The sequence below is a fragment of the Mauremys mutica genome, chromosome 5 (assembly GCF_020497125.1).
Source record: "Mauremys mutica isolate MM-2020 ecotype Southern chromosome 5, ASM2049712v1, whole genome shotgun sequence".
In the NCBI taxonomy this organism is placed as follows: Eukaryota; Metazoa; Chordata; order Testudines; family Geoemydidae; genus Mauremys; species Mauremys mutica.
Window position 1 is genome coordinate 2196622 of NC_059076.1, and position 71280 is coordinate 2267901.

At 49.0% G+C, this 71280-nt stretch overlaps 1 protein-coding gene across 1 annotated transcript; it reads right to left on the bottom strand.

Annotated features, from left to right (window-relative positions):
• Positions 1-7523: 7523 nt before the first annotated feature.
• On the bottom strand, positions 7524-51571 carry LOC123370789 (butyrophilin subfamily 1 member A1-like). The gene is made up of 12 exons (XM_045017588.1): positions 51418-51571; positions 47972-48210; positions 44772-44929; positions 41833-42180; positions 40876-41157; positions 39129-39245; positions 37951-37983; positions 10448-10480; positions 10318-10350; positions 9518-9538; positions 9397-9423; positions 7524-8403 (listed from the first exon to the last, which is right to left on the bottom strand). The coding sequence occupies exons 3-12, from the start codon at positions 44869-44871 to the stop codon at positions 7901-7903; spliced, it is 1497 nt and encodes a 498-aa protein (XP_044873523.1). The 5' UTR covers positions 44872-44929; positions 47972-48210; positions 51418-51571; the 3' UTR covers positions 7524-7900.
• Positions 51572-71280: the final 19709 nt, after the last annotated feature.

Genomic DNA, 71280 nt, shown 5'->3' on the forward strand with positions numbered 1-71280 from the left:
AGGGGAGGCAGATTCCCCCTGGGGAGGGCCCTCTCCCAAGCCCGGTGATACCCCTGCCGCACCCTCCACGGTGGTTGGGGGAGATGACGTAGTGGCAGGCGGGGGGGCTGCCGCCACCTCGGTGTACGCCCTGAGGGCCGGGGGAGGGGCACCCACAGAGCTGATGGAGGGAACAGCGGGGAGGGGCACTACGGCCAGTGGAGGAGCCACGGCAGTGGTGGCAGTCCCTGCCATAGAGAGCCTACAGGGATCTTTCCTTTCTTTTTGCCCTGGCCCTTTCTGCTGGCTGGGGGGCTCCCACAGAATCAGAGCGGGCGAGGGACGTGACAGAAGCGGAGGTCACCCCATCACTCGTCGCTGCCGGCGCTTCAGCGGGAGCAGTGGCAGGTGGTTCTGCAGCGGTGGTTGAGGTAGAGACTAGGCGGGTTGTCGGGGGGGGCAGGTGGGGGGGCGGGGTCTGCCCCTGGGATCCCACCCGCCGTGTCTCCTGCCATGATGAGCAGGGAGGGAGGGGAAACACCAGAGAAAGGGAGGGGGAAAGGGAAGCACGTCAACCACTGCTCCCCGCTAGGCTGTAGGCAGGGGAGGAGGGTGCCGAAATGGGGCGGGGGGCAGATAAGGGGGCTATCAAGGACTTGGGAGGGTCAGTCACCGACACAGGATTGGAATCCAGCTCCTCTAGCTGCACTAGGGGAGGGGACGGGCACAATAGCAATGTGGGGTGCAGTGTAACAGGGGCAAACTCAAACAGGGGAGGGGCACAAGCGCACAGAAAGGGGCATGGGCGCACGAGGGGAGGGGCCAATCAGGACAAGCGGGGCCACAAAGGAAGGGGAGCAACCAGGCTGGGAGTGGGGCAGAGAAACCAAGGGGCCAACCGTAGGGCTGGGGTGGTACAAACAAACAAAGCAGCACAAGGAGATGGGCAGGGCAGGCAAACAGATGGAATCTGGGCAGGGGCTAAAGGAAGCAAGGGGCAAATGGGGCAGGCAGCAAGGGGCAAAGCTGAGGGGCCTGTTGCAAGGGGTCAGTACAGGGGGGGTGCGTGCGCCCACGAGCACTTGTACAAAGTCAATATGTGGCTGGCTGCAGCTGCAGGCCCAAGTGGTGGAAATAGGGTGTGGCAGACCAGGCAAGCAGCTGAGTCTCATAGACTCATAGACTTTAAGGTCAGAAGGGACCATTATGATCATCTAGTCTGACCTCCTGCACAATGCAGGCCACAGAATCTCACCCATCCACTTCTATAACAAACCCCTAACCTATGTCTGAGTTACTGAAGTCGTCAAATTGTGGTTTGAAGACCTCAAGCTGCAGAGAATCCTCCAGCAAGTGACCCGTGCCCCATGCTGCAGAGGAAGGCGAAAAACCTCCAGGGCCTCTGCCAATCTGCCCTGGAGGAAAATTCCTTCCCGACCCCAAATATGGCGATCAGTTACACCCTGAGCATGTGGGCAAGACTCATCAGCCAGCTCCCAGGAAAGAATTCTCTGTAGTAACTCAGATCCCAACCCATTTAACATCCCATTACAGACCACTGGGCATACTTACCTGCTGATAATCAATGATTAGTTGCCAAATTAATTGCCAAAATTAGGCTATCCCATCATACCATCCCCTCCATAAACTTATCAAGCTTAGTCTTAATGCCAGATATGTCTTTTGCCCCCACTACTCCCCTTGGAAGGCTGTTCCAGAACTTCACTCCTCTAATCGTTAGAAACCTTCATCTAATTATAAGTCTAAACTTCCTAGTGTCCAGTTTATATCCATTTGTTCTTGTGTCCACATTGGTACTAAGCTTAAATAATTCCTCTCCCTCCCTAATATTAATCCCTCTGATATATTTATAAAGAGCAATCATATCCCCCCTCAACCTTCTTTTGGTTAGACAAAATAAGCCGAGCTCTTTGAGTCTCCTTTCATAAACAGGTTTTCCATTCCTCGGATCATCCTAGTAGCCCGTCTCTGAACCTCTTCCAGTTTGAATTCATCCTTCTTAAACATGGGAGACAAGAACTGCACACATTATTCCAGATGAGGTCTCAACAGTGCCTTATATAACGGTACTAACACCTCCTTATCTTTGCTGGAAATACCTCACCTGATGCATCCTAAAACTGTATTGACTTTTTTAACGGCCATATCACATTGGCGGCTCATAGTCATCCTGTGATCAACCAATACTCCGAGGTCCTTCTTCTCCTCTGTTACTTACAACTGATGCGTTCCCAATTTATAACTAAAATTCTTGTTATTAACCCCTAAATGCAGGACCTTGCACTTTTCACTATTAAATTTCATCCTATTTCTATTACTCCAGTTTACAAGGTCATCCAGATCCTCCTGTATGATATCCCGGTCCTTCTCTGTGTTAGCAATACCTCCCAGCTTTGTGTCATCTGCAAACTTTATTAGCACATTCCTGCTTTTTGTGCCAAGGTCAGTAATAAAAAGGTTAAATAAGATTGGTCCCAAAACTGATTCCTGAGGAACTCCACTAGTAACCTCCTTCCAGCCTGAGAGTTCACCTTTCAGTATGACCAGTTGTAGTCTCCCCTTTAACCAGTTCCTTATCCACCTTTCAATTTTCATATTGATCCCCATCTTTTCCAATTTAACTAATAATTCCCCATGTGGAACTGTGTGAAATGCCTTACTGAAATCGAAGTAAATTAGATCCACTGCATTTCCTTTGTCTACAAAATCTGTTACCTTCTCAAAGAAGGAGATCAGGTTGGTTTGGCACGATCTACCTTTTGTAAAACCATGTTGTATTTTGTCCCAATTACCATTGACCTCAGTGTCCTTAACTACTTTCTCCTTCAAATTTTTTTCCAAGACCTTACATACTACAGATGTCAAACTAACAGGCCTATAGTTACTCGGATCACTTTTTTTCCCTTTCTTAAAAATAGGAACTACTTTAGCAATTCTCCAGTCGTACGGTACAACCCCTGAGTTGACTGATTCATTAAAAATTCTTGCTAATGGGCTTGCAATTTCATGTGCCAGTTCCTTTAATATTCTTGGATGGAGATTATCTGGGCCCTCCGATTTTGTTCCATTAAGCTGTTCGAGTTTGGCTTCTACCTCGGATGTGGTAATATCTACCTTCATATCCTCATTCCCATTTGTCATCCTTCCATTATCCCTAAGCTCCTCATTGGCCTCATTAAAGACTGAGGCAAAGTATTTGTTTAGATATTGGGTCATGCCTAGATGATCTTTAAGCTCCATTCCATCCTCAGTGTTTAGCGGTCCCACTTCTTCTCTCTTTGTTTTCTTCTTTTTTATATGGCTATAGAACCTTTTACTATTGGTTTTTATTCCCTTTGCAAGGTCCAACTCTACATGGCTTTTAGCCTTTCTCACTTCATCCCTACATGTTCTGACCTCAATAAGGCAGCTTTCATTCCTAATCCCACCCATATTCCACTCCTTGTAGGCTTTCTGCTTTTTCTTAATCACCTCTCTGAGATGCTTGCTCATCCAGCTTGGTCTACAACTCCTGCCTATGATTTTTTCCCCTTTCTTGGGATGCAGGCTTCTGATAGCTTCTGCAACTTTGACTTGAAGTAATTCCAGACCTCCTCCGCCTTTAGATCCACAAGTTCTTCAATCCAGTCCACTTCCCTAACTAATTTCCTTAATTCTTTAAAGTTAGCTCTTTTGAAATAAAAAGGCAAAGATCTATTTTTGTTTATCCTTCCATCTAGTTTGAACTGAATTAGCTCATGATCACTTGAACCAAGGTTGTCCCCTTCAACCATTTCTTCTATGAGGTCCTCACTGTTCACCAAACCTAAATCTAAAATGGCATCCCCTCTTGTTGGTTCTTCAACTACTTGGTGAAGGAATCCATCAGCAGAAAAATCTGAGCCCTATTATTGTTACTAGCACTTGTCCTCCAGACTATATCTGGGAAGTTAAAGTCTCCCATGATCACACAATTCCCATTAGTGTTCACTTCATTAAAAACATTAAAGAGGTCTCTATCCATATCCAAATCAGATCCCGGCGGTCTGTAGCACACCCCAAGCACTATCTCAGGGGAGGCTCTAGTAGCTTTCTTTCCCAATGTGATTTTTGCCCAGACAAACTCTGTCTTATCCATTCCATCCCTTCTTATTTCTTTACAGTTAACCTCATCATTGATATACAATGTGCTACTCCACCACCTTTGCCTTTATTTCTGTCTTTCCTAAACAGCACATAGCCTTCAATACCTGTACTCCAGTCATGACTACTATTCCACCACGTTTCTGTTATCCCGTATAATATCCGGTTTCACTTCCTGCACCTGTAGCTCTAGTTCCTCCATTTTGTTTCCTAGGCTCCTCGCATTAGTGTACAGACATCTTAATTTTTGCCGTTTGGCTTCACTGACATTCTTTACCTGGGGGTTAGGCACAGACATTCTACCACCAGCCTCACCCATTAGACTGGTATCTACACTACCCTTCCTCCTTATGTCCATTCTTCTGCCCACGGCTGTATCCTCTCTTACTTTGTTTTCTTCCCTCTCAGTGTTAAATTCCAGCGTGGAGATTACCTGGACATCTCCCAGCCATCGCCCCCAAATGCCTAGTTTAAAGCTCTCTTAATCAGTTGGGCGAGCCTCCATCCTAGAAGCCTATTTCCCTCCTTACTCAGGTGAAGTCCATCCTGAGAGAACAGTCCTCTGTCCATGAATGCTTCCCAGTGGCCGTACATCCCAAAGCCTCCTTATAGCACCACTGCCTGAGCCATCTGTTGATTGCCATAATCTTGTCACCCCTCTGTTGCCCTTCTCTAGGAACAGGCAGAATCCCACTGAAGATCACCTGAGCCTCGATTTCCTTAAGCATCTTCCCCAGTCTGGCATAGTCTCCCTTGATACGTTCCAGCGAGAATCTAGCCGTATCATTCATTCCCACATAAAGGACAATCAGCGGATTCTTTCCCGCTCCTGTTAGGATCCTTTTCAGCCTCAGGTCCACATCCCGTATCTTAGCACCTGGCAGACAGCACACCCTTCTGTTCTCCGGATCAGCGCTAGTTACAGGCCTGTCTATTCTTCTCAGTAAGGAGTCCCCAATCACGTAGACCTGTCTTTTCCTGGTGACGGTGTGATTCTCCGGTCTATCCCCTGCTCCCACTGGCTGCAAGTCCTCTCAATTCCTATTCACCCTTGCAATCCTCCGCAACCCATCCCGTATCCTCCTGGGGCTCATATTTGGTGTTGTCTCCATTGACTCTTCTCTGCTTCCTGTAGGACTAGCTGCTCTTCTCTTTTTCCTTGCCCTCTCACCTTCAGCGACCACTTGCTGTGCCCCTTCTTCATTTTCCAACTCTGCAAACCTGTCCCTGAGCTCTGTTTCTTCTTCACTGGCCCGTCTTTTCCTCTGCCTAGTTCTCTTAGTCACATGCTTTCACCGTCCACTTTCCTCACCCAGCAGTCTCCCCTCAGAGTTCTTTGGTCCTGCTTCCATCTGCAAGTCTGAAATTATCCCTTCAGCCTCCTCATGTCTTTGCTCCATCATCCACTCCAACTCCCTTCTAAACTTGACCAGAGTTTCCACCAGCAACTCCAGTCCTTGGATCTTTTCTTCCATCAGCTCTATCAGGCGACACTTCATGCAGATGAAACTCTTATCAGGTACCCCCTCCAAGATCATGTACATGCCGCAGCTTCCACATCCGGTCATCCTCATTGTGTCTTTCACTGCTGCCTCTGTATCGGTCATACCCTTCCCACCTAACACCTGTTAGTCCAAGAAACACAATCCGAAACAAACCCCCAACAAGCACCAGAACACTGGCAGAACACCACCCACTCCCTTCATATTGGCCTGTTAGTTCCTCTGCCTAGGTCTCCAAGTCTCCCCCGCAACCTCCCCCTGTCAACTCCCACTGAAACTCCCCTGTTTACAGCTCTGTTTGCTGGCTGCTGTGCCGCTGCAGCTGTCTGTGCCGCTGCCTGACTGGCTGGCTACCTTTATAGGACCCCTAAGCAGAGAAGCCCCGCCCCCTAAGCAGGGCTCAGCTTCTCTCCCAGCACAGAGGTAGGAGCTGAGGCTGATGGTAAGCAGCCTGCGGGGGTAGTGGAGGGGGCAGTGGTGGTGGTGGGGGTTGGGGTAGCCAGAGGCAGCAGGTCCAACCCCCCATTTCCTGTGATGAGTGGCTTACACTGCAGTCAACCCCAGTGAACGAGCCTAGATGGAGACTGGGCAGTAGCCAAGACTGAGGCAAAGTGGGGATAGTGGGTGGGAGTTCCCCTGGGAGGGGGAGACCCAGACTGTGGGGATACTGCCAGGGGGCAGCACCCAGTTAAAGGGGCACCGAGGGCCCTGGGAGGGACACGGGCCAGCAGTGGTAAGGAGGATCACCAGCCTGCAGAGGGTGCTCCTGGCTGGAAAATGAGGTAATTCCTGAGGATGACCAGCAGGAGGCATCGCAGGGGTGAGTCCACACCCTTACACTCCCCCACTGCAACTTGAGACCATTACTCATTGTTCTGTCATCTGCTACCACTGAGAACAGCCTAGATCCATCCTCTTTGGAACCCCCTTTCAGGTAGTTGAAAGCAGCTATCAAATCCCCCCTCATTCTTCTCTTCTGCAGACTAAACAATCCCAGTTCCCTCTGCCTCTCCTCATAAGTCATGTGCTCCAGCCCCCTAATCATTTTTGTTGCCCTCCACTGGACTCTTTCCAATTTTTCCACATCCTTCTTGTAGTGTGGGGCCCAAAACTGGACACAGTACTCCAGATGAGGCCTCACCAATGTCGAATAGAGGAGAATGATCACATCCCTCGATCTGCTGGCAATGCCCCTACTTTTACAGCCCAAAATGCTGTTAGCCTTCTTGGCAACAAAGGTACAACACTCACCTAGAGAACTGGAGCTCCCTCCATTCCTCTGACTCCATTTTGTTCACCAATATTGTCACAGAACATGGTTACTGGTTAGGAATCAGCTTTCTTGGAGCCTTTTATCCATTGTGGACAATGTGATATTTCAGGACATAGTTTGACACATGTTCTTACTCCTTGTGACCTGACTTCCACTTATCTATGATGGTCAGTTCAGAAATTACAGAACTAAGAACTAGGAAACATTCATTGATATATGCAATTACAGGTGTTAATTAGAGCTGAACAAATATTTTAATTAAAAAAGTATTTTGAGGAAATTTGGCCAGTTTTGAAAAACTGATTTTTTGTGTGAAAATGTTTGGATTTTCTTGAGATTTTTGCATTACTACAAAATTTGCAACTAAACCTTTTATTTGGGGAGGGGAGGATCTTATTATGTATTGTTTTTGGGTTCTATTCTATGTTGCTTCTTACTCATCACCATAATATCACGATTCCTTCTGCTTTGCCAATTTTGAGCCCTCAGCTTAATCACATGGTAGCATTTTCAAAAGTGAAAATATTCATTTTGTAAAATCCCAAATGTTGAGAATAAAAAATAGGTAATGTGAAATTTTGAAAAATGAAAAATTTGCCCATTTCAGAAAAACAACAAAACAACCACCTCTTTGATATTTTTATTTAATGTTAAAATGTATTTTCCAGCCAGTTCTAGTGTTCATGTACTGATTAGCATAAATACTCATCCAATGAGCAATCCTTACTGCCAGACCAATTGCATTAGAGCTGTGCATATACAAAGAAAAGAAGGAATGATGTATTTGGTATCCATACACTGCACATCTTTAGTGTGCTGCTGGCATGTTGCACATGCCTTCAGCCGGAAGCAGCCACATCCTCAGGAGTTACTAGCCACTTTAACACTGAAAAGCAAAGTGGCTTCAAGCCACCTCTGTGTGAGCTCAGTGCAATGAACAGCCAGACTCACATGGGCAGTGCTGGGTCCCAATGAGAGATGCTATCTCCCCCCATGCCATATCTCAGGGACACAGCGTGATTGGGGAGTACACCCAGAAGAAAGGGTGGAGCTTCCCAGTGAAAGAGGTGGTGAAAATGTAGATTGGGGTCTCCATACCAGGTTGATAAAATGACACCAGGCCCTGCTCATAGTCTAGATACACCCCGATCCTCCCGGGGCTCATAGTCAAGGGCAGGAGGGTATCCGGAAAAGTGCAAGCCCGGTAATGGCTCCCACACTGATCCACGGCCCAGATCATCTGCTCAGGAGAAAAGTTGATCCAGCCTTTCCTCCTGACAGACTCTCTGGCCACCCCCACAGCCCAGGTCCTACCACCTCCAAAGTCTATCTGCCAGTAGTGTTGCCCCGAGGTGAACCCTTCCAAGCCCAGCACGCAGGTTTCACAGTCAAATCTCTCAGGGTTGTCAGGCACATCCTGCCGCAGGCCCCTCCATTTCACAGATCGCCGATTCTCAGAGACCAGGAGGCTGGGGTGAGCCGTGTCCGGATCCAGAATCACCATCGCTGCAGAGATGGGGCAGAGCATCAGGGGCAGAGCCCAACCCATAGGGGCTGTTTCCCATCCCACCCCCCAGCTCTACTTAGCTAGGACACTGATTTCCAGCCTCTACCTCCTGGGGACCTGCTTCTCTGCATTTCACTGCAGCTCTCCTCCCAGGCACTAGGGGCAAATGATTCCCCTGAAAGAGCTGGAAATGCCTCTAGCTTCCATTGGGCCTGTCTGTAACCTCTACCGAGGCCACTGTGAGGAGTGAGCACAGGTGTTACACACACGGTCATCATTTCATCCATTACATTAACTCAGTAGTCACCTACCACAAAATCTGTGCTGTGCGGACGCTCCCACATCTCCACAGCTAACACCACAACTGAGTCTCCAATCTACACCTGAGTTGGGAGCCCTCTATTCTAACACCCACAGAGTCGTATCAGGCTCAAATTTGGTAGATTTGGTCTGGGTCTGAGGTAGAATTTTTCTACCAAATTTGAACTGAATTGGCCAAAGGGCTACTGATTGACAGCTCTGTAAAAACAGAGATTTCACCAGAGTCCAAAAAGCATTAAGACAATTACCCACAGCCAGTTAAGGTAATTTACAGTTTCCTAGAACCCTTCTAATTCATGAAGTCAATTAACAACACAATACATGAGAATTCACCATGTGTGTCCAGTAAAACCCCAACTCTGAACCATAATTACCAACTTCTGTGAGCACCTACCCCCCTGAACTGACAGCGGGTAAGTTCCCGGCCTCAGGAGCACTCTAAGGTATTGCAATTACACTGGAGCACTCGTGACTCCATAGTTAAGTGTGAGCATTTGTTTCATGCCAGGAAACTGGGGACGAATCTGGCATTTTTGCTGATCATACTGCTCTTTCCCTGTGACTTCTGGCATGTGTGCATCTGTGGGCAGCAGAGTGGTGTGTGTGTGTGTGTGTGTGTGTGTGTGTGTGTGTGTGTGTGTGTCTGTCATTAAAATACCAGCTTCGCTCACCTGAATTTTTGCTGACTTTACTCCAGCCTGAAATCAAACACACAAGAGGTGAGCAGTCCCCGGAGCATGCCTGCTGGCATAGGACACGTCATATGCGGGAAAGGAGGCACATGGCACTTACCAAGTTCAGCCAGGGATTTCTCTGCAAACAGAGAGACATGAATATGCAGTGAGTTCTACAACAGCTCCTGGGTTAGGGAATGTGCCTTTAAAGGGCCACTGTGCCCTCTCCACTGTGCTCTCTGCTGGCCTTTTTCTGCCCAGGTCTCCTGGCCTGAGCTCCATCCTCTTAGATCTCTCCATGGATCACACCCCCCTTCTTGGCATCTGACCCTCACTGGGCTCCCATGGCTCTGCCCTAGCCGGGCTCACCTGTGATGTAGTGTCCACACTCCCCATGTGCCAGGCAGCTTGGCGAGGGGCTAAGCCCTGATAACGTGGAAGTGAGGGCTTAATGAGCTAACCCTTGTCCCTGGACACTGGATCTCAGCTCATGGACCCAGCAACATCAGCTGGCTCCTTCTCACTGAGTTTGTGCCTCAAAGGGTCAGAGAGTGCTAGGAGACTTTGAGACTGTGCTGAGCCCATTTCCAGGGCATCAGGATCCCCCCCACCCCACCATTCCTTCAAATTCAGTAGCAAAAAGGTACATTGGCCCAGGCAGACCCCCCAGTTTTGGATACAGACACTCCCCTGTGTGCAGATTTGAAAGGAGGGGGCTAAAATCAGGCTTATGATGGAAACTGAGCAGCAACCTTATCTATGGAGCAGTTACCCGCCTCTGTGATTAGTCAGAGCTCCCCGTCCGTTTGATTCCCAGAGCCTCTCCTAACAGATAGCGCAGAAACAGAAGCCAAAGTCTGTCTGACTATGTACAGTGAGAGAAAATCGTTCAAGCCTCCTGAGAGCCCAGACATTTACCTCTCTCGCTCTCCAGTTCAGAGCGCAAAATCTCTGGAGGAGAAAAGGAAGAAAGAGGTGAGGTTTCATGTTGTTACATTAACTGGGTTATTTCTACTGTTATTTAAGGGAACTTGTCCCAGGAACTTACCTCTCTCTTTCTCCAGTTCAGATTGTAAATTTTCTAAAGAAAGAAGAGTGAAAGAGGTGAGATTCTGGGAGGCAATGGTCCCTTCTAATACTAGCAAAGAGCTGCTATTTTACAGAAACTCATAGATTCACAGAGTTTAAGGCCAGCAGAATCATATTCTGACCTCCAGTATATCACAGACCTTAAACCTTCACTCAGTCACCCCTGTACCATGCATGAGGCTACGATTTAGTCACGGTTATTTTTAGATTAAAGTTGTGGACAGGTCACGGGCAATAAACAAAAAAATTCACCATGACCAGTTCATAACTTATACTATAAGTACCCCTAAATAAATCTTAGGGGGGCCGCTGCTGGAGCGGGAGCAGGGCCAGTGGCACCAGCTGCCAGGGGCCACTGAGCAGCAGCTGCTCCGGCCGCCCGAGGGACCATTGCTCAGGTGGTCCCTGGGACCAGCTGCCCTGAGCCACTCCAGCAGTGGCTGGCAGCCAGTGCACCTGGCTGTGGGGTTGCCTGAACAACTGGCTGACCTCATTTGAAAAAAAGACGTTGAAAAACTGGAGAATTTGATGCAGAAAAGAGCCACAAAAATTAATTGAGGGCTGGAAAAAAATGCCTGACAGTGAGAGACTGACTTATAATAATGGGATTATTCACACACTTAAAGTTAAGCTTGATTCTAGCTGAATTGGGGCCCTGATCTCCGGGCCTCAGTTCCCTGAGTGTAAAATGGGATAAGAAAGGGTTACTCACCTTGTGCAGTAACTGCAGATCCTCGAGATGTGTCCCTCTGTGTACTCCACTCTGTGTATTCATACCCCTGGGCCTCACATCAGAGATTTTAGGTAGCAGTTTCTGTTTGGCCCACACATACACTCTCCCCATCTTGTGCTCTGCATTAGGTCAATATAGCGCTGTGCAGACAAACTGCCCCCGGTTCCTTCTCTACCACAGAGCTCATAGGTAAGAGCACCAAAACAGAGGGGAAGGAGGCAAGTAGTGGAGCACCCACAGGGACACACCTCTCAAAGAACCACAGTTACGGCACAAGGTGAGTAACCCTTTCGTCTTCTTTCAGTGGTGTCTCTATGGTTGCTCTGCTCTCAGCAACGCTGCAGCAGTACCCTTAATGGAGGGGTGGAGTTTCAGAGTCGAGTCTAGTACTGAGCATCAGACACTGGAATAAAATATAGCACCGGATGCAGGGGTGCCGGAACAGGGGGGATCAAGGGGTTAGGCCCTCCCTCAACTTTTTGGCAGCTGTAAGGTCAAGTGTGGGGGGATAGGAGTGAGCCGCAAGCAAGGTCTTGTGGGGAAGGAGGGGTCAAATTGGGGTTTTGGAGGAAGGGTTGGTGCAAGGTCAGGGGCTTGGGGAGATGAGGTGGTGTGAGGACAGGGCCTTGGGGGGAATGGGTGGCGTGAGCACAGGAAGAAGGGGCAGGGGCGGTGCCTTGGGGGGGGCATGGCATGTGGGGTGGAACCACAGTTATGGGGCCTGTGCCCCCCCACACACACTTTTAAGGTGCTTTTGCTGAGTTGTGGGTGACTACATGATGTTCAGCAAATGGGTGAGCAGATGTCCAAGTTTCTGCTCTGCACATGTCTGTGACTGGAACATTCTTGAGTAAGGGGGTGTAAGTAGAGAGAGATCTCCTGGAGTGAGTTTGACCTGTACAGGAAGGTTGAATGCCATAAGTGTGATAGCAATGGGTAATGGAGTCTGAAATCCATCTAGAGAGGCTTTGTTCAGAGTTTGAGGGTGGTTGAGTGAAGGGAACTCCTGAGCAGACATTCTGAGGATCTTTCCACTAGTCGAGGGAGTTTTTGACTGTTGAGGGCATCAATAGAAGTTTGTTTATACTGTGTGTGCTTGGTATGTATACTGTGCTGAACCATCACTAAAGGCAGTACTTGTGGAGTCTCACGTGATTTATTACAAAGGTGCCTGCTACCATGTGTCCCAGTAGTTGAAGACCAATTCTGACCAAGGTCTGAGGGTGGTCGAGATTAAGTTGTCTATAGTGTTGAACCTGCATAAGGGGAGGAAGGCTTTGGCATCTGCTGCATCTAGGTAGGCCCTTATGAATTCCAGATGTTATACTTGAGTTAATATGGTCTTTTGGATGTCTACTTTTAGAGACAGTTGGAGAAATAGGTCCACAGTCTTTTGTGAGGGTGTCAAAGCATCATCAAAGGAGCATGCCTTGAGCAGGCAATCATCCAGATACAGGAATATTATCACTCTTTGTTTGTGAAGGAGCACTGCAACCACAGGAAGGACCTTTGAGAACACTCTGAGTGCAGACAATGAAAGTGGTCTTGTCCCAGAGTGAATACTAGAAACCTTCTGTGGATCGCGATATGGAAATAAGCATCTTGTAGGTCAAGGGTCGAGAACGAGTTCCTATGGTCCAGAGATGGGATTACTGCTGCCAAAGTAACCTTCTTGAAGCACTGTATCTTTACAAATTTGTTGAGTGATCTTAGATGCAGAATGTGTCTCCAATCACCATTCTTTTTCAGTATCTGGAAGTACTTGGAGTTGAAGCCCTTCCCTCTGTGTTGAGTAGGAACTGGTTCTATAGAACCTTATGTTCAGAAGATAGCTTGTTTCCTGATGTAAAAGCTGCTCATGAGACGGGTTCCTGAGGAGGGCCGGGGTGGGGGGTAGGCAGGAGTGAGGGAGGTAAAATGGATCGAATATCCTGTGGAGATAATCTCCAAAATCCACTTGGTCCCAGTTTTGATGAAAAAGAGTAAGGCAGTTGCCAAAGTGGAAACAGACTGCTGGCACTAAACATTAAAAAGGTTGTAGAGCAGTTTTTAAACTAGGAGATGGGGGAAAGCCGACTGCTGCAGAGGAGCGTGTGGATCGGACACAGACTTCTCTTAGGGGAGAGTCTGATGATAGAGAATCTCCAGGTTATAGTCAGGAGCAGAGGAATGAGAAGTATAATGTAAGGGCCGGATCAGATGATAAACAGTCACATAAAAAAGAATCTGGCACATCAGAAAAAGGCAGGCTAATAAACAGGGACAAGTTTTTAAAGTGCTTGTACACAAATGCCAGAAGTCTAAATAATAAGATGGGTGAACTAGAGTGTCTTGTGATAAAGGAGGATATAGATATAATAGGCATCACAGAAACCTGGTGGACTGAGAGCAATCAATGGGACACAATCATTCCGGGGTACAAAATATATCGGAAGGACAGAACAGGCCATGCAGGGGGAGGAGTGGCACTATATGTTAAAGAAAGTGTAGATTCAAATGAAGTAAAAATCTTAAGCGAATCCACAGGTTCCATAGAGTATCTATGGATAGAAATTTCATGCTCTAGTAAAAATATAACAGTAGGGATCTATTATCGACCACCTGACCAGGACAGTAATAGTGATGATGAAATGCTAAGGGAAATTAGAGAGGCTATCAAATTAAGAACCCAATAATAGTGGGGGATTTCAATTATCCCCATATTGACTGGGAACATTTCACTTCAGGACGAAATGCCGAGATAAAATTTCTCGATACTTTAAATGACTGCTTCATGGAGCAGCTGGTACGGGAACCCACACGGGGAGAGGCGACTCTAGATTTAATCTTGAGTGGAGCACAGGAGCTGATCCAAGAGGTAACTATAGCAGGACCGCTTGGAAATAGTGACCATAATACAATAGCATTCAACATCCCTGTGAGGGGAAGAACATCTCAACTGCCCAACACTGTGGCCTTTAATTTCAAAAGGGGGAACTATACAAAAAAGAGGGGGTTAGTTAGACAAAAGTTAAAAGGTACAGTGACTAAAGTGAAATCCCTGCAAGTTGCGTGGGCCCTTTTTAAAGACACCATAATAGAGGCCCAACTTCAATGTATACCCCAAATTAAGAAAAACAGTAAGAGAACTAAAAAAGAGCCACCGTGGCTTAACAACCATGTAAAAGAAGCAATGAGAGATAAAAAGACTTCCTTTAAAAAGTGGAAGTCAAATCCTAGTGAGGCAAATAGAAAGGAGCACAAACACTGCCAACTTAAGTGCAAGAGTGTAATAAGAAAAGCCAAAGAGGAGTTTGAAGAACGGCTAGCCAAAAACTCCAAAGGTAATAACAAAATGTTTTTTAAGTACATCAGAAGCAGGAAGCCTACTAAACAACCAGTGGGGCCCCTTGATGATTAAAATTCAAAAGGAGCGCTTAAAGATGATAAAGTCATTGCGGAGAAACTAAATGGATTCTTTGCTTCAGTCTTCACGGCTGAGGATGTTAGGGAGATTCCCAAACCTGAGCTGGCTTTTGTAGGTGACAAATCTGAGGAACTGTCACAGATTGAAGTGTCACTAGAGGAGGTTTTGGAATTAATTGATAAACTCAACATTAACAAGTCACCGGGACCAGATGGCATTCACCCAAGAGTTCTGAAAGAACTCAAATGTGAAGTTGCGGAACTATTAACTAAGGTTTGTAACCTGTCCTTTAAATCGGCTTCGGTACCCAATGACTGGAAGTTAGCTAATGTAACGCCAATATTTAAAAAGGGCTCTAGGGGTGATCCCGGCAATTACAGACCGGTAAGTCTAACGTCGGTACCGGGCAAATTAGTTGAAACAATAGTAAAGAATAAAATTGTCAGACACATAGAAAAACAAACTCTTGAGCAATAGTCAACATGGTTTCTGTAAAGGGAAATCGTGTCTTACTAATCTATTAGAGTTCTTTGAAGGGGTCAACAAACATGTGGACAAGGGGGATCCGGTGGACATAGTGTACTTAGATTTCCAGAAAGCCTTTGACAAGGTCCCTCACCAAAGGCTCTTACGTAAATTAAGCTGTCATGGGATAAAAGGAAAGGTCCTTTCATGGATTGAGAACTGGTTAATGGACAGGGAACAAAAGGTAGGAATTAATGGTAAATTCTCAGAATGGAGAGGGGTAACTAGTGGTGTTCCCCAAGGGTCAGTCCTAGGACCAATCCTATTCAATTTATTCATAAATGATCTGGAGAAAGGGGTAAACAGTGAGGTGGCAAAGTTTGCAGATGATACTAAACTACTCAAGATAGTTAAGACCAAAGCAGATTGTGAAGAACTTCAAAAAGATCTCACAAAACTAAGTGATTGGGCAACAAAATGGCAAATGAAATTTAATGTGGATAAATGTAAAGTAATGCACATTGGAAAAAATAACCCCAACTATACATACAACATGATGGGGGCTAATTTAGCTAAAACGAGTCAGGAAAAAGATCTTGGAGTTATCGTGGATAGTTCTCTGAAGATGTCCACGCAGTGTGCAGAGGCGGTCAAAAAAGCAAACAGGATGTTAGGCAAATGAAATTTAATGTGGATAAATGTAAAGTAATGCACATTGGAAAAAATAACCCCAACTATACATACAACACGATGGGGGCTAATTTAGCTACAACGAGTCAGGAAAAAGATCTTGGAGTTATCGTGGATAGTTCTCTGAAGATGTCCACGCAGTGTGCAGAGGCGGTCAAAAAAGCAAACAGGATGTTAGGAATCATTAAAAAGGGGATAGAGAATAAGACTGAGACTATATTATTGCCCTTATATAAATCCATGGTACGCCCACATCTCGAATACTGTGTACAGATGTGGTCTCCTCACCTCAAAAAAGATATTCTAGCACTAGAAAAGGTTCAGAAAAGAGCAACTAAAATGATTAGGGGTTTAGAGAGGGTCCCATATGAGGAAAGATTAAAGAGGCTAGGACTCTTCAGTTTGGAAAAGAGAAGACTAAGGGGGGACATGATAGAGGTATATAAAATCATGAGTGATGTTGAGAAAGTGGATAAGGAAAAGTTATTTACTTATTCCCATAATACAAGAACTAGGGGTCACCAAATGAAATTAATAGGCAGCAGGTTTAAAACAACTAAAAGGAAGTTCTTCTTCATGCAGCGCACAGTCAACTTGTGGAACTCCTTACCTGAGGAGGTTGTGAAGGCTAGGACTATAACAATGTTTAAAAGGGGACTGGATAAATTCATGGTGGCTAAGTCCATAAATGGCTATTAGCCAGGATGGGTAAGAATGGTGTCCCTAGCTTCTGTTCGTCAGAGGATGGAGATGGATGGCAGGAGAGAGATCACTTGATCGTTGCCTTTTAGGTTCACTCCCTCAGGGGCACGTGGCATTGGCCACTGTCGGTAGACAGATACTGGGCTAGATGGACCTTTGGTCTGACCCGGTACGGCCTTTCTTATGTTCTTATGTTCTTATGGTGATTTTGGGGTTTTTGCTGCAAATTAAAATGGGGATGGTAACTCGGGGCCTCAGACAACACATCAAAATTCATTCATAGATGTAGATGGCTGTAATGTTGATGATTGTGGGGCAGTTGATCTTCTATTTATTCATTGTGTTTTCTGTTGGGGTTCATAATGCCTCTGGGGAGGAGAAAATTTATGAGGCTGGGATGTCTGTTATCTGGAATTTTTATATCTCCTTTTTTGTGCAGTTGCATAAATTCTCAGTGAATGCAAAGTGGCTTGTCATAAAGAGGTAGTTAAGGGTTAATGCCTCTTTTACCTGTAAAGGGTTAAAAAGTTCACCTAGCCTAGCTGACACCTGACCAGAGGAACCAATGGGGGAACAAGACGTTTCAAAAGGAAGGAGGGAAGTTTCCTTTGTTTAGTCAGTTTCAGTTTTGGCCGGAGTGAAAAAGATCAAGGAATCAGCCTCTTATCAGAGTAGTAAGTTTTAGAAAAGAATAAATAGGTTTATGTTTATTTTCTTTTGTGACTTTGTCTTTTGCAATTAGAGGAATAATCAAATTGGGAATTCTTTTGTGTACTAAGTTTTTGCCCAGGGGAACATCCTCTGTGTTTTGAATCTGTTGTCTGTGAGAGTAGCTGGTATGCTAATCTCTCCCAGAGGTTTTTTTTCTTTTACCTTTCTTTTCTTTAATTAAAAGTCTTATTTTTAAGAACCTGATTGATTTTTCCTTGTGTTAAGATGTAAGGGGATTGGATCTGGACTCACCAGGAATTGGTGGGGGAAAGGAAGGAGGATGGTTAAATTCTCCTTGTATTAAGATCCAAGAGGTTGGATTGGTGTCCACCAGGAAATTTTTGAAGAAGTCTCTTAAGACTACCCAGGGAAGGGAGTTAGTACTTGGGAGTGGTGGCAACAAAACCAGATCTAAGCTGGTAATTCAGCTTAGGGGTTCACATGCAGGTCCTCATATCTATAGTCTAAAGTCCGGAGTGGGGGTGAAACCTATGACATGGCTCTAGAGTTTTTTAGTTTGTGGAGGGATTCATCCATTTTTTCTGCAAATGATTTGGATCCTTCAAATGGAAGGACCTCCACAGTAGACTAGACTTCCCTTGGAAAGTCAGAAAGGTGAAGCCAAGAAGCCCTCCACATGCCCACTGCTGTTGAGATGAAGCAGGCAACTCTGTCAGTGGTGTTTAGAGAGGGGCCTGCAACAATTTCCTTGCAAGAAGCTGCCCCTCAGCAATGATCACCTGAGGCTGCTGGGAGATGGTCAGTGAAGGTGTTTAATGTAAAATAATTGATATGGTTGTATTTCACTATAAGAGTTTGGTAATTAGCAATCCTAAATTGCAGGGACACCTAAAAATATGATTTTCAAGTTGTTTTAAGTTTTTGTCATAGGATGTTGTTTTAACACGGTGCTGTCTGCCATAGTTTTACAAAAGGTAGATATGGTTTTACAAAAGGTAGATCTTGCCAAACCAACCTGATCTCCTTCTTTGAGAAGGTAACAGGTTTTTAAGACAAAGGAAACGCAGTGGATCTAATTTACCTCGATATCAGTAAGGTATCTGATACAGTTCCACATGGGGAATTATTAGTTAAATTGGAAAAGATGGGGATCAATATGAAAATTGAAAGGTGGATAAGGAACTGGTTAAAGGGGAAACTACAACGGGTCATACTGAAAGGTGAACTGTCAGGCTGGAAGGAGGTTACTAGTGGAGTTCCTCAGGGATCAGTTTTGGGACCAATCTTATTTAATCTTTTTATTACTGACCTTGGCACAAAAAGTGGGTATGTGCTAATAAAGTTTGCAGATGACACAAGGCTGGGAGGTATTGCTAACACAGAGAAGGACTGGGATATCATACAGGAAGATCTGGATGACCTTGTAAACTGGAGTAATAGGAATAGGATGAAATTTAATAGTGAAAAGTGCGAGGTCCTGCATTTAGGGATTAATAACAAGAATTTTAGTTATAAATTGGGGACACATCAGTTGGAAGTAACAGAGGAGGAGAAGGACCTCGGAGTATTGGTTGATCACAGGATGACTATGAGCCGTCAATGTGATATGGCCGTTAAAATCTAATGTGGTTTTAGGATGCATCAGGCGAGGTATTTCCAGCAAAGATAAGGAGATGCTAGTACCATTATACAAGGCATTGGTGAGACCTCATCTGGAATACTGTGTGCCGTTCTCGTCCCTCATGTTTAAGAAGGATGAATTCAAATTGGAACAGGTACAGAGAAGAGCTACTAAGACAATTCAAGGAATGGAAAACCTATCTTATGAAAGGAGACTCAAAGAGCTTGGCTTGTTTAGCCTAACCAAAAGATGGTTGAGGGGGGATATGATTGCTCTTTATAAATATATCAGAGGGATTAATATTAGGGAGGGAGAGGAATTATTTAAGCTTAGTACCAATGTGGACACAAGAAGAAATGGATATAAACTGGACACTAGGAAGGTTAGACTTGAAATTAGACGAATGGTTCTGCAGAGGTCTTCACTTAGAGGAGTGAAGTTCTGGAACAGCCTTCCAAGGGGAGTAGTGGGGGCAAAAGACATATCTGGCTTTAAGACTAAGCTTGATAAGTTTATGGAGGGGAAGGTATGATGGGATAGCCTAATTTTGGCAATTAATTTGGCAATTGATCTTTGATTATCAGCAGGTAAGTATGCCCAGTGGTCTGTGATGGGATGTTAGATGGGGTGGGATCTGAGTTACTACAGCAAATTCTTTCCTGGGTGCTGGCTGGTGAGTCTTTCCCACATGCTCAGGGTTTAACTGATCGCCATATTTGGGGTCGGGAAGGAATTTTTCTCCAGGGGCAGATTGGCAGAAGCCCTGGAGGTTTTTCACTTTCCTCTGCAGCATGGGGCACGGGTCACTTGCTGGAGAATTCTCTGCAGCTTGAGGTCTTCAAACTACAATTTGAGGACTTCAATAACTCAGACATAGGTTAGGGGTTTGTTATAGAAGTGGATGGGTGAGATTCTGTGGCCTGAATTATACAGGAGGTCAGACTAGATGATCATAATGGTTCCTTCTGACCTTAAAATCTATGAGTCTATGAGTCTATGTTGATTTACAGCCTTGTCCTATCCTGATGAGCAACACTAGGGGCCCTCAAGAACTGGAGTCTGTAGGCTGCCCACGGGTCCCCGTATGGTCACTGAGGGAGTGAAAAGGGCATTGATGGGTGCAGCCAAAGATGTCCTTACCAACTGCATGGATCATGTCTCTCATGTTGGTAAGATGGTTCTGCAGAGATTTCTGGGTGGGACAGAGAGCCTTCCAAGGAGACTGAGGAGAATTTGTCATCTTCATCTTCATCCTCCTCATCGTCACTTGGAAGAAGTGGAGCTGTCATGGATGCTGTGGGAGACTCCACTGGTACTGCATATATGTCTGGGCACCGAGATGTGGTCAGGACCAAGAACGTGTCTGTGCCGAATCAGGGCGACTCAGGCATCTCTGAAACCAGCAAGTCTTTAGGAAAATGAAATTCCTGTGATACCAGAATAGCAGGTGGTACCACTGAGGTAAGCTGAGTGGAAGTGGCTGATGTAGAAGAAGCTGACAGTAGTGGGAGACTTTTGCACTCTGATAAATGGCCAGTAGTGTTGTTCTGGTCTTCGGCAGAGTCAAAGTAGTGGTATCAAGGCCCTAGAGCACTATATCAGAGATGAGCTAGAGGAGCTGGTTCTCTCTTTACCACCCCTTTCCCCCGCCCCAATGGTACCGAACTCCCATAGCCTGTGCCCATTGGGTTTTTAGGCTTACTGATGGTACCAGTACCCAAGGAGCCAGTTGTCTCGTGGGTACCCAGTTGTAGATCAGTCAGTACCAAGGTGGTTGATCTTGTTGAGGCTCATGTCTTTGTGGTAGATTCTTTACCCAATGACTTGTAGCCTGCTTTTTTGTGGCTTTTTGAGAGGAATCCAAAAATTTCCTCTTCAAAGCTGCCATAGAGTGTTGAGCCGAGAAATTAGGTGGATTCGGCCACTTTGGAGACTGTTGTATGGGAGTGGGTGGGGTGTGTGTCCCAGGGCCAGGGTCACAGGCTGAGCCGAGTGAACTTTCCATCATTAGTAGTCATAGTTTTAGTTCAAGGTTATTCCTAGCCCTTGATATTAATTTCAGGCAGAAAGTTCACTTTTAAGGCACGTGTGACTCTCCAAGACAGCGAATGCAGTGGGAATGTACATCACTGACTGGAATTGCTTCACAGCAGGAGAAGCAACATTTAAACCTGGAAGAGCCAGGCATACTTTGTCCAGGTTTCACTTCCTCAGAGGGAGGAGACAAGAAAGAACTGCGGACAGGGAGTTCGCTAGTCTTATAACAAAATAAAGAGGGGGGATTGTTTTATTGTCCTTTTTTTTGGAGAAAAGGGAACAGAAGGGGAGTATTAACACTAACTGACTGAAATGCAATGAATGAACTCTAATAACTCAAAACAGAAAGTAAAATACACATGAGGTATTCTCAAATCGGAGGTTGCTGAGGCTCCATCTCAGGTCAAGGCGGTTGAGATGGAGCTGAGGGCAGTTTGCCTGTGCAACGCTATTGAGCCCTAATGCAGGGCACGAGACAGGGACAGTGACTGTGGGGGCTGAATGGACACTGCTACCTAAAATCTCTGACCTGAGGCATAGGGGGCACAAAGCGGATAGGGAGCTGCAGACAGGGTACGTTGAGAGGGAGAGCAAGAGATACCGCTGCTGAACAGGTTACCAGGTCAGAGTACTAGCCATTGGTGTGAGTGAGTGTGCTCGACTGTTTGAATTTTAATTGTGATTCTGATTTCAGGTGACTTCAGTTTCAGTTACAGCAGCTGTGGCAGTTGGGACTGAGTGCCTGATCTTGTTCCCTTGATTGCCTTTGATTGGCCTTCCCCAGTGTGACTCAAGAGGGGGTGGGACTGACCTGGGCAAGCAGGCTTTAAAAGCCAGAGGCAGAGCGACCAGGGGAGCAGAGTGGACAGGGAGCTTCAGACAGGGGAGTTTGAGAGGGAGTTTGACAGAGGGAGGCTTATGATGGTTAGGAAGACCCACAACACCTGTGCCGGCACTGCTTCTGTCTCCTCCACCTGCGCCTGTAGCCAGACAGAGCACCTGAGCATGGATGCTTCTACCCAGATCCTGGTGTGGTTTTGCAGGGACTATAACTTGCAATTTCCACTTACTGATATCCAGGCTGGGGGGGGGGCATCCAATGTGAAAGGTGCCTACTGGTGGAATCTCTCAGTCAGCAGGTGGGAGAGCTACAGGAGGAGGTGGCTAGGTTGAGGAGCATCCGAATCCACGAGTGATTCCTGGACAGTGTCCATGTGGAGACAGCTGAGGTAGCTGTCCCAGTACACAGGACTGCTGACACACCACTGGTGGAGGAGGAGATGGCTCAGGGTGGACACTGGCAGCTGGTTACTTCTGGCAGCAGGCAGTGCTCCACCCCTGCTCCGAACCCTCCCGCCGTGGTAATAGGTAACAGTTATGCTCTTCTTGGTACAGGAGGAGAAGCCTCATACCCCTAAGGCTGGGGGGTCTGCTGCCACCACTGTGAATAGGAAACGTAGGGTAGTGGTGGTCGGAGACTCTCTGCTGAGGGGGACAGAGGTGCCCATCTGTCGCCCTGACATTTCATCTCGGGAGGTATGCTGCCTGCCGGGAGCCTGTATCCAAAACGTTACGGAGGCAGTGTCGAGGATTATCCAGCCCTCTGACTACTACCCCATGCTACTCATCCATGTGGGCACAAATGATACTGCGAGGTGTGACACTGAGCGGATCAAGAGTGACTACAGGGCTCTGGGAGTACGGGTGAAGGAGTTTGGAGTGCAGGTGGTATTCTCTTCGATTCTTTCTGTCAAAGGTAGGGGCCCGGGCAGAGACAGATGCATCATGGAGGTGAATGCCTGGCTGCAAAGATGGTGTCATCAGGAGGGCTTTGGCTTCCTTGCCCATGGGATGCTTTGACGAAGGACTGCTAGGCAGAGATGGCGTTCACCTTTTGAGGAGGGGAAAGACCCTATTTGGACACAGACTGGCTAACCTAGTGAGGAGGGCTTTAAACTAGGTTCAATGGGGACAGGTGAGCAAAGCCCAGAGGTAAGTGGGGAACATGGAGATCTGGGAGATGGGTCGGAAAAAAGAGGGAGCGTGGGCCATAATGGCAGAGAGAAAGGAGGGTCAGGGCAAAACTGTGAGGCAAGATCAAACCAGTATCTTAGATGCCTATATACAAATGCGAGAAGTATGGGTAATAAGCAGGAAGAACTGGAAGTGCTAATAAATAAATACAACTATGACATTGTTGGCATCACTGAAACTTGGTGGGATAATACACATTGTTGGGAATGGAATGTGAAATGCTGAGATTGTTTAGGCTTCTGGGACGAGCCGATTACGCTGGGAACTGTGTGTAAAGGGCTGGCCTTGAGCCCGTTCTCATCGGCCAGCTAATTGTAAATAGGATGATAAGTCAAACAGGTGTTAGGATGATAATTATCCTATGGGGTTACAGCTGCGGCTGTGTAAATTTAATTAACCAATTAGCAACTGTTTGATTGCTTGCTATAATTGTATATAAGAGCATGCTGGAAATGAATAAAGAACTCTCTCTGTTTATGATCACATGGGTTGTCAGACTCTGTCCATGCTCTCCTGTGATGCAACAAATGGTGACCCCGACGTGATTCGTATCAAATGAAAGTGTCGGTGGCCTGACCCAGGCGGAGAAGCCCTGAGCTCAGAGGCGAGCGTCCGAAAAGAGAGGCGCACCTGAGCTCAGAGGTGAGCGGCTAACCCCGACGTTACTCGTATCGAGTGATGATAGTGTTGGGAGCCTGAGCCCAGAGGCGAACGGCCAGGAGCCTGAGCCCAGAGGCGGGGAGTGCTTATCCGACGTGACTCGTATCGAGTGATGATAGTGTCGGGAGCCTGAGCCCAGAGGCGAACGGCCAGGAGCCTGAGCCCAGAGGCGGGCAGCTGGGAGCCGCGGCGGGGAGTGCTTGAGAAGCCCCCAGACCCCGACGTGACTCGTATCGAGTGATGATAGTGTCGGGAGCCTGAGCCCAGAGGCGAACGGCCAGGAGCCTGAGCCCAGAGGCGGGGAGTGCTTATCCGACGTGACTTGTATCGAGTGATGATAGTGTCGGGAGCCTGAGCCCAGAGGCGGGCGGCTGGGAGCCGCGGCGGGGAGTGCTTGAGAAGCCCCCGGACCCCGACGTGACTCGTATCGAATGATGATAGTGTCGGGAGCCTGAGCCCAGAGGCGAACGGCCAGGAGCCTGAGCCCAGAGGCGAGCGGAGGAGCTGCGGCGGGGAGTGCTGGAGAAGCCCCCGGGCGTCCGAAAAGAGAGGCGCACCTGAGCCCTGAGGAGAGCGGCTATAAGCCGCGGTGGAGAAGGGCAGAGCAGCTAACGTGAGTACCGCTGTATCAGCTGAAGAAAAGATAACACAGAAGCTTTATTTGCACATTATGAACCGACAGGGGGAAAAGATTTCCCCTGCTGCACTGATTTACTTATTAAGAAGAGAGGGGGAGTTGGGGAGGCTCCTCCTGACCGGCCTTCGGGCACAGGACGAGGAGGTGCTCCGCTGGAAGCGAGCCCTAGACGGGAAAACTTTGGAGTGCATGGCGCAGGCAGAGGCTCGTGAGCAGGCAAAGGCTCGTGAGGAGGTGCTCCGCTGGAAGCGAGCCCTGGACGGGAAGACGTTGGAGTGCACGGCGCAGGCAGAGGCTCGTGCCATGGCCCCGGAGGTCGTTTGGACCTACAAGCAAGTAAGTTGTTTTGGCAGAAGCCCGAAGAAGGCGTCCTACGCTGGCTGGTTTGAGCCGGGGACAGTGCCGGGAATACCGTTATGCTTCTCCGGTATGAGCAGCAACAGCTGGGTGTTCTGACACAGGATTTACAGTTTAAAAGAAGCCAAGCAGGGAAAGAAAAGGAACAGGATGATTTAATCGAAGAAAAGCTCATTCTTTTCTCGCCCCAGTCAAGGACACTAAGACTTGGCGAACAGCCCAGACTAAAGAGAGCTTGACTGGGCCCAAAAAAGCTAATGAGAACTGCAAAATCCTGCCAGGCACTAACGGACTGTGTTAGCTGTCTCCTTTCACAGGTATGGAAGAGCTGCCCAAAGATCCTAGCAGCCCTGCCATTTTTGCAACCAGGAGACTGATTGCCTGGACCCATGATTTTATTGCAAAAGACCCCTTCACATCAGGAGAATTTTCCTACTGATGATTGGCCTAATTATTTTTTAGTTCCATTGTGCTTTTAAACAGCAGGAAAAAAGGACAAGGTAACGTGCTGGCTAATTTTTCCCCTGTCCGCTGCAGCCCCCACGTCCTGATTATTTCCCCCGTAGAAGCTGAACCACGACGGTGGTGAAAAAGAAGAAAAAACACGCACGTTGTTGATATTGCCACAGTCCAGAAATTCCTGACTAAAAGGACATTGAGAACTGACCCTGGTGAAGAAACGAAGAATTGTACACTGGCAGGAAGAAATTTGGGACTCCTGCTAAAAAATGTGGTATTGATTGGATTTTGGGGTTTATTCTACAGGCTGCGCCCTGTGTTTTGGATAAAATTTTAGCATGTATTGCCCCCCCCAATTGGATTGTAAATGATATTACCCCCCCCCGTTACTAACCCCAATTTTTTAGAGCCTATTTGTTTTTTTGTTTTTAGAGTTTGAGAAAACTCGGCCAAAAGGTTTGTTGAGTATTCTCAAGGGGGGGGGGAGTTTATGGTGTTGTAGGCATAAATCTAGGTAATTTGGGAGAATGGCTTTGAATTTATGTGACCCAAAATACCTTTATGTAAAGTGCTTTTGTTAGCCTTTTTAGATTTTTGTAAATTCTGTATTATGTACTGATTATTGGCAGTTGTATGATTGTTTGATATTTGATGTAGCCCCCACAGTGGGAAAGTACAGATAGTTGTTCACAGAAGATACCAGAAGGGTAGGGGCTAGTTAAGAAGTACACCCTCCTAGCTAAATTGATAGTGGGATAAGTTGGTGTCCATAAAAGGAACGGTTTAGCAAGAGGAAACATGGATCGGGCCCAGGCAGGCACGCAATAGATAGAGAACTTGAAGAGGAAAAAAGGATCGGGCCCAGGCGGCGGGCAACAGACAACAAGCTTGGAATACTGGTTGATAACCTTGAGGGTGTAGTTGATAGAAAAGGTAATTAACTACTAGCGAGTAATGTTAGGCAGAGTACAAAGTTAACTCTGTGGTTGCTGGAGGGAATAGCAGTTGAATTTTGTAAAGATGCTAAAGAGAAAAGTTTTTGGTGTTTTTGAAATGTTTGTAAATAAATTTAGGCAAAGAAATTAGTTTGCAATTGTTTGGCCATAAATAATTTTGTTGCATTAGCTGAAGAATGTATATAGTGCTATGTACTTGTAATTGTATTAGGCTTAAGGGCATATAAGTGGTGATGTTTTCCTTTAGTGTTAAAAAGTAGAAGTTAATAGTAAGAACCCTTAAGCTGTGAATAGCTTTCAATTTAGAAGTAAGCCAGGATGCAGTTGTATTACTATAAATGATTTAATTGATGCTGTAATTTTCCTTTTTTGCCTGCTAGTAATAAGGGTATTTGTATATTGTATGTAATTATTGATTGCCCAGTAGGGGTAGATCTGTTTTTTTTGTTTTTTAGATAATTGAGGAATATGGATGTTAGCTGCTTAGTATTTGATATACCATGCATTTATTTACAGAGTTAAATTTATGTTATGTGTTTTATGTTTTGTTTTGTGGTGTTTGTTTGTTTGTTTTCTGGCCAGAATTGTTTTTTGCGTTTTATGTGGTTTATGTTGTGTTTTTTCTAGGACCCCCCCTCCCTCAGTGTCAGTTTGATCGCCTGACATCTGAGGGATGATTTGGTAATAGAAGTTTGCCACAAGTTGGTGTGCTATAGAGAAGGAGGGAATCCTGTAGAATTTACACCATTTATTTGTTGTGCTTTGTTTTTGTTTGGTGTTGTTGGGGTTATGTTAAGAATTGCATGGTTATATAGGTTGGCTTTATAAAGTTTTAATTTTGGCTTGTGATAGATTGTGGTGTTATGCTGTTATAAGTTGGAAATGTTTTGCTAATGTTTTTATCCCTTTTTTCTTTCCCTCCTTTTTGATTTTGGGTAGAGGGGGGAGGTGTTGGGAATGGAATGTGAAATGCTGAGATTGTTTAGGCTTCTGGGACGAGCCGATTACGCTGGGAACTGTGTGTAAAGGGCTGGCCTTGAGCCCGTTCTCATCGGCCAGCTAATTGTAAATAGGATGATAAGTCAAACAGGTGTTAGGATGATAATTATCCTATGGGGTTACAGCTGCGGCTGTGTAAATTTAATTAACCAATTAGCAACTGTTTGATTGCTTGCTATAATTGTATATAAGAGCATGCTGGAAATGAATAAAGAACTCTCTCTGTTTATGATCACATGGGTTGTCAGACTCTGTCCATGCTCTCCTGCGATGCAACAACACATGATTGGAATGTTGGTGTGGATGGGTACAGCTTGCTCAGGAAGGATAGACAGGGGAAAAAGGGAGGAGTGTTGCGTCGCAGTGCCTCTCAGGCGGGCACAGACAGAGCCCAACAATCAATGTGATTGGTAGCAAAGTCATTTATTTCTCTCCAGCATGCTCTTATATACAATTATGGCAGGCAATCAAGCAATTGCTAATTGGTTAATAAGATACACACAGGCACAGCTACAACTTCATAGGGTAATTATCATCCTGTACAACTTTCTGATTTATTATCCTGTTTACTGCCTACTTGGCAGATGAGAACCAGCCCAAGGCCAGCATCTCACTACACAATTTACAGCCTAATTAGCTCATCCTTGAAGTCTAAACAACTCAGCTTCTCACATACCCAATCTGCCAAGTTCCCACAGAGGAGATGTTGCCTTATATATTAAAAATGTGCACACTTGGACTGAGGTGGAGATGGACATAGGAGACGGAAGTGTTGAGAGTCTCTGGGTTAGGCTAAAAGGGGTAAAAAACAAGGGTGATGTCGTGCTAGGAGTCTACTACAGGCCACCTAACCAGGTGGATGAGGCTTTTTTTAAACAACTAACAAAATCATCCAAAGCCCAAGATTGGTGGTGATGGGGGACTTCAACTATCCAGATATATGTTGGGGAAATAACACCGCGGGGCACAGACTATCCAATAAGTTCTTGGACTGCATTGCAGACAACTTTTTATTTCAGAAGGTTGAAAAAGCTACTGGGGCGAAGCTGTTCTAGACTTGATTTTAACAAATAGGGAGGAACTCACTGAGAATTTGAAAGTAGAAGGCAGCTTGGGTGAAAGTGATCATGAAATCCTAGAGTTTGCAATTCTAAGGAAGGGTAGAAGGGAGTACAGCAAAATAGAGACAATGGATTTCAGGAAGGCGGATTTTGGTAAGCTCAGAGATCTGATAGGTAAGGTCCCATGGGAATCAAGACTGAGGGGAAAAACAACTGAGGAGAGTTGGCAGTATTTCAAAAGGACACTATTAAGGGCCCAAAAGTAAGCTATTCCGCTGGATAGGAAAGACAGAAAATGTGGCAAAAGACCAGCTTGGCTTAACCACGCGATCTTGCATGATCTAAAAAATAAAAAGGAGTCATATAAAAAATGGAAACTAGGACAGATTACAAAGGATGAATATAGGCAAACAACACAGGAATGCAGGGGCAAGATTAGAAAAGCAAAGGCATAAAATGAGCTCAAACTAGCTATGGGAATAAAGGGAAATAAGAAGACTTTTTATCAGTACATTAGAAGCAAGAGGAAGACCAAGGACAGGGTAGGCCCACTGCTCAGTGAGGAAGGAGAAACAGTAACAGGAAACTTGGAAGTGGCAGAGATGCTTAATAACTTCTTTGTTTCGGTCTTCACTGAGAAGTCTGAAGGAATGCCTAACATAGTGAATGCTAATGGGAAGGGGGTAGGTTTAGAAGATAAAATAAAAAAAGAACAAGTTAAAAATCTCTTAGAAAAGTTAGATGCCTGCAAGTCACCAGGGCCTGATGAAATGCATCCTAGAATACTCAAGGAGCTAATAGAGGAGGTATCTGAGCCTCTAGCTATTATCTTTGGAAAATCATGGAAGACAGGAGAGATTCCAGAAGACTGGAAAAGGGCAAATATAGTGCCCATCTACAAAAAGGGAAATAAAAACAACCCAGGAAACTATAAACCAGTTAGTTTAACTTCTGTGCCAGGGAAGATAATGGAGCAAGTAATTAAGGAAATCATCTGCAAACACTTGGAAGGTGGTAAAGTGATAGGGAATAGCCAGCATGGATTTGTAAAGAACAAATCGTGTCAGACCAATCTGATAGCTTTCTTTGACAGGATAACGAGTCTTGTGGATAAGGGAGAAGCGGTGGATGTGATATACCTAGACTTTAGTAAGGCATTTGATACGGTCTCACATGATATTCTTATTGATAAACTAGGCAAATACAATTAGATGGGGCTACTATAAGGTGGGTGCATAACTGGCTGGATAACGGTACTCAAGGAGTAGTTATTAATGGCTCCCAATTCTGCTGGAAAGGTATAACAAGTGGGGTTACGCAGGGCTCTGTTTTGGGACTGGCTCTGTTCAATATCTTTATCAACGACTTAGATGTTGGCATAGAAAGTACGCTTATTAAGTTTGCAGATGATACCAAACTGGGAGGGATTGCAACTGCTTTGGAGGACAGGGTCATAATTCAAAATGATCTGGACAAATTGGAGAAATGGTCTGAGGTAAACTGGATGAAGTTTAACAAAGAGAAATGCAAAGTGCTCCACTTAGGAAGGAACAATCAGTTTCACACATACAGAATGGGAAGAGACTGTCTAGGAAGGAGTACGGCAGAAAGGGATCTAGGGGTTATAGTGGACCACAAACTAAATATGAGTCAACAGTGTGATGCTGTTGCAAAAAAAGCAAACGTGATTCTGGGATGCATTAACAGGTGTGTTGCGAGCAAGACACGAGAAGTCATTCTTCCGCTCTACTCTGCGCTGGTTAGGCCTCAGCTGGAGTATTGTGTCCAGTTCTGGGCACCACATTTCAAGAAAGATGTGGAGAAATTGGAGAGGGTCCAGAGAAGAGCAACAAGAATGATTAAAGGTCTAGAGAACATGACCTACTAAGGAAGGCTGAAAGAATGGGGTTTATTTAGTTTGGAAAAGAGAAGACTGAGAGGGGACATGATAGCAGTTTTCAGGTATCTAAAAGGGTGTCATCAGGAGGAGGGAAAAAACTTGTTCACCTTCCCCTCTAAGGATAGAACAAGAAGCAATGGGCTTAAACTGTAGCAAGGGAGGTTTAGGTTGGACATTAGGAAAAAGTTCCTAACTGTCAGGATGGTTAAACACTGGAATAAATTGCCTAGGGAGGTTGTGGAATCTCCATCTCTGAAGATATTTAAGAGTAAGTTAGATAAATGTCTATCAGGGATGGTCTAGACAATATTTGGTCGTGCCATGAGGGCAGGGACTGGATTCGATGACCTCTCGAGGTCCCTTCCAGTCCTAGAGTCTATGAATCTATGAAATACACCTGCAGTGGAGCACCCACAGGGACACTACTCAAAGAAGAATGATACTTCCTTCCTCCCACCCTTTGTCTTACAGTAACTCCTCACTTAAAGTCATACCGGTTAACATTGTTTTGTTGTTATGTTGCTGATCAATTAGGGCACATGCTCGTTTAAAGTTGTGCAATGCTCCCTTATAACTCGTTTGGCAGGCATGTGCTTTGTCCACTGCTTGCAGAAAGAACAGCCCATTGCAGCTAGCTGATGGGGGCTTGGAATCAGGGTGGACCGGCATCCCCCCTATCAGCTCCCCACTCCCCTAAGTTCCTGTGCAGCAGCTGCCCAGCAGGCTAGCAATTGCCGGCAATTCAGCTGTCCCGCCCCACACTGCAGTAGGGCCGCCCAGAGGATTCAGGGGGCCTGGGGCAAAGCAATTTCAGGGCCCCCTTCCATAAAAAAATTGCAATACTATATTCTCGTGGGGGCCCCTGTGGGGCCCAGCACAAATTGCTCCACTTACTCCGCACCCACGGGTGGCCTTGGGAAAAATAAACCTGCATCTCAGCACAAACCCAGTTTTGAGAAAACTTTTTTACAAGGTATCACTGGTTCTCAGCATCAGCTAGTGCTAAAAGGCACTAAAGCTCGTTAAAAGGGTTGGACAAATATTTTCAGTCAAAACTTTTTCTGGATCAAAAACTAGGGGTTTTTTAAAAAGCAGAAAAAAATCATGGACAATGTCAGCTTTCTTTCAAAATTTGTTTTTTTTTAATTGAAAAGCTGAAATTAGTCTGCCAAAACCTGAATATGGTTTGGGGTTTCAGAAGTGTGTGGCCAAATATTTGCTGCTTCCAGTGTTTGATTGTTTAAAGAAACAATAAAAAAAAATGCTTAAAAAAAATCCAGAACTTTTGAACCACCTCAGCTTGTTACCAAATGCCTGAGCCCATCCAGTCAGAGATTTTTCCAGGTTTCTGATACTCTGCTGGCTTCCTTGACTCATATCTGTCTCCATAACTTTGGGTTCATTTAGCTTAGAACATAAGAGCAGCCATACTGGGTCAAACCAAAGGTCCATCCAGCCCAGTATCTGTCTACCGACAATGGCCAATGCCAAGTGCCCCAGAGGGAGTAAACCTAACAGGTAATGATCAAATGATCTCTCTCCTGCCATCCATCTCCACCCTCTGACAAACAGAGGCTAGGGACACCATTCCTTACCCATCCTGGCTAACAGCCATTAATGGACTTAACCTCCATGCATTTATCTGTTTCCTAGAGACTGGCGCCATGGGGTCCCTCACAAACTGGAGACGGTTACTGTGGGTTTGTCTTTAGTTATAGCTTATGTACATACACCACGAACTGAGCATTTGAGCTTGTTCCAGAATCTGGGATGAGCCTATGTTGTGAAAACTGAAATGCTCAAAATAGCACATGCATGTGAATGGACACAGGGTGCTAAAATTAAATTAACACAGGGGTTCTCAAACTGGGGATCAGGACCACTCAGGGGGTCACGAGGTTATTACTGGGGGTCGTGAGCTGTCAGCCTCCACCTCAAATCCCGCTTTGCCTCCAGCATTTATAATAGTGTTAAATATATAAAAAAGTGTTTTTAATTTATAAGGGGGGTCACACTCAGAGGTTTGCTATGTGAAAGGGGTCACCAGGACAAAAGTTTGAGAACCACTGAATTAACCCCTCTAGAGCCTCAGGCAATGCAGGGGGGGGGTCTCCCTTGGTAGAGTTGGGAAGGATATTGGTCTTCTCATGTGATCCCTCCCCCAGTGGCTAATTTTAAATGAAGCTACCCTCCCCTGACATGAATCTCCCTATGGCACTGAAATTAAATACAGACTATAATTTGGCATTTGAGAAGTGAAAGGGATGGGAGCTCTAATGGAAAAGCTAACAGCTTGGCTCTTCTGCAAGCCTCAAACTGCTCAATGAGCTTTAGGGTAGGGAAGGCTGTGCCTCCCAAACAGCCTGGCCCTGCCCCCTATCCGACCCCCACCCACTTCCTGCCCCCCAACTGCCCACCCCCTTCAGAATCCCTGACTCATCCTGCTCCTTGTCCCCTCACTGTCCCCCAGAGACCCCACCCCCCACCACCACCCCGGGACCCCACCCCTGCTCCCTGTCCCCTGACTGCCTGGACCACTATCCACCCCATGCTGAGTCCTGACAGACCCGAGAACGCCCACAATCCACCACCCCGCGTTCCCTGCCTCCTGACTCCCCCCATCCTCTGCCCCCTCCCTATCCCCTGACTGTCCCCGGGACTTCCTGCCCCTTATCCTACCCCAGCCCCGGCCCCTTACCCCCGGCTCCCCCCTCACCTGGAGCCTCAGCTCATCCAGGACCGTCCCTGAACAGCGGCAGGGCAGCTCCAGCAGGGCCCCTGAGCCCCTCCCCGCTCAGAGCCGCGTGGTCAGGGGGCTGGGCTGCGAGCTCCGGGCCGAAGGAGGGAGCTGAGCTCAGCCTGGAGCTCGCAGACCCGCCCCCTCCCCACGCGGCTCTGAGCGGGGAGGGGCTCAGGGGCCCCGCCAGAGCCATGCTGCAGCGCTGTCCAGGGACGCTGCTGGATGCGCTGAGGCTCCGGGGGAGGGGCGGAGGCGGGGTCAGGCGGGGCCGGGGAGGGAGCCTCGGCCGTTATCTTGGGGGCCCCTGTGGAGCCCGGGGCCTGGGGCAAATTGCCCCACTTGCCCCCCCTCTCTGGGGGGCCCTGCACTGCAGTGTGCTGCTCCTGCCCTCTGCCTTGGAGCTGCTCCCCAAGCCTCCTGCTTGCTGGCGGGGTGACGGGGGAAGGGGCTAATGTAAGGGAATCCCCTCCCCCCCGCTCCTGCACTCGCTTACCCAATCTCCATATACAGCAGGGGGAACACACAACAGTCCTGGAGGGAGCTTCCTGGCAGCAGCTGAGGTGGATCTCAGCTTGCTGATCTAATTAACAAGGCAGTGTCCTTCAGACAGGGATCAGCTACTTAAAGGGGAAATGCGCATCACTCACACACACAGAGTGTGTCTCTGCCATGCTGTCTCTCTTCCCTTCATTCCTTCTGCCTTGTAGATTGTGAGGCTACATTAACAATGAGTTAACTCTTGAGGGCTCAGTCAATTGCTAGTTCATCATTTAGTAGTTAGGCATTCCCTGGGGAATATCCCACCATCATTGCTGTGTACAGTATTAAACTGTTGGTTTAAAACTTTATATATATAGTCTTTTGTCTGGTGAAAAAAATTTCCCTGGAACCTAACCCCCCCCCCCCCACATTTACATTAATTCTTATGGGGAAATTGAATTCGCTTAACATCATTTTGCTTAAAGTCGCATTTTTCAGGAACATAACTACAATGTTAAGTGAGGAATTACTGTATATATGTAGCTCTTCAGGCCTTGTGCCAGGTGTCTCTGTATGGTCCAGCACAACAGGGCATCTAGTTCTATTGTAACATTGCCCATAATAATAATAATGTAACTCTGCTCAACTCATAAAAGGGCAAGCTGGAGAGATTAGAAAATGCAGAGAGGTGCAGAGACCTTCCTTTCTTCCTGCTGACAGTAAATCAGAGTCAAGAACATGTTGAACTAGATTTATAGTTAAAGTTAATAATTGGAGATATACCAATCTCCTAGAACTGGAAGGACCTCAGAAGGTCATCGAGTCCAGCCCCCTGCCTTCACTAGCAGGACCAATTTTTTGCCTCAGATCCCTGGCCCCCTCAAGGATTGAACTCACAACCCTGGGTTTAGCAGGCCAATGCTCAAACCACTGAGCTATCCCTCCCCCATAATATATGGAGATATACCTATCTCATAGAGCTGAAAGGGACCCTGAAAGTCCAGCCCTCTGCCTTCACTAGCAGGGCCAAGTACTGATTTTGCCCCAGATCTCTAAGTGGTCCCCTGAAGGACTGAACTCACAATCCTCAGTTTAGCAGGCCACTGCTCAAACCACTGAGCTATTCCTTGATTCTTTGCAACTAGATGTGTAACCCACTGGTGATGTTAGTTAAAAGTCCCCCCTGTGACTCAATCCACAGAGAATACAAGATGTTACTGCCCCTAGCAGTGGTGGACTGCACCTTTCAGAGGATCTGGCCTGAGCCAGTTGGAACTACTTGTTGTCATGCATAGGCTCATGTCAGGCAGTGCTGACTGTGGGGTACTGGAGACTGTGTTAAAATGACAAGTTTGCATTGTAAGTGTGAGGGGACTCCTGGTCCTGCTTGAAGGCTCTGTCAGTGTGTGATCTGGGGCCTGAGCACATAGAAACACAGATTATTAGGATTGGAAGGGACCTCAGAAGATCATCTAGTCCAACCCCCTGCTCAAAGCAGGACTGATCTCTAAATGACCCTCTCAAGGATTGAACTCACAACCTTGGGTTTAGTATGCCAATGCTTGGGCCACTGAGCTATCTCTCCCCCTACCCTTAGGAATGGCCAGACCAGTGGTCCAGCTAGTCCAGTGTCCTGTCTTCCAACAGTGGTCAGTGCCAGAGGCTTTAGAGGGAATGAACAGAACAGGTCAATTACCAAGTGATTCATCCCCTGCCCAGTCCCAGTTTCTGGCAACCAGAGGTTTAGGGACACCCAGAGCATGGGGTTGAATACCTGACCATCTTGGCCATTGATGAACCTATCCTCCAGGAACTCATCTAATTCTTTTTTGAACCCACTTATATTTTTGGCCTTCACAACATCCCATGGCAACAAGTTCCACAGGTTGACTCTGTATTGTTTGAAGAAGAACTTTCTTTTGTTTGGGTTAAACCTGTTGCCTAATAATTTTACCTGTTAACTCCTGGTTCTTATGTGGTGTGAAAAGGTAAATAACACTTCCCTAATCACTCATGATTTTACAGATTTATATCATATCCCCCCCTTACTTGTCTTTTTTCTAAATTGAACAGTCTTTTAAATCTCTCCTTACATGAAAGCTGTTCCATACCCTTAATCATTTTTGTTATCCTTTTCCCTATCTATTTTTGAGATGTGATGACCAGAACTGCACACAGTATTCAATATGTGGGCGTACCATGGATTTATATAGAGACAATATGATATTTTCTATCTTCTTACCTAGCCCTTTCCTAATGATTCCCAGCATTCTGTTTGCTTTTTTGACTGCCGCTGCACATTGAGTGGATATTTTCAGAGAACTATCCACAGTGACTCCAAGATCTTTCTTGAGTGGTAACAGCTAATTTAGACTCCATCATTTGATACGTATAGTTGGGATTATGTTTTCCAATGTGCATTACTTTGCATTGATCAACACTGAATTTCATCTGACATTTTGTTGCCAAGTCAGCCCGTTTTGTGACATCTCTTTGTAATTCTTTGTAGGGAGCTTTGGACTTAACTCTCTTGAGTAATTTTGTATCATCTGCAAATTTTGTCACTTCACTGTTTACCACATCTCCAGCAGCCGGTGTGCAAAGAGCCAGCCTAGACAAGGAGGCGAAGAGTTGTGCTGCTCTGCCATAAACTCACAGACTTTTAAGGCCAGAAGGGACCATCATGATCATCTAGTTTGACCTGCACATCGCAGGCCACAAAACCTCACCCACCCACCCAGTCCTGTAATAGACCCATAACGTCTGGCTGGGTTCCTGAAGTCCTCAAATTGTGGTTTTAAAGATTTCAGGTCACAGAGACTCTGCCATGATGTGTTTGTTTGATTTAATATTCTCCTAAGTGAGTATTTGATGTTACTTTCTATTCTATCATTATTCCATACTTTCTATTATGGCTCCATATCTAGCTGGCAGCCGGTATCAAGTGGAATGCTCCAAGGGTCAGTCCTGAGGCTGGTTTTGTTCAATATCTTCATTAATGATCTGGAGGATGGTGTGGACTGCACCCTTAGCAAGATTGCAGATGACACTAAACTGAGAGGAGTGGTAGATATGCTGCAGGGTAGGGATAGGATACAGAAGGACCTAGACAAATTAGAGGATTGGGCCAAAAGAAATCTGAGGAGGTTCAACAAGGACAAATGCAGAGTCCTGCACTTTGGACAGAAGAATCTCATGCACTGCTACACACTAGGGGCTGAATGGCTAGGCAGCAGTTCTGCAGAAAAGGACCTAGGGGTTACAGTGGACGAGAAGCTGGATATGAGTCAACAGTGTGCCCTTGTTGCCAAGAAGGCTAACAGCATTTTGGGCTGTATAAGTAGGGGCATTGCCCACAGATCGAGGGACATGATCATTCTCCTCTATTTGGCATTGGTGAGACCTCATCTGGAGTACTGTGTCCGGTTTTGGGCCCCACACTACAAGAAGGATGTGGAAAAATTGGAAAGAGTCCAGCGGAGGGCAACAAAAATGATTAGGGGGCTGGAGTACATGACTTATGAGGAGAGGCTGAGGGAACTGGGATTGTTTAGTCTGCAGAAGAGAAGAATGAGGGGAGATTTCAACTACCTGAAAGGGGGGTTCCAAAGGGGATGGAGCTCGGCTGTTCTCAGTGGTGGAAGATGACAGAACAAGAAGCAATGGTCTCAAGTTGCAGAGGGGGAGGTTTAGGTTGGACATTAGGAAAAACTTTTTCACTAGGAGGGTGGCGAAGCACTGGAATGGGTTACCTAGGGAGGTAGTGGAATCTCCTTCCTTAGAGGAGACAAAGCCCTGGCTGGGATGATTTAGTTGGGGTTGGTCCTGCTTTGAGCAGGAGGTTGGACTAGATGACCTCCTGAGGTCCCTTCCAACTCTGATATTCTATGTTTCTGTTGTTCCTGCCAAATTTCTGGGGGTTTTCCTTTATTAAGTTTAAAATGTAAGGTTAACTCCACAGTGCTGGTTTGCCTCCGCCTCTCCTCAGGGTAGGCATAGCCTAGCCAAGACATGGATCATGGCACAGTTCAAGCCTGTCTCTACTAACTTCCTCTCTTTTCTCCAAAAAGGACACTTATTCCCATCTTTAATACCATGTAAGAGACTGTCAGCCACAGGTGGGGGTGAGAGTTCCTTCTAAAGTCTTTCATTAAAGACAAAGGGAATAGGGGATGTCATTAAAACAAAAATCTCATGTAATACTTTAAATTTCAAATGTTTTACCTGTTTTTGCTTCTTTTCTGTATTTTTAATGAATGGTTAAAAGATTTTTAATGGTGTGTTTGCCATGGTACAAAGCAGGCTGAGGTCTCTGGATACCAAACCCCAAAGGGGTTTAGCTCTGTTTCATGTTGAACAGTGACATGGTTGTGCTGTTATCTTTAACTGTTTATTCCATCTAAATTACTACAGCAGTGCTGGGGTTCTGGAGGCCATGCAATGTCGTCGTGTTACGTTAAAACCATACATGCACTTGCTGGAAGCATGCATCTAACTTCTCTGTTTATGTGCTGGGAGCGTAACACTCATCAGCAGGAACTCAGACACGGAAGTTCTCACTTCAGTCCCCAGTGTGTTGGCCAAAAGGGCAGTTATCACATTCATGGGGGCTTATCCAGTGTTCGTATTGATTGGGATAGAGAAAGTACATAATCAACTGGTGCTCGGGTCACAGGTTCCCTGTCCCATTCCACAGAGGAGAGGAGCTGTTACAGCCCCAGCTAGAGAACCTGGCTCTGTGAACTGGCTCACAGGGGGCCTGTAACACACACTCACAGTGAGTCACATCCACAAGCCTGTTTTTTAATTTATCGTTATTAACAACAATAGTAGCAGCAATAATGGACACTCACGTATCTCTTTCTTCAGTTCAGCTTGCTGAGCATCTAGGGGGGAGAAGGTGACATGTAAGATTGCAGTGTCACGTTTACAGTGATATCACTCCTGTTAATGAATGTCACTGGGCTGTAATTACTAAGGCCCGGTGCACAGATAGCATTTCTAGCTATGGTGGTTAGGGGTGTGAAGTTTTACCCAAATAGTTATAGTGGTACAACCCCTAGTGTGGATGCAATTACACTGGGACAAAGGTGCCTCATAGCATTATAGCTTCTCCCCTTCCCCAGTGGCAATAGCTCTACTGGGGTAAGCGCCTTCATCCCTATCTAACAGCATCCACACCAGCCACCTGTGCTGCTTTCCATATCCTGGTAGGGTTACAGCGACACAGTGGTTGGATGTAGACAAGGACTACATTTAAGGGGGTGGATGGTGCCATCCCCCATCACCCTACATGTTGTCAATGCTCTTTGGGTCTAACTAGCCTCACCAACCACCAGGGAGCCCCTTTAGTCTTGCTGGATGTGGGAGGGACCTTGATGAATAGCTCCTGCTCCTTGTTGCCTGCCAGCAGGCCTGTTCAATACACAGAAGTTAGCAGGTTGGGCAGTGGATGGGGCGCTGAGCTGGGTCTCAGGAGTCTTGGGCTCTATTCCCAGCTTTGCCGCTGACTTGCAGAATATCCTTGGGCAAGTCCTTTTCCTGCTTTGTGCCTCAGTTTCCCCCCTGCCCTTCACGTGCCTGCCCTAATTAGATTATAAATTAATTGGGGCCAGGATTGTCTCCCAATAGGTGTGTTTGGTGCTCACAGATGCTAGTGTGATACAAGTGACAATGCAGATCCATGGCCAATTTTCTAGGTCTCATTCCTGCTTCAGACTGGGCGACTCCAACGTCCACTGAGCACCTAGGGACAGGTACATTCTATTCTACAATGAGACCCAAAGGGGTGACTCTACATCTGGTGCTTCTCAGTTCACACACAGAGTCGTGGCTCATCCAGGACATCCCCCCACCCCAGGGTGAGTTCAGCTCCTCTCTTCCATTGCTCATTCCCTCTCCCTCTGGCCCTCTCACTGACTTCACTCAAATCTCTCTTCATGGCATGGGACCGAAGCCCCCTGACAGCCTTCTCTGAATTCAGAGACCCTCTCTCCGGTCCCACACCATTCCTTCCCCTCTGTCACCCTACCTTTTCCTCTGTGCTGCTTCCAGAAGCAGTAACTGGCCAAGAGAATGAGAAGAAACACACCAGCCAGGGTCACAAACAGAGCCACCTGGTAGGGATTGGTCCTTGGGAGGAACACATCTGCAAGGCAAAGTTGCATTGATTTGAACCCAGACAGAATCGATGTGGCAGCAGCAGGAGTTAAGGGGAGTCTGCAGCATCCTGCGGTGGTCTGGGAGGATCTCACAGGCATGTTTGGTCTGGCTTTTGAGAGCGGAGAAGTGGATCATCCCATGAGGCTGAGGGAAGCCCAAGCTTTAGCCTGGTCACTGAACTTGGCTAGGCCCTGGCTACATTGCTGATAGGCCGTCTGCTGTGAGAGCGTTTGTTCTGCTGGTGCCGAGCACTCTGGCTGTGCTGGGCTCTGACCTGCTCATGTCTGGCCTTAGGGATGGGCACCTGGGAGACTGCCCTGGGCACTGTCAGAGGAGCTCGTTGGCAGCCAGCACAGGAGTGCAGCAAATTCCCAGAAGCACCATGTGAGGGGACACCCAGATTTCTCCTGCTTCCTCCTGGTGGAGGAACATGGTGGGGGAGCCGCAATGCACAGATACAGCTTGTCCCCCCAATGTTCTTCCGTGCCCCCTAGGGGGCTGCGTGGGAGGGGGCAGAACAAGGAACAATGCCAGGGCTCCCTGCATCCAGGTCACTTGCCCCATCTGGGCTGTGCTGGGAGGCATCAGGAGCTGCTGCTCTCTGCCCCACCCCCCTTACCCAGCCCAGGGGAGCAGTGACCTGGATGCATGGAGCCATGATGCTGCTCCTCGCTCCCCCTCACAGCCGCCTAGGGGGCACGGAGGAAGGGGGGGACGAGGAGCAATGCGAGAGAGGAGTTGGAGGGGAGAGGGAGCAGCAATGCCAGCTGCCCCTAGCATCCAGGTCTCTTTACTCACCTGGGTGCAGGAAGGAAGTGAAGGGGTAAGAAAGAAGGGGTGCAAAGGGGGCTGGGGAGAAGGAGGTGGAGGGGTGGAGCACAGGAGTGTTTCTGAGATTAGGGGTGAAGGGGGTGCAGTGCAGGGGATTGGGCACAGGATGGGAGTGCAGGGCTTTGCTGCGAAGGGGGTGCAGAAAGGTTTAGGGGGGATGGGGAATAGGAGAGGAGAAGGGAGTGCAGAAGGTGGTTGGGGACGAGGGGCGCAAGAGAGTTAGGGAAGAAGGTGGCGCAGTGCAGGGGTTGGGGTGCAGGAGGGGAGTATGAGGCTAGGAAAGAAGGAATTAGGAGGGAGTTGGGCAGAAGGGCTGCAGAGGTTGAGGCACAGGATGGGAGTGCAGCGTTTAGAAGAGAAGGGGGTGCAGAAGGGTTTAGGGGAGATGGAGCTGGGGAGAACAGGGAGCAGGAGGGGTTGGGGGAGAAGGGTTTTTTTTCATTATTATTGTTATTGTGTATTTTACAAATAGTTTCACACATACATCTCAGATTAGAAGCATGAAATCCCACTCAGTTTTATTAGTGAGCACCACCTCTCAGCTTCCCTGCACTAGCACAAGATGGGTCCATCTCCCCCACCCCACACACCTGCCTGGTTCCCTCCTTCCCTTACTCTATTCTTGGGAAGAGGCAATGGGACCTTGGGGCTGTGGGGAGCCGGTGGAGGCCTGGGGCAATGGGAGGGCACCCACAGGGGTCAGGGCAATAGGGGGGCACTGCATCCATAGGTGCCAAAATACAAGGTCACCCAGGGTGCCATTTTCCCGAAGGCCAGTCCTGGACCTGCTATGTGCATCTTCGCTGTTTTCTCTTGGCCGAGACGGGGGTTGAGGACAGAGCAGGACAAGTTCTGGTTCGAAGCGTCTGTTATAACAGTAGCAATGTGAGTATCAAACAGCCCGTCAGCTCGCTGGGATATTTTCTCCATCGCTGGGGCTAGTCGCTGCCCCCTGAGGTCTCTCCACAGCACTTGGGGCTCCGGATACCATCCAGCCGATTCACACACCACGTGGATCCCTCCATGCTGATAGCCATCGACAGAAAGGTGAGGGGTGGAGCCCAGACCTGGAGGGGAATGGAGTGAACCTGTGTCACTGCTACGCCCTGGGGCCACCAGAGAACTGCACTGGTGCAGACTGGAGTGGCGGGACTGTGGCAGTGTGAGCCCAGTGGTGTACCAGTGTCCTCACTCGCCATGATGTTACACATACAGATCTACCACGTGATGGGTAGTTCACACACAGAGCTCCAGTCACCACCTGTGGCTGCACAGACCTCAGGGTATCTCACAAGTCATAGACACACCGTGCTACCTAGAGGTCTTCTAGCAGCTCCTGGAAGCAGAGGCTTCTGGGAGATTTCCACAAACTTTCTCAGTGCCCAAGAAAATTGTGGGAGAAGGGGTCACACTCCCTGGGATGAGCAGCCACGTCTGGGGCATGTCCCCAGAACAGAGGTCAGGGAAATAGGCAGGGACTGATCCTTGCTCAGACAGATGCCCCAGCAGCTGGGGGGTGGAGGAACTGGACATGGAATTGGTTACTCCAGGGGGTCTGAGGAGTTGGCAGGCGAGTGCATCAAACCCATTAGCAGTCGGCCTCATTCCCTAGGTCTCTGGTGCCTTTCCTGTGAGAGGTGACTAGTCTGAGCAGACCAGAACCGCGGGGGTGGGGGTGAGACACACCATTGACCAGTGCTCACTGGTGCTGGGAAGAGTAAACAACACCCCGTGCTACTGACCAGCCACCTCCAGTTCCAAGGCAGCTTCTTCGTAAAAGGTGGGTAATTGGAAGTGGCAGCCGTAAGTCCCTTCATCAGAGGGGGTGATGTTGTGTATCCTCAAGGAGACAGTCCCATTAGCAATACTGTCCTTCAGTAGCTTCGTCCTGCTTCGATACGGTGCGATCTGCTGGCCAACCTGATCTCTCCCATCCCGATAGAGATGGACAATTGCAGAGAACGTGGATCGGAACCAGCGCACCTCCATGCTCTCAGCGCTCATCCTGGGGGAGAGGTGACAGGCTAACAGAGCATCTTCTCCCACAAGGGCCCTGATGGGGTGATCGGGTCCAATCACCTTGAAACTCACTGTAGATGGAACCAGGACAAATTAAACTGTAGCTAACATGGAACTAGGAATATTTCATGGCAATGGAAATGGGAATTTACTGTAATATTTTTATCAGCAAAGGGTCTCCCTGTCAGTCTCTGTATTGTTACCCCCAGAATGCACAAGGGTTAAAATGTCTCTCCAGACAGATGGACGACATGAGATATCTGAAATATGTTACCACCTGGTTCCATACCAGAATAATTAAAGTGAACTAAATACAACCTGCACCTGTGAACGCAGGATCCAGTCTGGAAGAGAAAAAGAAAGAGCCAGGGCTGGGGCATTATCACTTAATGGCTGGGGAGCCAATGCAGGTTGGACATTGGAACTCAGCATGGTTTGGCAGCAGGAGAACAGGGGATGAGGAGTGTCAGGGAGCCTGTGTTAAGAACACTGTTCACAGACACACAGGACCTTTCGTTCAGGACTCAGAGGCAAAGGGACAGAGAGAAAGTGTCCAGATGGATGCACAGCAGCATGGCTCAGTGGAGCCCTGGCTTCAGCCACTCTGAGCTGTGTTTTAACCCCTGCCCCTCTGTGCTAACCCAAGGATTTCCCAGCACTGTGTTCCCGCTGAGTAATACACCCTATCCTGTAGTCACTGGGCAGAGCTCACCATGAGAAACAGGAGAGCTAGAGCCCAGAGGCTGGTCTCAGAGGCACTGAGGCCAGGTGGCTACCCTCTTGGAAAATGTGACCCCTTGGGGGTCTGGCATGCTGAAGGGTTACTCCCAAGAGACTTTAAAGGCAGGGCAGACCACAGACATAGCGACAGCCATATAAATGGAAGCAATGTGATGCTGTGAGCCCCGAGAGGCTGGGGGACTGAGTGTGGGACTAGAAGCCACGAACACCTGCATCCTGTTCCCAGCTCTGCCACTGACTCTGAGTGGCCTTGGCCCATCATATACAGATGGATTCTGGCCTTTTCACCTTCCTCTGGCAGAGTAAAGGGGGTTGGGCAATCCCCTCTGCAGAAGTGGCTCGGGGCTGGAATACTTGACCATATCCTCAGAGCACCAAAGCGTGTCACATGGTGTGGCTGGAGCACTTGGCGTTCTGCCAATACCAGGGCTGCAGAGCAGCTGTGGAGGCTGCTGCAAGCTAGAGCAACCCTAGGGTTGCTCTAATTGACACTGGGGGCTGTTGCAGTCCCTGGAACAGCCCAGGATCCAGGAGATGCAAAGGTGGCTAAAATCCAGGCTCTATCCTGGGCTGCACCTCCTGAGAGGCAGAATTTCATCTTTAGATTTGGCACAATATCTCCTTAAGGGCAAATTACATCTCCTAGGTGATCTTCTTACTGAGACCTTTACTACACTCTTAGGAAAACATTTTAAAATCCTCCTTCTCCTAGAAATCAACTCCTCTTTTCTTGTCATTTTTTTCTGGCTTCCATTAACATATCAAATATGTATCATTATTGAGCTTTACATTCCACCTGCTTTCAGCCATGTCTCAGAGTTAGGCAGAACACTCAGAGGGACTGTAACTGATCACTTTATCAAAATTACTGCTGGTTGAAATTTTTTTATCAAAACTTTTTTTGACAAAATGTGGCTTTTTAAGCAAAATGAAAATTTTCAATTTCAGTCAAAAATTTCCCTTCATGTTGAAAAAAACATAAATAAAACTTGTCTGAAAACTGAAAATTTGTCAGTAAAAAAATACATTCTCAGTACAGTTACTTCTCAGATTTTGGACAAAACAAACAAAGAAAAAACAATTGGTAGGAAATTTTGAAAAATAGTTTAAATAAAACTTCCCACCAACAATAATTGGCCTTTTCAAACCACTTCTAATCAAACCTGATTCAGCCACGTTTCCGCTTTTTTAATTTTTGCCATTTGAAAATCATCTTTGTAACTTTATGTAAATTCTCCCAGAGTTTGGAAGAGTGTGACCAAAGTCCTGCGGTGCCTGGGAGCTACTCCTTGTTTTCCCACCCTTCCCACTTAGCCCCAACACTCCCTCCAAGCCAGTCTGCCCTTTTCTTCAGAGAACCAGAGGTGAAATCCTGGCCCCACTGGTGCCAGTGGGAAGATTATTACCAGGTGTCACCTAGTATCTCCACTACCCAGCTCTCCCCCGAGTTGTGAACACTCAGACGCATCCCTGGCCCCCAAAACTCTCCATTGCATTTCTGGACAAAGGTTTCTAGTTGCTGAGGACAGGACCAGGCTATGGGCAGTTTCTAATTGTTGAGGCCATTCTACGGAACAGATTGTCCCTGCAAGCAGGACCCAGCTATACATCTCCGCTGCCCCTAGGGGCAGGACACGTCCCACTGAACCAGAAATCAATCAGCCTCATGGGGACATTTTTGGGCACAGCCGCCACATGCTGCCAGCTGGAGACTTGCTGTGAGGACCTCTTGTAGGCTACAAGACACAGTTATTGCCCAACACTTCCTTGGTCCTCTGCCCACCAGCTGCCACCTTTGCTGTTCTGCTCATAACCCCTGAGTTTCCTCAGACAGAGCTCAAACTGAGGGCCCAGCCTTCCCCAGCACAGCTGCTGCCTTCTGTGGGAGCCAGACTAGGCCCTAAAGCCCCAGGAATCCTACCTGAGTCCAGCCGGGGAAGGTGAAGAGAAATGAGGAAAATGGTGAAGCCAAGCAGCGGCAGTGACCTCACGGAGCCGGGGCACATCGAGGAATCCTCCATCTCCCTGATGTCCAGACGACCACACAAGCTCTGGGTGAGCGAGTCAGTGAGCGTGACCCTGCGATCCAGAACATGAGCGCGGTAAATAGGCAGAGCTGGTGAGACTACGCTGACTCCACTGGGAACTGGAGTGTGACAACCACACATTCAGGCCAGACCTTTCAGAGGTGCCCAGCACCTGCAGCTGAGACCAGATTTTCCAAAGGGCTCAGTGCGTTGGGCGCCCAGAAAGTGCTGAATTCTGCTGACAGTCTGGCCCAAACTCAGGCCAGCTCCAGCTCTGGCACAGGAATAAACCCACTCTGAAAGGAGCGATTTCTAGACAAGTTCCAGAACTACTGGCTGAAAGCTCCTGACCCCCGGCCTACACGTGCCCTCAGCTCAGAGAACTCTGTGCTGGTTCAAAACTGCAGCCCTGTGCTACAAAGAGGGCTTGGGGGGGTCTTTTTTAAACCACACACAAGGCAGCCCCCTGTGCCACTCCTCATGGCAGAGGGTCCTGCTGCCACCCAGCTGCAGCTCATAGGGGGAGGAGGTGGTCTCCCAGCCTCCGTCCCTGTCCATCTGGGAAAGAGACTCCAGCCTGCCCAAAGGGAAGTCTTCACAGCCCTTGCCAGTCTAGCACACCGTTCTTGTGTGGGTTGTCTCTGATGCAGCCACTGAAAATGGGGGAGAAGGGCAGGGCCCAGGGAATGCTGTATAACTGGGGCCCTGGATTGTCACAATCCAGCCCATAAGGGTGGCATCCCATGGTGGGCCCAGCTGGAGTCAGTGCATGCCGGCTGTACAGCTGGCTGAGGGCCTCAGGCAGCACCCTGAAGCAGGACTGGTCCCACAGGGCTCAGCAAAAGCCTCAGGCAGAGAAAGTCCCCTCCGGGGAATCAGGTTCCTGGCACCAACGAGATCAAACAACCTAGCAGAGCCCTGGGGAATTATCTTTGTGTGCAGCTCAGTAATAGAACAGGGGCATCAGCAACATCAATCAACTGGGGAAACTGTCATGGCTTCTAAAAAGAAAATTCATTGCTCATTAATTGGTTAGAATTCTTTGAATGTGCCAAAAGGGATAGTAGATGTAATTTACTTGGACTTTCTAAAGGTCTTTGGCACAGTCCCTCTCAAGGGGCTACTAAAGAAATCAGGTCATGGGGGAGAGGCAAAATATTGTCATGGATCAGAAACCTGCTTGGCGACAGTGGGAATAAATGGTCAGTTTTCATCATGGCCAGAGATTAACAGCAGGGCCTCAAAGTTCTGTACTAGGTCCTGTGTTCTTTCATAAACTTATTCATGAGCTGGAATGGGGTGGTGAGGAGTGGTGAGGTAGTGATAGATGATGGTGACACGAAGATATTGAGGTTAGTCAGGCCGTAAGAGGGCTGTGAGGAATAGGTGACCAGATGTCCCATTTTATAGGGACAGTTCTGATTTTGGGTCTTTTTCTTATATAGGCTCCTATTACCCTCCACCCTCTGTCCTGATTTTTCACACTTGCTGTCTGGTCACCCTAGTTAGGAACTTCAGAGAGACCTGAACAACGCAGGAAATGGGCAACAGGAGAGCAAATGAAATCCAGTGTCAATAAATGCAAAGTATCATACACCAAAGGGGAAAGTCTGAACTCCTCATCCAAATGGACTGTACCAATTCAGGAGAGGACCTGGCCATCGCAGAAGTCTGCTCAATGGAGACCTCTCCTAAGTGAACAGTGGCAGGCCAAGAAAGCTAATAAAACATTGCTCTGTGGGGTGGGAGGGGCTTTTACCAGCAACACTGCAGGAAGCCTGGGGTTCCTCCTGTATTGGGTGGGCCTGAGAAGAGGAGAGGCTGGAAGGACCCTTAGCCCTGGACTTCCAGCTGTTGCTTAGTAAAGCTAATGTTAAAAAAGTTACATAATATTTACACTGGTTAAGAAAACAATGTCTGTACATCTAAGTATAATGCTTAGATTATCCATAAAGACAAAGTTTGTTTTAAAAGTCAAAAGCACAAGAAATACATAATCATCAATAACCCAAATTTAGGGGATTAAATTTAACAATTCAGTTTAGATATTAGAATCCAAATACTTGGGTACATCACTCATGAAAAGTTGTACAGAGAGTTGGTTGGGAAAGCAAATACATCAATCAGTGAGTGAACATTGTCCCTCAGTAACTGAGAATTTGGGGCAGGTTGTCCACTGGTATTTCACTGGGAACTGAGCCAATCAGGCTCTTTCTATGCCATCCCTGAGTACTTGGTACTGGCCACATTTTGCTTTATGCAGCATTGTTTATTTGTGGAGTCACATGCCAAAGAAGGTGGGTGGGGGCAGTCGGAGGCCGCATGGAACTTGGAGCTCATCACCCTGCAGCTACCAATTCTCCCTGCTCGTTCCAGCCTTCAGCAGCAGTTTGCATGGAGTGTTTGCAGATCAAAGGCAGACAGCACCGGGTGAGCATGAGCAGGGACCCTCCGTAGGGAAGCCCCATCTCCTGGGCGGACTGGCTGAGTTGTGGGACACTGCTGGGGGGTGGGGGGGGCGAAATGAGGCAGGAGTTAAATAACTGGTGTCCCCAGGCAACTCTGACACCTCCTTTAGAGGACAACATGCATGACTAGCTCTCATATTTATTATTAGCCTGTCTGTAGAGTGAAATACCAGACAAAATACCCCTGCAAAGAGCTCCGGATGCCCGAACAATTTGTTAGAGTCACAATAGCTGGCGCCCACCCAGCAGGAAAACATTATCCCACACACACAATGAATGAACTCAGCCAGCCAATAAATCAAAGCTGCAAAACTGCCCCGTTAGCCGCCCAGGAACAACCCTCAACCCTCTCCCGTAACTCTATCCAGTAAAGAAGAGCCCGTCAGGCTCTGGTGAAGGGGCTGGTCCCTTGTGATGTATCCTGGAGCCAGACAGGGTCTTTCTGATTGGAAGCCAGAGCAGGGAGCTCTGGAGGTACGAGGATGTTGGTTGGGTAAAGCACATGCAGTGGGAGCATGTAAGCTGCCGCACCCCTTGATAGGGCTGCCCTGCCCTTCCCTTCCCCTGCTGACCCAGGACAAGGGATTTAAAAACAAGATAAAGAATGAAAAATTCCTGCCACCTACCTTATGAAACCAGGAGAAACTTCTCAGCCATTACAGAATTGCTGTCCTCCGGCTACAGTCAGTTACACGGGCCCCTAGTTCAGGAGGTGCCTCACAATTAATGAATTAAAGTGAGGCTATGAAGCAAAATCATTTTGGAAAAGAGAATCAGTTGGGTATCAGTCTGGTCTTGTGCAGTTTTCTGTTAATGCTTGTTCAATGGCTGAAGAATTTATTCTTTATTCCTGCACATAGCAAGGCTGAAGAAGAAAGTGAAAGAGTAAAGCGGAGCAAGGGGGTTTGCCAAAGGTCAAAAATCATTTTTGCTGCTTTTTAGCAAAACTGACAATCACAACCACCACTCTTCCCACAGCTGCTGGCCCACAGCTCCTCACAGCCTGGAGAGTAGGGTCAGGGCCTCCCTCACTTATCCAGCTCTGACTCAGATCCAGCCCTCCTACCAATACCCCCTACTCCAAATATCCTGGGTTAAGTGACTTGTCCAACATCCTGGCTCTTCCTGCAGCCTCCTCCTCATTCCCTACGCAGATGTTCTATCACATTATAAGATGTGCTAGGTAAATTGGTCTGTGTGTCTCACAGCACTTAGCAGAAGTGGCTCAGCAGAACCAAGCACACAGATTTGGCTCAATCAGTCTGAGACACACTGTGGCCACGTGGGAGAGACCTGTCCTGATCCTAAAGCTACTAGAACTGAGCTTGTGCAACATCTCATGTTCAGGTTCGCTGTTACCTCATCTGTTAGAAGGGGGACAAGGATCCTTGATGGTCTCCTCAGGTAGGGACATGACACCTTGATCAATAATAATACTGTGAAGCGCAGAGAATTGTTAACACGAGTGAGTGGAAGAAGTGAGACTAGACCTCATGGTCTCCTGGCTCCCAGGCCAGTGCACCTCCCTCTAGCCTAGGGGTGTTAATCTCATTCTGTGCAGGGGGCCAAATTCCATTGTATTATGATCTCTGGGCCAGAGCATCCATTTAGGGCTCACCACTCTCCTCATTCCAAAGTGACGCCCTCTCCAGCCTCCATGGGAGGTTAAAAGCAGTAATAGAGTAAATTCCCTGTTCATTATCATCACCGTGTTACTTCTCCAGGGCCTTGTTATCGTGCTCAGCATCACTCAGTGGGGAAAACGCTCACCACTGTGACCACCATTCTCTGTCCTTTGTTCCTCTTCCTTCCCCATCCTCTTGTTTCCCTGCTTTCCTTTTTCTCCCCTGCGTCTTCCTGTCTTCCCTTGGCATTTCCTTCCCCTCAGCTACTCCCACTTCACTCGCAAGGTTGCCCTCCCACCCTCTATCCTAGCCCAGCAGGATAAAATGGACAGCAGTGAAATAGTTCATGCTCAGGTTTAAACACAATTGTTGGGAGGGGGGAGCTGAAGTTCTGCAGAATTTAGTGTTAGCGCTGGGCCTTCTCATCTGTGGTTCAAGAAATGAGGTCTAATAGCTTCATATTATCAATTCTGGCCCTTGGTTCAGGTCCCACACAGAAGATGTCAGCAGTGGAAGTCCACTGCTCTGAGTTTGTGGGTCTCCTATTCTTCCCTGTGTCACCCATTTGCCAGACTAATCCAATGGGGAAGCCCTAAGAAACAGGAGACAGTATTGGACAACATGCCTCCAGACACCAGATGGAGACACACGTGCAAAGAGCTCAGGGCCCATTGGTCCTCGGTTGAGTCACCGAGTTCCTGAGGCAGGAGGAATAAAGGGCTCTCCCTCCTTTGGGGATCAGAGGAGTCCCACTAGAGCAGAGGTGGGCAAACTATGGCCCATGGGATTGTCCTGCCGGCCCTTGAGCTCCCGGCCGAGGAGGCTGCCCCCCGTCCCTCCCCTGCTGTCCCCTCTCCCCCGCAGCCTCAGCTCACCATGCCACCAGCACGGCTTGTACCCACCCACTTCCCAGGCTTTCCAATAAGCCAGTCCTGCCACTCTGAATGGCATGGTAATAGGGTGGGGCATGGGGGGATTGGATAAGGGGCAGGGGGTCCCGAGGGGCAGTCAGAGAATGGGGAGCAGTTGGATGGGGTGGAGGTCCGGGGGGGCATCAGGTGACAGGGAGCAGGGGGCGGTTGGATAGGTGTGGGAGTCCCAGGGGGCCTATCAGGAAGCGGGGGTGTGGATCAGGGACAGGGAGCGGGGGGGGGTGGATACTGAGTGAGGTCCCAGGGGGCTGTTAGGGGCAGGGGGTCCTGGAAGGGGGCAGTCAGGGGACAAGGCGCAGGAGGGGTTGGATGGGTCAGGGGTTCTGGGGCGGGGTGGTCAGGGGATGGGGAACAGGGGTGGGTTGATAGGCATGGGGGGCCTGTCAGGGGTCAGGGCTGTGGATAGGGGTCAAGGCAGTCAGGGGATGGGGAGGTTGATGAGAGTGGGGTCCAGAGGGGGCGGTCAGGGATGGGAGGTCCCGAGGACGGGGCCAGGCTGTTTGGGGAAGCACAGCCTTCCCTACCCGGACCTCCATATAGTTTCGCACCTCGATGTGGCCCTCGGGCTAAAACGTTTGCCCACCCCTGCACTAGAGGACAACTGTTTTTCGTTCAGTGTAGGTTAAAAAAAAATCATCTCACAATCAAGGTGTCCTAGCTCAGCAATGCCTTGTTCAAATAACCCGTTTTCCCCAATAACTTGATCTCACCCCCGACAATCAGGCTGAGATGACTTATCTTTTGGAATTTAGAGAGGATGAAAAAAGTAGGTTTTAAACAAAAACTTCGTTGCAAACTGAACTCTGCAGAGGCTACTGTCTATGTCTCCAGCTCTCCTCCAGGGCTCATACTGATTTATGCCAGCCGATACCCTGGCAAAGGTTTCCGATGGTGGAAGGTTTACCAGGAATCCAGGTTACGGTGGCACTTCTTGTGTTCACAGCACATACTGAGAGCAGTTAAATAAAAACATAACTTTTTTTCTTAGAATTCAGAACACACACACAAGAACCCAACACTAAGAAGAGAGACAAAGCAGGCTGCTCCCTAAAGCACAACTCTCCCCAACTTACTTTAAGCTGGCTGTCTGCAAACTGACTGCTGGCACAATCACAAGCTTATCTACAGAGCCCTCTAGCCTGCAAGTATGACCAGGGAATTCCTCGCTCCCCACCACACACCCTTACAGTGATAGCTGGCAATTCCAACACAGTCAGACCTCAGTACACCTCAGCACTGAGGCCCTCTAATCTCCCCTACACTCAGGCAGCCATTGCGGGTCGGTGCAGCCCAGGGAAGTGGGTACAACCACGGCTGCCAGGGAACAGACACTATTTCAGTCTGTGTTACAGGATAATGGAAAAGGGACCGCAAAGACCTCTGAGCATCTTAGTCACTTCTGCAGCAATTTTTAAAGTAGGAAAGTGAGAGCCCCAGACAGACTCCCATCCATAGGCACAGCTCCCATGACGAACAACAGAGCCTCACCCAGAGCAATCAGGGGCTGACACTTACCTGCCTGCTGGATCCTATAGGGAAGGGCAGAGGCTGGTGGTGGAGGAAGGGGTCCTACCTTCAGAACTACCAGGTCTGCGTTGCAAGTGAACGTCTCAGTATTTACGGTAGCATTGCACGTCTGACTCCAGTCTGTTCAGACAGCTATTGCTGGTTAACTTACAGCAATTTTATCTGAACAGAAACATTTTCCATGCATCTAGCACCTTCCAATTGAAAGTGAAACCATTGCTGGTAAATTACAGGAATCTCATTTATGGTACACAGAGATAAAAGATTTAAAGAAACACACACACAGTCCGAGGGTGGTGACAGCTTTAGTTTTTAAGGCATTTTCCTGCTCGCTCAGTCACTGTCACAACAATCAATTGTATTTCTGTCATACACATATGCCAAGGCTTTCTGCCCCCACAAGCACTATATTTTTCTGACTGAAGCAGTGTGACAGAGGGGTGCAGAACTAATCAGACCTCAGCAGTAGTCCTTGTCCAAGGCAGAAGAGGCCTTGCTGCAATTCCAGGTAATTCACAAGTTTTCTGGTTCAAATACAACAAACTCTCTGAGAGGCCACATTCTCCTTCCATAGTGGGGAAAAAACAACAAGAGCCATATTCTGCCCAGCCTTCACACAGGTGGGTAGTGTGAGCTCAGAGAGGTTTTCCCTCCCTCCTTGCATAGCCTACATAAAGCCCTCCCCCTGCCAGCAGGACTAGAGCAGGGCAGACAGGGCAGGGCAGCCCTATGAAATGGTGCAACAGCTGACATGCTCCCCCTGCATGTGCTCTAACCTAACCAATGTCCACCTACCTCCAGAGCTTCCTGCCCTGGCTTCCAATCAGAAAGGCTCTGTCTGGCTCCTGGGTTCAGGAGAAGGGACCAGCCCCTTCACCAGAGCCTAACAGGCCCTTCTTTATTTGATAGAGGGTTGAGGGGTGTTCCTGGGCAGCTAATCATAGAATCACAGAATCACAGAATATCAGGGTTGGAAGGGACCTCAGGAGGTCATCTAGTCCAATCCCCTGCTCAAAGGAGGACCAATTCCTCACTAAAACATCCCAGCCAGGGCTTTGTCAAGCCTGACCTTAAAAACCTCTAAGGAAGGAGATTCCACTACCTCCCTAGGTAACCCATTCCAGTGCTTCGCCACCCTCGTAGTGAAAAAGTTTTTCCTAATATCCAACCTAAACCTCCCCCACTGCAACTTGAGACCATTACTCCTTGTTCTGTCATCTTCTACCACTGAGAACAGTCTAGATCCATCCTCTTTGGAACCCCCTTTCAGGTAGTTGAAAGCAGCTATCAAATCCCCCCTCATTCTTCTCTTCTGTAGACTAAACAATCCCAGTTCCCTCAGCCTCTCCTCATAAGTCATGTGCTCCAGCCCCCTAATCATTTTTGTTGCCCTCCGCTGGACTCTTTCCAATTTTTCCACATTCTTCTTGCAGTATGGGGCCCAAACTGGACACGGTACTCCAGATGAGGCCTTACCAATGTTGAATAGAGGGGAATGATCACATCCCTCAATCTGCTGGCAATGCCCCTACTTATACAACCCAAAATGCCATTAGCCTTCTTGGCAACAAGGGCACACTGTTGACTCATATCCAGCTTCTCGTCCACTGTAACCCCTAGGTCCTTTTCTGCAGAACTGCTGCCCTGCCATTCGGTTCCTAGTCTGTAACAGAGAATGGGATTCTTCCATCCTAAGTGCAGGACTCTGCACTTGTCCTTGTTGAACCTCATCAGGTTTCTTTTGGCCCAGTCCTCTAATTTATCTAGGTCCCTCTGTATCCTATCCCTACCCTCCAGCGTATCTACCACTCCTCCCAGTTTAGTGTCATCTGCAAACTTGCGGAGGGTGTAGTCCATGCCATCCTCCAGATCATTAATGAAGATATTGAACAAAACCGGCCCCAGGACCGAACCTTGGGGCACTCCACTTGAAACCAGCTGCCAACTAGACATGGAGCTGTTGATCACTACCCGCTGAGCCTGACAATCTAGCCAGCTTTCTATCCATCTTGTAGTCCAATCATTCAGCCCATACTTCTTTAACTTGCTGGCAAGAATACTGTGGGAGACCGTATGTAGTGGGGTGGATTGCCCCACTCCCTGTGAGAGTGGGCTGCGGCAGGCCAGGGCGCCTGCGCAGACAGTGAGCCAATCAGAGAGGGGCTTATTGTGAGCCAATCAGGGCCCAGTTTAGAGCCAGCCAATCAGGGCCAGGCTCAGGCATATAAAAAGGCTGCCCAGAGCAGGAGCAGTGAGTCTGTCCCAGGCCTTCGACAGGGGAAGGTCAGTCTCCAAGGCCTTGTCTACACTACAGGACTATTTCGAATCTACTTAATTCGAATTTGTGGATTCGACCTTATGAAGTCGAATTTGTGTATCCATACTAAATACACTAATTCGAACTTCTGAGTCCACATTAACGGGGCCGGCATCGACTTTCAAAGCGGTGCACTGTGGGAAGCTATCCCACAGTTCCCGCAGTCCCCGCTGCCCATTGGAATGCTGGGTAGAGCCCCCAATGCCTGCTGGGGGAAAAAATGTGTCGAGGGTGGTTTTGGGTAACTGTCGTCATTGAACCGTCAATCACGCCCTCACTCCCTCCCTCCCTGAAAGCGCCTGCGGGCAATCTGTTTGTGCACTTTTCTGGTCAGTGACAGCGTGGACGCCACAGCACTGCAAGCATGGAGCCCGCTGCGATCCTCGCCGTTTTCTCCTCCTCGCACTTTATCGTCCACCTCTTCCACATTCAGCTGCTGAGAAATTGGGCTACTTTTCAATGGTTCTGCAAGCACTGGGGGACCATAGGGGCCTTTTTACCAACATGAACGTCGTATGGCCGGGCAAGGTTCCTGATGCGTGTGTTCTCAGGAACTGTGGGCTGCTCAGACGCCTGCTGGAAGGTAGTTTCTTCCCGTACCACGAAATAACTGTTGTGGATGTGCATTTGCCTATAGTGATCCTCGGTGACCCAGCCTGCCCGCTAATGCACTTGCTCATGAAGCCCTATACAGGCGCCTGGGACAGCGACAAGGAACTCTTTAAATACCAGCGAGCAGCGAGCAGCGTGACCTGTGACTGTTCAGTTTCTTTACAGAGAAGCTGAACCTGCCCCTGTTTCTTTACCCAGTTACTGTTGACTCTCCTCTTCGGTTAAATACCCCGTTCTCCCCGTTTCCTCCACTTCCAAGACACGTGTAAAAATAAAATACATGTCACACTGTTACTGAGGAGAGGTTTCTTTATTCATGACTTTTCGTTAAAGGGTCGAAACTGGAACGCAGACTGCGGTGGGTAGGGTGTGCGCTGATGTAAAGACCGCCTCTAAACTCAAGGAATGACAGGCTCCTGCTCCTACAGCGGTCCGCATTGCCGGACTGCTTGTTTCAACGGAGCCTGCCATCCCTCCTTTTTGGGATTCTGTGTGCGGGGGGCTATGTGGCCTTGTGGCGGAGGAGGACGGATACAGATTCCTCTGCTGCGTGACTCAGCGGTCCAGGACAAGGACCGCTGTATAAGATCTGTAACCGCCCTCCCCCGCTAAAAAGTCACATCCCCACCGCCCACACAGAACCTGGAAACCACCTCCCATACCGACCACGGTGCCTACTGACTGCACTGTGTGTGTTACCCGCTGCTGATCCGGCCCCCGTGTCTGTACCCTGGGAAAGGTGCCTGTCCTATGCAATTAGCAACGCACTTCCCCACGCACCCCATTCAAACACAGTCTTCAGTGAAAAAACATGACGGAAACAGTACTTAACAGCAAAGTATTTTTATTATTTAAGTACACAGTTATGGGATGGGACTGGGATTGGGACTTGTTTGAGTCCGGAAGGGAAGGACTTATGCAAACGTAGGGTATGAGAGCTTTTGGTTACTTGAGCACTCTGCTGGGGTGCAGTGACAGTATTCACGGCCCAGGGCGGGCATCCTCCTGGTTATTTAGGGTGAGGGGGGTATGTGACTTTGTGGCGGGGGAGGGCGGTTGCAGAGATACTGCCGGGGGCTCTGTCCTGCAGCGGTCCTGCAGAACATACACAAGTCGCCGGAGCGTGTCCGTTTGCTCCCTCACTAGTACAAGCATTGCTTGAGTCGCCTGCTTGTGTTCCTCACGCCACCTCTCCTCCCATTCGCTGTGTGAGCGCTGGTACAGAGAGACTTTCTCCCTCCACTGCCTCTGCTGGTCCGCCTCGGCTAGGTAGCAGCCCACACATTCATCGAAAATCGTGTCCCTTGTCTTTTTCTTTCGCCGCCTAATCTTCGCCCGCCTCTGCGAGGGGGATGCTGTGGAAGGTCTGGAGACAGTGGAAGCTGTGAGATGGGAAACAGTTAGTGAATTCCTTGCAATGATACTTTTTTGTGAACAATTAACTGAGTCTAGGCTGTCTCTGTGAATTTTTTGTTGAGACCCCTGTGCCTGCTGTTGCACAAATCATTTCCGCGGTGGATTCTGGGTAAATGTCGCCAGTCATTCCTTCCTCCGGGAAAGCAACGGCAGACAATCATTTCGAGCACGTTTTCCATGAAATGCCCTGGCACACGCCATAGCGTGGCAACAATGGACCCTATTTTGCCTTTTGTGTATGTCACCGTATGTGTACTGGATGCCGCTGACAGAGGCGGACCAGCAGTGCTACACAGCAGCATGCTTTTGCTTTTGCATGACAGCAGCGATGGTTACCAGGCATACTGCACCGTCTACCATACCATGAACTGGTAAGAAGACGGTAATAAGATGGTCATGGTTACCTGTCCTTTTGCACTGCACCATTTGGTGCTGTCATAAGTGCCCCTGGTCGATCAGCCAGGGGCGCAAAAGCAAAATTTGGGAATGACTCCCCGAGTCAATCCCTCCCTTTTGGGTATCTAAAAATAGAATCAGTCCTGCCTACAATATGGGCAACTGTACTAGAGAACCACTGTATCATAGAACCAGAGACCACAGCTGCTCTCTGTCCAATCCTGCATAAATTTTGAGCTGAACGCTATTCACAGGGTGTGCTCCTGAAACAACCCCAGCTGTTCATTCCGTTCTTCCCCCAGCCTTCCTGGGTTCCAATACCATTGTCCCCCCACTTGTGTGATGAAGTAATATAGAATGCATGAATAAGACACAGGTAGTCGTTTGTGAGAAATGAGTGGAAGGAAGCCTCCAGCTGCAATGATAGTCCAGAGATGATATTAAGGGGTGTGGAGGAGGGAGCCACTCATCCCTCTGCTAGTCCAGGGGCAATTGAATCTTTTCTTTACAATGAAGGGTGGGGGCTGATGGAGCTCAGCCCCCTGTTGCAATGATGAGGACGGTTATCAGCCATACTGCACCATCTACCATGAAAAATTAGCACCAGGCGGCCTTGACCGACCTGTACCAAGCCAGTTGGTATGGTTGTTATGGTTACCAGTCCTTTTGCACTGCCCCATGTGCCAATAGGCTGATGATGAGGACGGGTAGCAGTCCTATTGTACCATCAGCCACCCATGGCGGGGTGGGAGGAATGATGTTGTTGTTGAGTGCGGCAGCAGCGCGTCTATCTGCAGCATTCAGTACAGATACGGTGACATGTAAAAGAGTCAACAGAGGATTGTTTTCCCTTTAACTTCTGGGGGTCGGGGGGGGGGGTGCGTAAATTGCCGAGCTATGCCCCGACCCACCGCGGACACTGTGTTTGACCCTAGATGCATTTGGAGATCAGCCAAGAATGCAAATGCTTTTCGGAGACAGCAGGAACTGTGGGATACCTTGCGTCCTCGTTCCCCCCTCCCTCCATGAGCGTCCATTTGATTCTTTGGCTTTCCGTTACGCTCGTCACGCAGCTGCGTGCTGAGTCTGTGCTATGCCGTCTGTCCGTTTATTTATTAAAAATACTTTGGACCAGGCGTAACGTAACATTTCTTCCCCTACTTAGATGCAGGAGTCTCCCAGCGAGATAACCGTGAGGACGGGCACTGAAGGAGATAGAGAGCGCATGCTGCGTGAAATCTAGCACGAACCACGGACCTATGCAGCCATGCTCTGGGAGGCAGTGCTCCCTGAATACCGCATGAAAGCCTCGTGCGGAAAAGTGTGCTATCACGGAGCACCCAATAAGGCAGCTCTCCCCAGGAACCTCCTGCTGATGCTTATCGATTAACGGCAGGAGAGCTTCGTGGAGTTCTCCCAGGAGGATTTCTGTTCTATCACCATATATACAGAGACCTCCTTTTCACACACTTCAGATTCCTGTTATATTAAGAATAAAAGTTAACATGGTTAAAGCACTTACCGACTGCTCCTACCCCTGATTCAGGATCCTGGTTCCTGGCCAGGGAGGGTTGGTAGGGGATCTCCGTGACGGTGATGAAGAGATCCTGGCTGTCGGGGAAAGCAGTATTGTAAGCGCTGTCGCCTGCCTCGTCCTCCACAAACCCTTCCTCATCTTCCCCGTCCGTGAACATCGTCGAGGAACTAGCCGTCGACACTGTCCCATCGTCAGAGTCCTTGGTCACTGGTGGGGCAGTGGTGGCAGGCTCTGTAGCATCCGTTGGCCGCTTTGATTTTTTGGTAGGCTTGTCTGGGGTCCTTGATTTTCACGCGGCACTGCGTTGCATGACGGCTGTATCCTCTGTCTGTATCATGGCTTTGGAGACCTTCTCGTAGGTCTTTGCATTCCGTTTGTTGGAGCGCAGCTCCGAAAGCACAGACTACTCGCCCCCCACACCAATCAGATCGAAGAGTTCCCAGTCAGTCTATGCCGGGTCCCTCTTTCTATTCAGAGATTACATGAACTCCTCTGCTGGAGAGCTCTGCATTGCTGCCGGTGCTGCTGAGCTCGCCCCGACGTCCAACCACAAAATGAGATTCTAACTGTCCAGAAAGGAAAAGGAATTCAAATTTTCCCGGGTCGTTTCCTGTGTGGCTGGTCAGAGCATCGAAGCTCGGACTGCTGTCCAGAGCGTCAACAGAGTGGTGCAGTGTGGGATAGCTCCCGGAGCTACTAAGTTCGATTTCCATCCACACCTAGCCTAATTCGAACTAGCCATGTCGAACTTAGCGTTACTCCACCTGCCGGGGTGGAGTACCAAATTCGAACTAAAGAGCCCTCTAGTTCGAATTAAATGGCTTCCTGGTGTGGACGGTTGAGCGGTTAGTTCGAATTAACGCTGCTAAATTCAATTTAAAGTCCTAGTGTAGACCAGGCCCAAGAGAGGAGACTAGCACCACGGACAGCGCAGTGCTGGCTAGGCTCAGGGAGGCTAAGGAGCTTGAACTCGTAGCCTGCCAGGCTGCAGGCCCCTGAAGGGAAGGGCCTAGCGGGTGCAAGGGGCCGTAGGGGAAGCAGCCCAGGGAGACAGACAGCGGAAGGGGAGAGAAGGACAGCGAGGCTGACGCCAGAGGGTCCCTGGGCCGGGACCCAGAGTAGAGGGCAGGCCTGGGTCCCCCCCCTTCACCCCTTGCAGTGCACCCAGCCATTGGCCGTAGGGAACGGCCATCTTGCTACGCCAGATCCCTGACAAGAGGGATTAGACTCAAGGGCGGTTGGACAGAGTGACTGAGGTGTGGGACTGCTGAGCACTGACCCCCGGAAGGGGGCGCAGATGGACTAAGGGGCACTGCCGGAGGGCAGTGGCCTCGAAGAGGACGCCGCCGAGCACGCAGCAACGCGGGTCCAGAGATGATAACAGAGGACAGAACGACGGACGGGACATCACCAGCCTGCAGAGGGCGCTCCTGGCTGGAACAGAGCTAATTCCCAGAGTCGCCAGCGGGAGGCGCCGCAGGGGTGAGTCCAGCCCGTTACACCGTATCAAAATCTTTGCTAAAGTCAAGGAATAACACATCCACTGCTTTCCCCTCATCCACAGACCCTCATAGAAGGCAATTAGGTTAGTCACACGTGACTTGCCCTTGGTGAATCCATGCTGACTGTTCCTGATCACTTTCCTCTCCTCTAAGTGCTTCAAAAGTGATTCCTTGAGGACCTGCTCCATGATTTTTCTAGGGACTGAAGTGAGGCTGACTGGCCTGTAGTTCCCCAGAACCTCCTTCTTCCCTTTTTTAAAGATGGGCACTACAGTAGCCTTTTTCCAGTCATCCGAGACCTCCCCTGTTTGCCATCAGTTTTCAAAGATAATGGCCAATGGCTCTGCAATCACATCCACCAACTCCTTTAGCACCCTCGGATGCAGCGCATCCGGCCCCATAGACTTGTGCTTGTCCAGTTTTTCTAAATATTCCCGAACCACTTCTTTCTCCACAGAGGGCTGGTCACCTTCTCCCCATACTGTGCTGCCCAGTGCAGCAGTCTGGGAGCTGACCTTGTTTGTGAAGACAGAGGCAAAAAAAATCACTGAGTACATTAGCTTTTTCCACATCCTCTGTCACTAGGTTGCCTCCCTCATTCAGTAAGGGGCCCACACTTTCCTTGACTTTCTTGTTACTAACATACTTGAAGAAACCCTTCTTGTTACTCTTAACATCTCTTGCTAGCTGCAACTCCAAGTGTGATTTGGCCTTCCTGATTTGACTCCTTCATGCCTGAGCAATATTTTGATACTCCTCCCTGGTCTTTTGTCTAATCTTCCACTTCTTGTAAGCTTCTTTTTTGCCTTTAAGATCAGCAAGGATTTCACTGTTACGCCAAGCTGGTCGCCTGCCATATTTACTATTTTTCCTATACATCGGGATGTTTTTTTCTTGCAACCTCAATAAGGATTCTTTAAAATACAGCCAGCTCTCCTGGACTCCTTTCCCCCTCATGTTATTTTCCCAGGGGATCCTGCTCATCAGCTCCCTGAGGGAGTCAAAGTCTGCTTTTCTGAAGTCCAGGGTCCGTATTCTGCTGCTCTCCTTTCTTCCTTGTGTCAGGATCCTGAACTCGACCATCTCATGGTCACTGCCTCCCAGGTTCCCATCCACTTTTGCTTCCTCTACTAACTCTTCTCTGTTTGTGAGCAGCAGGTCAAGAAGAGCTCTGCCCCCAGGTTCCTCCAGCACTTGGACCAGGAAATTGTCCCCTACACTTTCCAAAAAGTTCCTGGATTGTCTGTGCACCGCTGTATTGCTCTCCCAGCAGATATCTGGGTGATTAAAGTCTCCCATGAGAACCAGGGCCTGCGATCTAGTAACTTCTGTTAGTTGCTGGAAGAAAGCCTCATTCACTTCATCCCCCTGGTCTGGTGGTCTATAGTAGACTCCCACCATGACATTACCCTTGTTGCTCACACTTCTAAACTTAATCCAGAGACTCTCAGGTTTTTCTGCAGTTTCATACTGGAGCTCTGAGCAGTCATACTGCTCTCTTACATACAATGCAACTCCCTCACCTTTTCTGCCCTGCCTGTCCTTCCTGAACAGTTTATATCCATCCATGACAGTACTCCAGTCATGTGAGTTATCCCACCAAGTCTCTGTTATTCCAACTCTGTTATCATAGTTCCTTGACTGTGCCAGGACTTCCAGTTCTCCCTGCTTGTTTCCCAGGCTTCTTGTATTTGTGTATAGGCCTTAAGATAACTCGCTGATTGTCCCGATTTCTCAGTCTGAGACAGGAGTCCTCCCCTCTTGCACTCTCCTGCTTGTGCTTCCTCCCGGTATCCCATTTCCCCACTTACCTCAGGGCTTTGGTCTCCTTCCTCCAGTGAACCTAGTTTAAAGCCCTCCTCACTAGGTTAGCCAGCCTGCTTGTGAAGATGCTCTTCCCTCTCTTCGTGAGGTGGAGCCCGTCTCTACCTAGCACTCCTCCTTCTTGGAACACCATCCCATGGGCGAAGAATCCAAAGCCTTCTCTCCAACACCACTAACACTAATGGGGCTGTTTTGCAGCTTTGATTTGTTGGCTGGATGTGTTCATTCATTCTGTGTGTGGGATAATGTTTAACTGCTGGTGAAAAGCAAATTTCATTAGCTCTTGTGAGCCTAATGAATTGTTCAGGTACCCTGAGCTCTTTGCAGGGGTATTTTGGTTGATATTTCACTCTAAGGGTATGTCTACACTATGGGATTACTCCAAATTTACAGAATTCAATTTTGGGCGACCAATTGTATAAAGTCGAGTGCATGCAGCCACACTAAGCACATTAATTCGGCGGTGTGCGTCCATATACCGAGACTAGCATCGACTTCCGGAGCGTAGCAGTGTGGGTAGCTATCCCATAGCTATCCCATAGTTCCTGCTTCTCCCCTGCCCACTGAAATTCTGGGTTGAAATCCCAATTCCTGATGGGGCAAAAAAAATTGTCGCTGGTGGTTCTGGGTTCAGTCTCATCCCTTCCTCCATGAAAGCAATGGTAGACAACCATTTTGCGCCTTTTTTCCTGGGTGAACTGTGCAGATGCCATACCACGGCAAGCATGGGCCCCCTCAGCTCAAGACAGCAATCATGGACGTTGCAAACACCTCGCGCATTATCGTGCAGTTTATGCTGAACCAGGACCTGCAAAACCAGGCAAGGAGGAGGCAGCTACGGCAGCGCTGTGACGAGAGTGATGAGGACATGGACACAGAATTCTCTCAAACCGCAGGCCCCAGCGCTTTGGAGATCATGCTGTTAATGGGGCAGGTTCTAGCCATGGAACACCGATTCTGGGCCCGGGAAAGAAGCACAGACTGTTGGGACTGCATAGTGTTGCAGATGTGGGTCGAGTCTGAGTGGCTGTGAAACTTTCGCATGCATAAGGACACTTTCATGGAATTTGTGACTTGCTTTCCCCTGCCCTGAAGCGCCAGAATACCAAGATGAGAGCAGCTGTCACAGTTGAGAAGCAGGTGGTGATAGCCCTGTGGAAGCTTGCAACGCCACACAGCTACCGGTCAGTCAGGAATCAATTTGGCATGGGCAAATCTACTGTGGGGGCTGCTGTGATGCATGTAGCCAAAGCAATCACTGAGCTGCTGCTACCAAGGTATTGACTCTGGGAAATGTGCAGGTCATAGTGGATGGCTTGGTTGCAATGGGATTTCCTAACTGTGGTGGGGCGATAGATGGAACCCATATCCCTGTCTTGGCACCGCAGCACCAGGGCAGCCAGTATATAAACCGTAAGGGGTACTTTTCAATGGTGCTGCAAGCACTGGTGGATCACAAGGGACGTTTCACCAACGTCAACGTGAGAGGCCAGGAAGGGTTCATGACACTCGCGTCCTCAGGAACACTACTCTGTTTAAACAGCTGCAGCAAGGGATTTACTTCCCAGGCCAGAAAATAACTGTTGAGGATGTTGAAATGCCTGTAGTTATCCTGGGGGACCCAGCCTACCCCTTGATGCCTCATCATGAAGCCATACACAGGCAGCCTGGACAGTAGTCAGGAGCTGTTCAACTACATGCTGAGCAAGTGCAGAATGGTGGTAGAATGTGCATTTGGCCGTTTAAAGGGACGCTGGCGCACATTACTGACTTGCTCAGACCTCAGCCAAACAAATATACCCATTGTTATTGCTGCTTGTTGTGTGCTTCACAATCTCTGTGAGAGTAAGGGAGAGACGATTATGGCGGGGTGGGAGGCATTGCCAGCAGATCGAAGGATGTGATCATTCCCCTCTATTCGACATTGGTGAGGCTCATCTGGAGTACTGTGTCCAGTTTTGGGCCCCACACTACAAGAAGGATGTGGAAAAATTGGAAAGAGTCCAGCGGAGGGCAACAAAAATGATTAGGGGGCTGAAGCACATGACTTATGAGGAGAGGCTGAGGGAACTGGGATTGTTTAGTCTGCAGAAGAGAAGAATGAGGGGGGATTTGATAGCTGCTTTCAACTACCTGAAAGGGGGTTCTAAAGAGGATGGATCTAGACTGTTCTCAGTGGTAGAAGATGACAGAACAAGGAGTAATGGTCTCAAGTTGCAGTGGGGGAGGTTTAGGTTGGATATTAGGAAATACGTTTTCACTCAGAGTGGTGAAGCACTGGAATGGGTTACCTAGGGAGGTAGTGGAATCTCCTTCCTTAGAGGTTTTTAAGATCAGGCTTGACAAAGCCCTGGCTGGGATGATTTAGTTGGGAATTGGTCCTGCTTTGAGCAAGCGGTTGGACTAGATACCTCCTGAGGTCCCTTCCAACCCTGAGATTCTATGATTCTATAAGAGTAAGGTGCAGCTAGCCCTCCAGAGCTGGAGGGACTTCCATTGTGTCCTCCAGGCCGTGAGGGCCCTTTTGGGGGAGGGGAGAGGGACCGGGAGGCAGGACATTGTGGCCTACCGGCGTTCCTACAAGTTCCGCGACTCCCTCGTGACCTTTGGGGTCAAACATGGGTTGTTGCAGGGCCTGCTGGAGGCTGTCGATCACCCAGCCCTCTCTGTGAAAGCCGTCATCTTTGCCACCTTAAATGCCCAGGCTGTAGGGCGGGTCTCCACAGGAGACAGGTGCTCTCCTTCCTTCAGGAGGGGGGGTACTCTGTGATCTTCCTGCAGGAGTCCCAAATGGCTCCAGTTGCTGAAGCTAGCTGGCAGCTGGAGTGGGGGGATGGGGTATAATTTAGCCACCTCGGCACCCATTCGGCTGGGGTGGCCATCCTGTTCTCCCCTGAGCTATGGCCCGAAGTCCTGGGAGTCGCCGAGGTCATGCCAGGTTGCCTGCTGCACGTCCAGGCATCTGTGGAGGGGCTGACATTAAACCTGGTCAACATTTACGCCCCAAACACAAACCCAGAACGAGTGTGTTTTTACTGGCAGGCATCGGCCTTCCTCGGCACCCTGGATCCTCATGAGTGCCTGGTCCTGGACGGGGACTTTAACACCACCTTTAAGGACTGGGACCACTCAGGAGTCGAGAAATCCTAGGTGGCCGCAGGTATCCTCAGGGAGATCATGGACCATCACTCCCTGGTGGACGTCTGGCGCAAACACCACCCGGACGATGACATCACCTTCACCTATTTCAGGGTGGAGGACGATCGGTCATGCCAGTCCCGGTTGGACCGCATTTATTTCTCATGTTTCTATCTGGCACGGGCCCATGCCTCCCGCATCTGGTCGGCCCTGTTCTCGGATCACCATCTGGTGACCGTGATGGCCTTTCTCAGTTCGGAGAGGCAGGGACCGGCCTATTGGCATTTTAACAACAGCTTGCTGGAGGACGTGGGCTTTGTGGCATCTTTCCAGGAGTTCTGGATGGCCTGGCAGGGGCAGCAGTGCGCCTTTCCCTCGGTGAGATGGTGGTGGGATGTGGGGAAGATGTGCGCACGGCTCTTCTGCCGCAACTATTCCCGGGGCGCCAGCCAGCAGAGGGATGCGGTGATAGGGCAGTTGGAGTGGGAGGTCTTAGAGCTAGAAAGGCATCTGGCCTCTGGCCCCGAGGATCCACTCCTCTGCGCAGCATACCGAGAGAAGCGGGAGGAGCTCCGGGCCCTGGAGGACCATCGGGCCCGGGGTGCCTTCGTTCGATCCTGCATCCATCTCCTTCGGGAGATGGATCGCAGCTCCCGCTTCTTCTACGCCCTGGAGAAAAAGAGGGGGGCTAAAAAGCACATCACCTGCATCCTGGCAGAGGACAGCACCCCCCTCATGGATCCAGAGGAGATGCATGGAAGGGCCAGGGCCTTCTACGCCAGTCTTTTCTCCCCAGATCCGATCAATGCCAAAGCCTGTAGGGTGCACTGGACTGAACTCCCAATGGTCAGTGTGAGTGACCGAGACTGGCTGGAGCTGCCTCTCTCTCTCTGGCCGAGTTCTCAGAAACCCTCCATCTCATGCCCACCAACAAATCTCCGGGCATGGACGGGCTCACCGTGGAGTTCTACCGCGTGTTCTGGGACGTCCTCGGCCCGGACCTCATCACCATCTGTGCCGAGTCCTTGCAGACCGGGGTCCTCCCTCTCTTGGGCAGGTGAGCTGTGCTCGCCTTATTGCCGAAGAAGGGGGACCTCCGTGACCTACGGAACTGGTGTCCCGTCTCGCTCCTCAGCACAGACTATAATGTTGTAGTGAAGGCCATCTTGCTGCGGCTGGTGTCTGAGCCAGCAGACGTGGTCCATCCCGACCGGACCTACACTGGCCAGGGCCGGACCATCTTTGATAACTTGTACTTGGTCTGGGACCTCTTGGAGCTTGGGTGTAGGGATAGTCTGTTGTTCACCCTTCTGTCCCTGGACCAGGAGAAGGTGTTCAACAGGATGGACCACGGGTATCACATTGCGAGCATTTGGCTTCGGACCCCAGTTTGTGGGCTTTTTCCAGGTGCTGTAAAAGCAGCAAAGAATCCTGTGGCACCTTATAGACTAACAGACGTTTTGGAGCATGAGCTTTCATGGGTGAATATCCACTTCGTCGGATGCAAGTAGTGGAAATTTCCAGGGGCAGGTATATTTATATACACCAGTACTTGCATCTGACGAAGTGGGTATTCACCCATGAAAGCTCATGCTCCAAAACGTATGTTAGTCTATAAGGTGCCACAGGATTCTTTGCTGCTTTTACAGATCCAGACTAACATGGCTGCCCCTCTGATACTTGACTCCAGGTGCTGTACACTGAGGCGGAGTGTCTGGTCAGGCTCAACTGGACTCTGACCGAGCCAATCAGCTTTGGGCGGGGAGTATGGCAGGTGTGCCCCCTCTCGGGCCAGCTGCATGCTCTGGCAATCGAGCCCTTCCTCTGTCTCCTCCACTGGAGGTTGATGGGGTTGGTGCTTCGGGAGCCAGAGCTGCGACTGGTCCTGTCGGCGTATGCCGACGATGTGCTCCTCGTGGTCCAGGACCCAGGTGACTTGGCACGGGTGGAGGCTTGCCAGACTGTGTACTCGGCGGCCTGCTCCGCCCGGGTCAACTGGGTCAAGAGCTCTGGCCTGGTGGTCAGGGATGGGTGGCAGATGAGCTCCTTCCCACCCGTGCTTCAAGCCATCCGGTGGAGCACAGGTCCACTGCTCTATCTTGGTGTTTACCTTTCCACCATGCATCCTTCACCGCCAGAGAACTGGCAGGATTTGGAGGCCAGGGTGGGCAAGTGGCTGTGGCGATGGAGAGGACAGCACCGGTGTCTCTCCCTGCAATCAGCTAGTCCTGTCCATGCTCTGGCACCAGTTCAACACCCTGAGCCTGGCCCCGGGGATCCTGGCCAGGCTCCAGAGGACGGCCCTGGAGTTTTTCTGGCCGGGGCTGCACTGTGTCTCTGCAGAGGTGCTGAGTCTTCCCCTGGAGGAGGGAGGACGGGGCCTGGTCTGCCTTTGCAGCCAGGTCAATATCTTCCGCCTCCAGGCCCTGCAGAGACTCCTTTGTGGTGCAGGCAGTCTGGCATGGAGCATGTTGGCACACGCCTTCCTCCGCCGCCTCCAAGGGCTCCGATACAACCGGCAACTCTTTTTTCTTCACCCAAGGGGTCTTCCGCAAGACCTCTCAGCGCTGCCAGTCTTCTACCAGGAACTCCTCTGGACCTGGAAGCTTTTTTCGGCGACCAGGTACTTTGTGGCCACCGAGGAGGTGGACCTCTGCGTGGAGCCCCTGCTACACAACCCCTATCTGTGTGTGCAGGTGGCGGAGTCTCCCTCGGTGTGCCAGAGGTTGGTCCTGGTGGAAACCATTAGGGTTGGACTACGACAGGAGGGACTGGGTGGATCCCCATGAGCTCGGTCAGCACATGGGCCTCACCACCCTTCCAACCCCCCTGCGCGTACTTCAGGAGGTGAAAGCCACCTTGTCACCTGTTTCTCTCATCTTCCTGCAGCAGACCCTGCGAGAGGGTGTTCCCCGCCGACCCCTCACCCCGGGCCCCCCAGACATTTTTATTCAGCCCCTGTTCCGCGAGCCCCCCCGGCCTTCCCGTTCCCATACTCCGAGCCGGCTGCACACCCTGCAGCCAGTCTGGTTCCAAACCGTGTCTAGAGACCAATTGTACATGCTCGTGCTCCACACACTGCATTTCCTCACCCTCGCATCCCACTCCGACACCAAATGGCAGGATTATCTTCCACCTAAAGAGGGTCAGAAGCCCCGGTGGGCTAGCCTTTATTCCACCTTGGTCCCACGGCTGCTGGGGACATCGGTTGGCTGTTCCTTCACGGAGCCATGAGCATGGGCATGTACCTGGTGCGGTTCACACCCGTGCCTGAGGCCTGCCCCTTTTGCAGCGTGAGGGAGAACCTGGCGCAGGCCTATTCTGGCTCCTCCAGAATCTCTTGTTGAGGTTCTGGCTGCACTTTTCCCCGCACCTGTTCCTTTCTGCACACGCCATCCGTGGCCCCACGAAGTTGCGTGACCTCCTGGTCAACCTCCTCCTGGCCCTGGCCAAACTCTCCATCTACACTAGCAGGAGGAGTATGCTGGACGAGGGGGGGCTCTGCGACTGTGGGGCCTATTTCCGTTCCTCCCTAGTTTCACGCATCCGGGCAAAGTTCCACTGGGCAGCGCCCGCTGGCTCCCTTGACACCTTTGAGGAGCAGTGGGCACTGTCTGGGGTTCTCTGCTCGGTGTCCCCATCCAGTATCCTTGTTTTGAACCTATGACCTTCACCTCAGTCCTTGTTTTTCTCATTTGTTGTCCCCCGTGTCATTTTTCTCATTTGCTCCCTGGGTCCAGTGGTCCCTCCCGCTAGGCTGGGGGAGGGGCCTTTAGAAGTGGGTGGCCTTGTGCCCGCCACCCCCCCCCCCTCGGGTTTTCAATAAGGCTCCTGCCCTTTGGGGTAGAAAACAGCCCAGGAGAGTGCTGTGGCTGGGGCAAGAACCCTGGGCTGATTGGGGAAAGCAGGCTCAGCTGTGGCCATGCCCCAATCAGGCCCAGCTGGCCCCTATAAGAGGCTGTGAGCAGAAGCCCAAACAGTCTCTCTCTGTCTGTAGAGGGAGATGGGCCTGGCTGCAGGGAGCTGGACACAGGGTACCTGAGTGAAGCAGGGCTGGGGAAAGGCAGAGGAGCTGGGGAGCTCCAGCCTGGAAAGCCCCAGGCTGTGGCCTAGCATTGGGCTAACAGGTACTGGGGGTTGCAGGGGGCAGCCCAGGGGTAGGCAAAGGCAGCAGGTCCAAACCCTCCTTGCCAGTGATGAGTAGCATATTGCAGTCTGCCCCAGAGTGTGGGGGCTAGATGATGGCTGGCAGTAGCCTCATATTGCGGCGAGGTGGGGATAGTGAGTGGGGGTTCCCCAGGGAGAGGAGACCCTGAGAGAAAGGGGTTACTGCCAGGGGGCAGCACCCCAGCTAACAGGGCACTGAATCCTGGGAGGGATATGGGGGCCAAGAGGCAGCGGATCACTGGCCTGCAGAGGGCGCTCCGGAGGCTGGAAATTGAGCTAATTCCCTGAGAGATCAGCAGGAGGTGCCCCAGGAGTGAGTCTGCTTGTCTACAGAGACCAACAAAAATAATTAAAGGTCTAGAAAACATGACCTTTAACATGGGTTTGTTTAGTCTGGAGAAGAGAAGATGGAGGGGGGATATGATAACAGTTTTCAAATGCATAAAAGGTTGTTATAAAGAACAGGGTAAAAAAATTTCTTCTTAGCCACTGAGGACAGGACATGAAGTAATGGGCTTATATTACAACAATGGTGGTTTAGGTTGGACCTCACATTAGGAAAACCATCCTAACAGTAAGGGTAGTTAAGCACTGGAACGAATTATCAAGGGAGATTGTGGAATCTCCATAATTGAAGCTTTTTAACAGGGTTTTTTTTAATAATAATAGGAGATATACCAATCTCCTAGAACTGGAAGGGACCTTGAAAGGGTCATTGAGTCCAGCCCCCTGCCTTCACTAGCAGAACCAATTTTTGCCCCAGATCCCTAAGTGGCCTCCTCAAAGATTGAACTCACAACCCTGGGTTTAGCAGGCCAATGCTCAAACCACTGAGCTATCCCTTCTTCCAAAAACCAACTTAGACAAAAACCTGTCAGATCTAGATAATAATTAGTCCTGCCAAGAGTGCAGGAGACTGGAGTCTGAAGTCTCTTCTAGTCCAACATTTCTGTGATTTTTCTGATGACCCTCCTTTATTTCTTTAATAATTGAATCCTTTATCAGCTGCTGTATTATCTTGCCAAGGATGAGTGTCAAACTGATAGGTCTGTAAGCACGTTGGTCATCCTATTTAATCTTATTAAAAATTGGCACAACAGTAGCTTTCTTCCAGTCTTCTGGAAGTTCTCCAGTGCTCCAAGTCTTGCACAAAATTAGCAATAATGATCTAGTGAGCTCCTCAACCAGCTCTGTTAGCCCTGGTCTACACTATGAGTTTAGGTCAAATTTAGCAGCGTTAGATGGATTTAACGCTGCACCCGTCCACACGACGAAGCCTTTTTTGTCGACTTAAAGGGCTTTTAAAATTGATTGCTATATTTCTCCCCGACAAGGGGATTAGCACTGAAATCGACGTTGCCGGGTCGAATTTGGGGTAGTGTGGACATAATTTGATGGTATTGGCCTCCAGAAGCTATCCCAGAGTGCTCCATTGTGACTGCTCTGGACAGCACTCTCAACTCAGCTACACTGGAGAGGTAGACAGGAAAAGCCCTGCAAACTTTTGAATTTCATTTCCTGTTTGGCCAGTGTGGCGAGCTCAGAGGTAACTGTGCAGATCTCATCAGCACGGGTGACCACGGAGTCCCAGAATCGCAAAAGAGCTCCTGCATGGACCGAATGGAGGTATGGTATCTGATCGCTGTATGGGGAGAGGATTCTGTGCTAGCTGAACTCCGTTCCAAAAGATGAAATGACCAAACATTTGACAAAATCTCCAAGGGCATGCAGGACAGAGACTATAACAGGGACCCACATCCACAGCAGTGCCGCGTGAAACTTAAGGAGCTCAGGCAAGCCTACCAAAGAACCAGAGAGGCAAATGGCCGCTCCAGGTCAGAGCCCCAGACATGCCACTTCTATGATGAGCTACATGCCATTCTAGGGGGTGCCCTTACAACTACCCCATCCCTGTGCTTCCCTCCTCCCCCACACCTCCGAGGCTACGTTGGCAGTTATCCCCTCATTTGTGTGATGAATTAATAAAGAATGCATCAATTTGAAACAACAATGACTTTATTGCCTCTGCAAGTGGTGATGAAAGGAGGGAGGGGAGGGCGGTTGGTTTACAGGGAGGTAGAGTGAACCAAGGGGGCGAGTTTTCATAAAGGAGGGACAAATAGAACTTTCACACCGTAGCCTGGCCAGTGATGAAACTGGTTTTCAAAGCTTCTCTGATGCGCAGCGCACTCTGCTGTGCTCTTCTAACCACTCTGGTCTCTGGCTGAGTGTAATCAGCGGCCAGGCAATTTGCCTCAACCTCCCACCCCACCATAAACATCTCCCCCTTACTCTCACAGATATTGTGGAGCACACAGCAAGTGGTAATAATGATGGGAATATTGGTTTTGCTGAGTTCTAACTGAGTCAGAAAACTGTGCCAGCGAGCTTTTAAACGTCCAAATGGGCATTCTACCACCATTCTGCACTTGCTCGGCCTGTAGTGGAACTGCTCCTTACTACTGTCCAGGCTTCATGAGCCATGGGAGCAATGGGTAGGCTGGGGTAGGTGTGACCGCGCTGTGATGCTGGCTGGGAGAGCAGCCTGAGGAAGAAGCCTCCAGCTGGCATGATATTCCAGGCAGGACTGAATCTCCATTAGAGGAAACTTAAAGAAGAGAATGACCTGGTGTTACTTCCATTTTCGTTCAGGTGCCTCCGACTGACCTCACTGAAGCCGGCCAGGAGCACCCATGTCTGCCCAGGTGCCCCCGACTAACCTAACCAAGGTCGGCCAGGAGCACCCATGGGACGACAATAACGGTTAGCAGTCCTACTGCACCATCTGCCATCTGCAAGGCAAGACAGGGCAAGGGGATACTGCTGTGTAGCATTGCAGTGCCGCGTCTGCCACCAGCTCCCAGGAGAGACATACGGTGACAGTGAGCTGAGCGGGCTCCATGCTTGCCGTGGTATGTCATCTGCACAGGTAGCCCAGGAAG

Bases quoted from the DNA above. Each gene is read 5' to 3' on its own strand.
- LOC123370789 (XM_045017588.1), bottom strand. From the start codon at position 44,871: ATGGAGGATTCCTCGATGTGCCCCGGCTCCGTGAGGTCACTGCCGCTG. The intron at 41,158-41,832 runs GTCAGTAGCACG...ATTCCCCTCCAG, and splicing joins CTTGGAACTGGAGGTGGCTG to GTCTGGGCTCCACCCCTCAC. The intron at 9,424-9,517 runs GTAAGTGCCATG...GTTTGATTTCAG, and splicing joins GAAATCCCTGGCTGAACTTG to GCTGGAGTAAAGTCAGCAAA.